The sequence below is a fragment of the Rutidosis leptorrhynchoides genome, chromosome 5 (genome assembly GCF_046630445.1).
Source record: "Rutidosis leptorrhynchoides isolate AG116_Rl617_1_P2 chromosome 5, CSIRO_AGI_Rlap_v1, whole genome shotgun sequence".
Taxonomy (NCBI): domain Eukaryota; kingdom Viridiplantae; phylum Streptophyta; class Magnoliopsida; order Asterales; family Asteraceae; genus Rutidosis; species Rutidosis leptorrhynchoides.
The window spans coordinates 211292657-211364745 of NC_092337.1; the positions used below are offsets into that span (position 1 = coordinate 211292657).

The following is a 72089-nucleotide window of genomic DNA, read 5'->3' on the forward strand; positions in this document are numbered from 1 at the left end:
ATCTATATGATATGCTAACTTAATGATTTAAAACCTGGAAACACGAAAAACACCGTAAAACCGGATTTACGCCGTCGTAGTAACACCGCGGGCTGTTTTGGGTTAATTAATTAAAAACTATGATAAACTTTGATTTAAAAGTTGTTATTCTGGGAAAATGATTTTTATTATGAACATGAAACTATGTCCAAAAATTATGGTTAAACTCAAAGTGGAAGTATGTTTTCTAAAATGGTCATCTAGACGTCGTTCTTTCGACTGAAATGACTACCTTTACAAAAACGACTTGTAAGTTATTTTTCCGACTATAAACCTATACTTTTTCTATTTAGATTCATAAAATAGAGTTCAATATGAAACCATAGCAATTTGATTCACTCAAAACGGATTTAAAATGAAGAAGTTATGGGTAAAACAAGATTGGATAATTTTTCTCATTTTAGCTACGTGAAAATTGGTAACAAATCTATTCCAACCATAACTTAATCAACTTGTATTGTATATTATTTAATCTTGAGATACCATAGACACGTATACAATGTTTCGACCTATCATGTTGACACATCTATATATATTTCGGAACAACCATAGACACTCTATATGTGAATGTCGGAGTTAGCTATACAGGGTTGAGGTTGATTCCAAAATATATATAGTTTGAGTTGTGATCAATACTGAGATACGTATACACTGGGTCGTGGATTGATTCAAGATAATATTTATCGATTTATTTCTGTACATCTAAATGTGGACAACTAGTTGTAGGTTACTAACGAGGACAGCTGACTTAATAAACTTAAAACATCAAAATATATTAAAAGTGTTGTAAATATATTTTGAACATACTTTGATATATATGTATATATTGTTATAGGTTCGTGAATCAACCAGTGGCCAAGTCTTACTTCCCGACGAAGTAAAAATCTGTGAAAGTGAGTTATAGTCCCACTTTTAATATCTAATATTTTTGGGATGAGAATACATGCAGGTTTTATAAATGATTTACAAAATAGACACAAGTACGTGAAACTACATTCTATGGTTGAATTATTGAAATTGAATATGCCCCTTTTTATTAAGTCTGGTAATCTAAGAATTAGGGAACAGACACCCTAATTAACGCGAATCCTAAAGATAGATCTATTGGGCCTAACAAACCCCATCCAAAGTACCGGATGCTTTAGTACTTCCAAATTTATATCATATCCGAAGGGTGTCCCGGAATGATGGGGATATTCTTATATATGTATCTTGTTAATGTTGGTTACCAGGTGTTCACCATATGAATGATTTTTATCTCTATGTATGGGATGTGTATTGAAATTTGAAATCTTGTGGTCTATTGTTACGATTTGATATATATAGGTTAAACCTATAACTCACCAACATTTTTGTTGACGTTTAAAGCATGTTTATTCTCAGGTGAATACTAAGAGCTTCCGCTGTTGCATACTAAAATAAGGTCAAGATTTGGAGTCCATGTTTGTATGATATTGTGTAAAAACTGCATTAAAGAAACTGATTTCGATGTAACATATTTGTATTGAAAACCATTATGTAATGGTCGTGTGTAAACAGGATATTTTAGATTATCATTATTTGATAATCTACGTAAAGCTTTTTAAACCTTTATTTATGAAATAAAGGTTATGGTTTGTTTTAAAAATGAATGCAGTCTTTGAAAAACGTCTCATATAGAGGTCAAAACCTCGCAACGAAATCAATTAATATGGAACGTTTTTAATCAATAAGAACGGGACATTTCAGTTGGTATCCGAGCGTTGGTCTTAGAGAAGCAGAAAATTTGCATTAGTGTGTCTTATTGAGTTTGTTAGGATGCATTAGTGAGTCTGGACTTCGACCGTGTTTTCTTTAAAAATGATTGCTTAACATTTTTGTTGGAAACTATATATTATTAACATGTATATATTATGTGATATATTAATCTCCTAACATGTTTGATATTGTGTGATAGATGTCTACCTCTAGCACAAATCCCATTGACTCACCTAATAATAACGAAGAGTCGAATATATATTGGACTGATTCACAAGTTCCCGAAAAGGAACCGAAAGAAGAATCAGAACCGGAAGAAGAGTCAGAACCGGAAGAGGAGGAACCGGAGGGGGAAATAGAACCGGTGGGGGAAATAATAAAATGGTTAAGTAAAAGAAAATCATCAACCAACCGACCAAGGTTAATTATGGTCAATGGTGTTTCCGCCAAGGAAGCAAAATATTGGGAGGATTACCAATTCTTCGATGAATCGGATTCCGACGAGAATTCCGATGATGTTATAGAAATTACCCCAACTGAATTTAAAAAGACAAAAGAAAATAATAAGGGAAAGGGCATAAAAATAGAGAAATCTAATTCCAACCCCGATGAACTTTATATGTATCGTCAACCCCCGAAGTCCTTAAGTTGTAACAATGACCCGGGAACCTCTAAACCACCAGGTTTTTCTAAACCGTTGTGGAAAACGACAGCTCGTATTAGGGGAACATCATATATCCCTAGAAACTTGGCAAAACGAACCAAAACCGAAGAAGAAGAAACGAGCGAGTCGGAATAAGATAGTTGTATTCGTGTGGTGTAATGTATGTAATATAGTGTGCTTATGCTTTATGATATATGTAAAAATTGCTTGTATTAATAAGTATTTTTTTTTTAATCTAACTCTTGTCTATTTTACAGTATAAAAACACAAAATGGATAGACAACCCAATATTTTAAGAGACCTACCCGGAGACATGATTGATGAAATCTTGTCTAGAGTCGGTCAGAATTCTTCGGCACAACTATTTACGGCGAAATCAGTTTGTAAGACATTCGAAGAACGTTCCAAGAATGTCTTGGTTTATAAGAGACTTTCATTTGAAAGATGGGGGGATATCACATTGGGAAACCCATAAGTTACGATGTGTTTACTTTGACGCATATATTGCGGGGAACCCAAATGCTATTTTACGCAACGGGTTAAGAAATTATTTTGACTCAATGTATCCGAATATAGGACTTCATGATTTAGAAAAAGCGGCTAACATACAACATAAAGAAGCATGCTATGCTTACGGGTTAGTAATGTTCGCTTCTCACCAAAGTGAGAAAAAGAACATCGGGCTACAACTATTAAACAAAACGTTCCCACAAGTGACGGAGTCAGTAATTGGGGTAAGAAATGAGGTTTTTAGGTTATTACGAGACTGTTGGTCATTACATAACCCTCGTCCCTTTGACGACGTTACAACACGCTGTCTTATCAACGACCATAAAGGTTATGTTCCACAAGACCAAGGATGGGAAGTAGTCCTAGTAAAACCAGAATGCATGACTTGTTTCTGGACGTATGAATTACGTGTCTTTATTACCTTTGCTGAATGACTTGTGTACTAGCTAGAATTATCTTCACAACTATCTTGTATCAAAGTTATTATGTGCTATATTTCATGCTTTATGTAAAATAAGCGGTATTGTAAGTTTGTAAAATATTGTATAAAAGTTTGAACGCGAAATATTATTACAATCAGTTTTTCATATAGAATTGTAGTAGTTGAATTGTATATTAGCTACTAATTATGAACTTAACGGGTAGGTACTACCCGAATTTAAACTTATAAAACACTAATATGAAGAAAAAGCTTTTATAAATGAGTTCATATTATGCTACGAAATACTATTAACTACTCTTAATATTCTGTATGATTAACTTGTTCCATTTGACTATTTTGAAGGAAATGGCACTGACTACTCGACACACCGTGAATATGAATGAAGAGGAATTCCGTACTTTTCTAGCTTCAAACATAGCCGTAGTACAGGCTGCGCTACATACCAACAATAACCTTGGATCTAGCAGTACAGAAAATCGTGTAGGATGCACCTACAAAGAATTCACTGCCTGTAAACCTTTGGAATTTGATGGAACCGAAGGACTGATCGGATTGAAACGGTGGACCGAGAAGGTCGAATCGGTGTTTGCCATAAGTAAGTGTACTGAAGAGGACAAAGTGAAGTACGCTACGCATACCTTCACAGGTTCTGCGTTAACATGGTGGAATACCTATCTAGAGCAAGTGGGACAAGATGATGCGTACGCACTACCGTGGTCAGCATTCAAGCACTTGATGAACGAGAAGTACCGTCCCAGAACCGAGGTCAATAAGCTCAAGACAGAACTTAGAGGGTTACGAACCCAAGGATTTGATATTACCACGTACGAAAGACGATTCACAGAATTGTGCCTATTGTGTCCGGGACCGTTCGAAGATGAGGAAGAGAAGATCGATGCGTTTGTGAAAGGATTACCGGAAAGAATCCAAGAAGATATAAGTTCACATGAGCCCGCCTCCATACAACAGGCATGTAGAATGGCTCACAAACTAGTGAACCAGATTGAGGAAAGAATTAAAGAACAGACGGCTGAAGAGGCCAATGTGAAGCAAGTCAAAAGAAAGTGGGAGAAAAACGGTGATAAGAATCACCAATACAACAACAGCAATTACAATAATAATCGCAACAATTATCCCAACAATCGCAACATCAATCGCAACTATAACAAGCGGCCCAACAACAACAACAACAACAACAACAACAACAACAACAACTACAACAATCATCCCAACAACAATAACAACCGCAACAATAACAACAATCAGAAGCAGCTATGCCAAAGGTGTGAAAAGTATCACTCGGGGTTCTGCACCAAATTTTGCAATAAGTGTAAAAGAAATGGTCATAGCGCGGCGAAGTGTGAGGTCTACTGACCAGGGGTTAACAGAACGAAAGGAACAAATGGTGTCGGAACGAGTAATGGCGGAGCAAGTAGTGTCGGAGCAAGTTATGCCAATGTAGTTTGTTATAAATGTGGAAAACCGGGCCACATTATTAGAAATTGCCCGAACCAGGAGAACACGAATGGACAAGGCCGCGGAAGAGTTTTCAATATTAATGCGGCAGAGGCACAGGAAGACCCGAAGCTTGTTACGGGTACGTTTCTTATTGACAATAAATCTGCTTACGTTTTATTTGATTCGGGTGCGGATAGAAGCTATATGAGTAGAGATTTTTGTGCTAAATTAAGTTGTCCATTGACGCCGTTGGATAGTAAATTTTTACTCGAATTAGCAAACGGTAAATTAATTTCAGCAGATAATATATGCCGAAATCGAGAAATTAAACTGGGTAGCGAAATATTTAAGATTGATTTGATACCAGTAGAGTTAGGGAGTTTTGATGTAATAGTTGGCATGGACTGGCTGAAGAAGGTGAAAGCAGAGATCGTATGTTATAAAAATGCAATTCGCATTGTACGAGAAGAAGGAGAACCCTTAATGGTGTACGGAGAAAAGGGCAACACGAAGCTACATCTTATTAGTAATTTGAAGGCACAAAAACTAATAAGAAAAGGTTGCTATGCTATTCTAGCACACGTCGAGAAAGTACAAACTGAAGAAAAGAGCATCAATGATGTTCCCGTCGCAAAAGAATTTCCCGATGTATTTCCGAAAGAATTACCGGGATTACCCCCACATCGATCCGTTGAATTTCAAATAGATCTTGTACCAGGAGCTGCACCAATAGCTCGTGCTCCTTACAGACTCGCACGCAGTGAGATGAAAGAACTGCAAAGCCAATTACAAGAACTTTTAGAGCGTGGTTTCATTCGACCAAGCACATCCTGTTTTGTTTGTCAAGAAGAAAGATGGTACATTCAGGTTGTGTATCGACTACCGAGAGTTGAACAAACTTACCATCAAGAACCGCTACCCACTACCGAGAATCGATGACTTATTTGATCAACTACAAGGCTCATCTGTTTATTCAAAGATTGACTTACGTTCCGGGTATCATCAAATGCGGGTGAAAGAAGATGATATTCCAAAGACTGCTTTCAGTACACGTTACGGTCATTACGAGTTTATGGTCATGCCGTTTGGTTTAACTAATGCACCAGCTGTGTTCATGGACCTTATGAACCGAGTGTGTGGACCATACCTTGACAAGTTTTTCATTGTTTTCATTGATGACATACTTATTTACTCAAAGAATGACCAAGAACACGGTGAACATTTGAGAAAGGTGTTAGAAGTATTGAGGAAGGAAGAATTGTACGCTAAGTTTTCAAAGTGTGCATTTTGGTTGGAAGAAGTTCAATTCCTCAGTCACATAGTGAACAAAGAAGGTTTTAAGGTGGATCCGGCAAAGATAGAAACTGTTGAAAAGTGGGAAACCCCGAAAACTCCGAAACACATACGCCAGTTTTTAGGACTAGCTGGTTACTACAGAAGGTTCATCCAAGACTTTTCCAGAATAGCAAAACCCTTGACTGCATTAACGCATAAAGGGAAGAAATTTGAATGGAAGGATGAACAAGAGAAAGCGTTTCAGTTATTGAAGAAAAAGCTAACTACGGCACCTATATTGTCATTGCCTGAAGGGAATGATGATTTTGTGATTTATTGTGACGCATTAAAGCAAGGTCTCGGTTGTGTATTAATGCAACGGACGAAGGTGATTGCTTATGCGTCTAGACAATTGAAGATTCACGAACAAAATTATACGACGCATGATTTGGAATTAGGAGCGGTTGTTTTTGCATTAAAGACTTGGAGGCACTACTTATATGGGGTCAAAAGTATTATATATACAGACCACAAAAGTCTTCAACACATATTTAATCAGAAACAACTGAATATGAGGCAGCGTAGGCGGATTGAATTGTTGAATGATTACGACTCTGAGATTCGTTACCACCCGGGGAAGGCAAATGTGGTAGCCGACGCCTTGAGCAGGAAGGACAGAGAACCCATTCGAGTAAAATCTATGAATATAATGATTCATACTAACCTTACTACTCAAATAAAGGAGGCGCAACAAGGAGTTTTAAAAGAGGGAAATTTAAAGGATGAAATACCCAAAGGATCGGAGAAGCATCTTAATATTCGGGAAGACGAAACCCGGTATAGGGCTGGAAGGATTTGGGTACCAAAATTTGGAGATATGAGAGAAATGGTACTTAGAGAAGCTCATAAAACCAGATACTCAATACATCCTGGAACGGGGAAGATGTACAAGGATCTCAAGAAACATTTTTGGTGGCCGGGTATGAAAGCCGATGTTGCTAAATACGTAGGAGAATGTTTGACGTGTTCTAAGGTCAAAGCTGAGCATCAGAAACCATCAGGTCTACTTCAACAACCCGAAATCCCGAAATGGAAATGGGAAAACATTACCATGGATTTCATCACTAAATTGCCAAGGACTGCAAGTGGTTTTGATACTATTTGGGTTATAGTTGATCGCCTCACCAAATCAGCACACTTCCTGTCAATAAGAGAAGATGACAAGATGGATAAGTTAGCACGACTGTATTTAAAGGAAGTCGTCTCCAGACATGGAATACCAATCTCTATTATCTCTGATAGGGATGGCAGATTTATTTCAAGATTCTGGCAGACATTACAGCAAGCATTAGGAACTCGTCTAGACATGAGTACTGCCTATCATCCACAAACTGATGGGCAGAGTGAAAGGATGATGTGTGTCGCGAGGGGTACGAAATAGTGTTTATTTTTAATACGAAATTCGACGAAATTTTACACAAGTTTTATTATTTTTACGGATGGGAAATACCTAAACCTTGCTACAACACTTATAGGCAGTGTACCTAATCGTACAGTAGTGTAGTTTTTAGTAAGTCCGGTTCGTTCCACAGGGACGCAGTGAAGTTTAACACTATATTTTTACACACAATATTTGTAAAAAATACAAAAATATATATATGTACTAGTAGTATTATTATTATTATTATAAAGGGGGTTTTTACCGTTTAATGACCGGTTTGTCGATTTTAAAACTTTAGTCGCAGTTAAAACCAAATGTAAAATAATAACTAAATACAAGACTTAATTTTAAGCGTAAAGTAAATAACGATAATGAAATTGCGAATAATAAAAGTGCGATAAAATAAACTTGCGATAATTAAAAAGTACGATAATTAAAAGTGCAATTAAATACAATAACAATAAATAAAAATGCGATAATTAGAAGTGCAATTAAATATAAAATAAAGGAAATTAAATATGAAATAAAAGAATTATGCTTATTTAAACTTCCGTAATCATGATGTTTGACGTGTTGATTTTAGTTTTATGCCCATGGGTTAATTGTCCTTTGTCCTGGATTATTTAATATGTCTGTCTGGTTTTTGTCCATAACAGTCCATCAGTCATAAATATAAAGTGCGAGTGTCCTCGTCAAATTATCCTTATACCCGAAGTTAAATATTTCAACTAATTGGGGACTTAAACTGTAACAAGATTTTAATATTTTGTTTAATAATTACACCAGGATGTCGACTGAGTGTAACCCAAGGTTTTAATATTTTGTTATCAATTATACCAAGTGTCCTTGTACATAATTTCACCCCTGTTTTAATTATTCTAGTGGCTATTAATCCATTCCCGTGTCCGGTTAAATGAACGATTATTCGTACATATAAATACCCCGCCCATCGTGTCCGATTGAGTGTATATGGTAATTTATAGGGACGCCCAATTGTAAATCTTTATATTAACATTAACAAACTATCATTTAGTTAAACAAATATAAAGCCCATTAATATCTCATAGTCTAATTTCCACAAGTGTCGTTCTTTTGTCCAAACCCCAATTATGGTACAAAGCCCAATTACCCAATTTTAGTAATTAGCCCAACATCATGATTACTTCGTTTTAAATAAGCATAATAATAACTTAGCTACGAGACATTAAATTAAAAAGGAAAGACATAACTTACAGTGGTGATTAATTTGGTAGCGTTACACGGACAGAGTTCTGACTTAAAACCCGTAATTTATTTGTTACATAACTAAATTATTATTATTATTAAAATTAAAATTATATTATAAATATATATGATACGTTTACATATTAAAGAGAGAGATTGAAATGGAATTGAAAAAGGGGGTGAAAAATCAATTAGAATTCGTTTTCTTTTATAGACGAATTTTGAATTGAAATTTTCACTTATGACCCCTTAACTATGCTTAATTAACAACTTTTTATTATTTAATATTATTCTTATTATGAATTATTTAAATATTATATTTTATTCTTGTGCATAGTTGACTCGTAATTTTTACACCGTTGCGTCGAGCGTTGAGAGTTGGTTCATGTCCCGGTTCCGGATTTTCGAACGTCCTTGCGTACTATTTTATATCGTGTACTTTGCGTTTTGTAACTTGTACTCTTGTCATTTTTAGACGTTCCTCATCAATAATTTGAACCTTTTTGATTGTATCTTGTACTTTTTAGCATTTTGGACCTTTTTGTCTTCAAATCTTCGTTTTCGCCTTTTGTCTTCGCACTTATTAAATATAAACGAATATTACTTGAAAATGGAACAATTGCAACTAAAAACTTGTCATTCTTGGGGGATAATGCTATGAAATATATGTTCCTTTTTAGCCTTATCAATATCCCCACACTTGAGCGTTGCTTGTCCTCAAGCAATACAGTCTTGAAAAACACTTGAATCACTTCTTTATTCTTCACGCTTTGTACATCAGTGATTTCAATACGGCAGTATGAACAATGGTAGTAACCATAGAACCATGGTTAAAGGTGGGTGTGTCATCCACAGTTGCCTCGGGTTTAGGTCAACGACACTTTCAATCAAATAGCCGATTTACTTTCGGTTTCCAAAGCAAAGTGCACATTTGAAAGGTGGTTTACAGTCCCACATGACTATAAAAATGTAGATCCTTTAGGAAATTGGATCTTTATGAAAACATTTGATCTTTTTGAAAATTCATTCTAGCTTTCACCCTAGATAAGTTTTCTGATTTGACCCACCCTTCGTGTTTCAAAATATATTTGTGGATCAATATTTTGGCTAAAACTTTTAGGCTCGTGTAATCCACTGCTATCCCGGTATCGGAAAGCACACATCCAGTTTACTTGTTCCGTATATTACCTTTCGATAAACTACCGTCCGGTTGTAATGGAAAACGATGAACAAGAAGATACGTCAACACCTCCAACTGCTTAAAATTTCCAGATGAAGAAGAAATACCCGCATTTATTTCCAGAAGATACGTCAACACCTCCAACTGCTTAAAATTTCGGGATAAAATTTATTTAACGGGTAGGTACTGTAGTGACCCAAACTTTTCCATGTTTATATATATATTAAATGAAATTGTTATTTACATGATTAAGTGTTTCCAACATGTTAAGCAATCAAACTTGTTAAGACTTGATTAATTGAAATAGGTTTCATATAGACAATTGACCACCCAAGTTGACCGGTGATTCACGAACGTTAAAACTTGTAAAAACTATACGATGACATATATATGGTTATATATATAGTTAACATGATTTTATTATAAGTATGTATCTCATTTGGTATTTTAACAATGAGTTATATACATAAAAATGAGACTATTAATTTAAGAAACTCGAAAACGATATATATATAACGATTATCGTTATAACAACGTCTTACTAGGTACATATGAATCATATTAAGATATTGATACACTTGGTTAATTATGTTAAATGATAAGTAAATATATTATTAAGTGTATTAACAATGAAATACATATGTAAAAATAAGACTACTAACTTAATGATTTCGAAACGAGGCATATATGTAACGATTATCGTTGTAACGACATTTAACTGTATATATATCATACTAAGATATATTATATATCATAATATCATGATAATATAACAATTTAACATCTCATTTGTTATAATAAACAATGGGTTAACAACATTCAACAAGATCGTTAACCTAAAGGTTTTAAAACAACATTTACATGTAACGACTAACGATGACTTAACGACTCAGTTAAAATGTATATACATGTAGTGTTTTAATATGTATTCATACACTTTTGAAAGAATTCAAGACACTTATCAAAATACTTCTACTTAACAAAAATTCTTACAATTACATCCTCGTTCAGTTTCATCAACAATTCTATTCGTACTCACCCGTATTCGTACTCGTACAATACACAGCTTTTAGATGTATGTACTATTGGTATATACACTCCAATTATCAGCTCTTAGCAGCCCATGTGAGTCACCTAACACATGTGGGAACCATCATTTGGCAACTAGCATGAAATATCTAATAAAATTACAAATATGAGTAATCATTCATGACTTATTTACATGAAAACAAAATTACATATCCTTTATATCTAATCCATACACCAACGACCAAAAACACCTACAAACACTTTCATTCTTCAATTTTCTTCATCTAATTAATCTCTCTCAAGTTCTATCTTCAAGTTCTAAGTGTTCTTCATAAATTCCAAAAGTTCTAGTTTCATAAAATCAAGAATACTTCCAAGATTGCAAGTTTACTTCCAAGTTTTCTAAATCCATTCCAAGTAATCATCCAAGATCAAGAAACCTTTGTTACTTACAGTAGGTTATCTTTCTAATACAAGGTAATAATCATATTCAAACTTTAATTCAATTTCTATAACTATAACAATCTTATTTCGAGTGGAAATCTTACTTGAAATTATTTTCGTGTCATGATTCTGCTTCAAGAACTTTCAAGCCATCCAAGGATCCTTTGAAGCTAGATCCATTTTTCTCATTTCCAGTAGGTTTATCCAAGGAACTTGAGGTAGTAATAATGTTCATAACATCATTTGATTCATACATATAAAGCTATCTTATTCGAAGTTTTAAACTTGTAATCACTAGAACATAGTTTAGTTAATTCTAAACTTGTTAGCAAATAAAAGTTAATCCTTCTAACTTGACTTTTAAAATTAACTAAACACATGTTCTATATCTATATGATATGCTAACTTAATGATTTAAAATCTGGAAACACGAAAAACACCGTAAAACCGGATTTACGCCGTCGTAGTAACACCGCGGGCTGTTTTGGGTTAGTTAATTAAAAACTATGATAAACTTTGATTTAAAAGTTCTTATTCTGAGAAAATTATTTTTATTATGAACATGAAACTATATCCAAAAATTATGGTTAAACTCAAAGTGGAAGTATGTTTTCTAAAATGGTCATCTAGACGTCGTTCTTTCGACTGAAATGACTACCTTTATAAAAACGACTTGTAACTTATTTTTCCGACTATAAACCTATACTTTTTCTGTTTAGATTCATAAAATAGAGTTCAATATGAAACCATAGCAATTTGATTCACTCAAAACGGATTTAAAATGAAGAAGTTATGGGTAAAACAAGATTGGATAATTTTTCTCATTTTAGCTACGTGAAAATTGGTAACAAATCTATTCCAACCATAACTTAATCAACTTGTATTGTATATTATGTAATCTTGAGATACCAAAGACACGTATACAATGTTTCGACCTATCATGTCGACACATCTATATATATTTCGGAACAACCATAGACACTCTATATGTGAATGTTGGAGTTAGCTATACAGGGTTGAGGTTGATTCCAAAATATATATAGTTTGAGTTGTGATCAATACTGAGATACGTATACACTGGGTCGTGGATTGATTCAAGATAATATTTATCAATTTATTTCTGTACATCTAACTGTGGACAACTAGTTGTAGGTTACTAACGAGGACAGCTGACTTAATAAACTTAAAACATCAAAATATATTAAAAGTGTTGTAAATATATTTTGAACATACTTTGATATATATGTATATATTGTTATAGGTTCGTGAATCAACTAGTGGCCAAGTATTACTTCCCGACGAAGTAAAAATCTGTGAAAGTGAGTTATAGTCCCACTTTTAATATCTAATATTTTTGGGATGAGAATACATGCAGGTTTTATAAATGATTTACAAAATAGACACAAGTACGTGAAACTACATTCTATGGTTGAATTATCGAAATTGAATATGCCCCTTTTTATTAAGTCTGGTAATCTAAGAATTAGGGAACAGACACCCTAATTGACGCGAATCCTAAATATAGATCTATTGGGCCTAACAAACCCCATCCAAAGTACCGGATGCTTTAGTACTTCGAAATTTATATCATATCCGAAGGGTGTCCCGGAATGATGGGGATATTCTTATATATGCATCTTGTTAATGTTGGTTACCAGGTGTTCACCATATGAATGATTTTTATCTCTATGTATGGGATGTGTATTGAAATATGAAATCCTGTGGTCTATTGTTACGATTTGATATATATAGGTTAAACCTATAACTCACCAACATTTTTATTGATGTTTAAAGCATGTTTATTCTCAGGTGAATACTAAGAGCTTCCGCTGTTGCATACTAAAATAAGGACAAGATTTGGAGTCCATGTTTGTATGATATTGTGTAAAAACTGCATTCAAGAAACTGATTTCGATGTAACATATTTGTATTGAAAACCATTATGTAATGGTCGTGTGTAAACAGGATATTTTAGATTATCATTATTTGATAATCTACGTAAAGATTTTTAAACCTTTATTTATGAAATAAAGGTTATGGTTTGTTTTAAAAATGAATGCAGTCTTTGAAAAACGTCTCATATAGAGGTCAAAACCTCGCAATGAAATCAATTAATATGGAACGTTTTTAATCAATAAGAACGGGACATTTCAGTCGGGTCCTAGTAAAGGTGATGGTTCCAAACCTAATTAGTGAGTTGATTTAAATTAAAACTGAAGAAGGGTGCTTTTATTTTAATGTGTTTAAAGTTCCCAGAGATATCTTCCATGTGGATAACAAGTCAGATTGTGCTAGAGAGTGGGAACTGAAACTGAAAATGTTTCAGTCAATAATGGCGATCAGTTTGATAACCTAGAACAACCGGAAAACCATAGTTCACCGGACGTTCAAGACATTCCGGCTGCGGAAAATCAGACTAGGGTAGAAGACCAAGGGTCTAGGTGCATCGAAACTAATGCATCGTTCAGCAGAATCGAGGATTCATTTAATATGGATAAACATAAGGATGAAAAGGCATGCAGTAATGATTCGGTAGAGGAAACTGCTCATGAAGAGTTGGGCTCAATAATCAAGGATGATATGGGAGTACAGAACGTCAATACCTCACCAAACGATGATTGTGGGCTAGGGTTTGATAATATCCCACCAGTTGGACCTATACTGGTAAGGCTAATTCTGAAGTTGGGCCGATAGAACCTAATATTAAAAATGGCCCGATAGAAGAGCCTAAATGTAATGGGGTAGATGATGATAAAAATAAGTCCAATGTAGTGGAGAACATTAGAGTTAACAATAAAGAAAATGTGGAAGTTGGGCTTGGTGTTGGGCTTGGTCAAAATCAAAATCAACCAATCAATGAATATCGAATCCATATCCTAACCTACTCTTCATCACCAGTTGATACATTCCAACCTAAATCTAGAGAAATCCAACATAGCGCGCTCAGTCAAAAGGAAATCCAAGGTAGCATATCGAAGTAGCTCTGTTGATTCGGTCTGGAAACGGGCTGGGAGTTGGAAAGGCTCCTCAAGGTTCTTACATGAAATGCCCCGTTCATATACAATATAAACGATTCACAATAGTTTATTACATCGCGAGGTAATTGACCTCAATATGATACATTTTATAAACATTGCATTCATTTTTAAAAGACAAACTTTCTTTACATCGAAAGTTGACGGCAAGCATACTATTTCATAATACTTCCAACTATATTTGACTTAATAATAATCTTGATGAACTCGACGACTCGAATGCAACGTCTTTTGAAATATGTCATGAATGACTCCAAGAAATATCTCTAATATGAGCAAATGCACAACGGAAGATTTCTTTCATACCTGAGAATAAACATGCTTTCAAGTGTCAACCAAAAGGTTGATGAGTTCATAGGTTTATCATAAAACAATAAAATTCATCATTTTGATAGACCACAAGATTTAAATCCTACATGGTACAAATGGGCCCGAATCCTATACCCACCTGTAATGTACATGCGATATCTTTTAAATACAGTACACCTTTCTCGTGTACGAAATCATCTTTCATAAATCTTAGTAACCGTACACATATCTTGTGCACAAAAATAACATACACATAACATGTGTATAAAATCATTCTCTCGATACATAACATTCACTTTTCATTGCTTTCATAGCTTGGCTTGGTAACCGACCTTAACATATAATGCGCATAAAAATATCCCCAAAACAGAACATCTCGTCTGTATAATAATCATATAAACTTCGAAGTACTAAACACCACGCCCACTAGCCCTTCCGTCTAGTGAACATTCCGTGTGGGGGTGTTAAACCCGGTAGCTACCTTTAGGATTCGTGTCAATTAGGCATGCACTAATTCATAAAATTAGTGATGTTCCCTAATTCTTAGGTTACCAAGCAATAATAATTAGGGGAAAAATATTCATATCAATTGTGGCAATTATCACGTCCACATAATTCAATGGTGGCAATTATCACGTCCACATAATTCAATGGTGGCAATTATCACATCCACATAATTCCTTCAAGGAATGTTGTGCTTGTCTCTATCTCGTCAAACATTTATAAAAGTATTTCATGTATTCGCAGTTCAAAATATATTTTAAAAGCATTTAATAAAGCAGTTGTAAAAGTAGCGCATGTATTCTCAGTCCCAAAAATGTAAAGAGTAAAAGGGAATCAAATGAACTCACCATACTGTATTTTGTAGTAAAAATACATATGACTAAATTGAACAATGCAGGGTTGGCCTCGGATTCACGAACCTATATCATTTGTATATATATTAATATACATAATTGAAATCGAACAGATATTTATATTATTATTAGTGATAATTTTTATATTTATAATTTATATATTTTATTATATATTCATCTTGTATATTTTAGATAAATAACTAGAAGTATCAATATATTTAGATTATAGGTGTTAAATGTATTTTTATATAATTACTCTTTCGTTTGCAAAATACTAGTTATAATAGCACTAGATTAATTATAATGGTAATAATAACAATTTTCATACTACTACTAATAATAATGATAGTAATAATAATAGCTTTTATAAGAATATAGATTTAAAGTAATGATACTTTTAGTAATAGTTATATTAATTTTTAATAATAACAGTATTTATTAATGATATTTCATATTAACGAGAATGCTAATATTAATAATAATTCTTACGTCAATACTAATAATACAAAATGATACTAATACTTTTATTAATGAAAATAATAATAAATTATATTATTTTCATACTAATAATGATAATAATAATAATCATAATCATAATAATGAAAGTAATATTTATACTTAGAAATAAAATGAGAAAATTTTATTTTAAATGATAAATGATGCTAGTAATAATAATAATAATTACAATAATCATAATAATAATAACAATTGATAAGCAATTCTTATACTAGTAATAATGGCAATAATAATACTTATAATGCAATTAAGTATAACAGTAATAATAATTTTAACAATAATAATAATAATAATAATAATAATAATAATAATAATAATAATAATAATAATAATAATAATAATAATAATAAGTAGATACTTAAATAAATAACCACCTCCATGAAATGATTTCTGTAAAAAAAATGTCCTGATGCAGGCTTGAACCCCCGACCTCTCGGTTATACACATTATGCCTAACCATCCTTCTGCTATGTCATTTCTGAATTATAACCCAGTAATCGAAATTATATAATTTATATGGATTCACTTCTTTCAGCCCAGCAGGAAATAAGTCTCGGCCCAACATCACCATAAAATCTCTCAGCCCATCAATGGATTACACGTTCAACACTAGGCCAAAACAATGTTTCGTGCGGTATCAGTGGGGTAGATATAAACGAATATGAGCTTTATTAGTGCAAATTTGCATGCATCGTGTGTTTTAAAAAAAAATATACTAGTTGCTGTATGTTAAAGTGGTTAGATGGGACCTTCAGTTTTTTTTTTTTAAATACACTTTGCTGCAAACCATGCGACCAACTCCATATACTTTTCATCATAAAAAAAATAGTGGGACAAGTGGGTTAGCAAGGAAAGATTTAAAATACATTGGTCACCATCAATTTTCTTTGGATACTCCATGTTTGCTCGACAAAATGTAATGGGTGGTGATGTGTGAAATCTAGTATATAAATTTATCACTGGAAATATGCCTGGTTTAAAGATTACTACACACTAACGGGCAGTGTACCCGATCGTGCAATAGTATAAAAATGGTAATTCCAAGATCGTTCCAAGGACAGTATTAACGTGAGAATTAAGTTTGTAAATAAAAGTAAACTAAGTTAAACTATGAAAATCGAAAGTACGAGATAGTTTGTTTTGCGGCTATTTAACGATTAGCCAAATCAAGATAGCTTTGAAAATAAAAGACAATATTTTTGGTTTTTAAGTTTAAATAAAAGAAATGCAGACTCGACAGAAAAATAAAGATATTTGAATTCAATTGATAAAAGAATGTTCGCCTAGATATCCTATTCGCAGTGTTGGATGATTTGTTATTAAGCACTAGTTCTATTAATCAATGCACGCAATTACAGAGTCGGTTTACCCAGAGTTCTCTTTTAGCAAACACATCAAACTAGGACTTATTGGCTTAGGGTTCCCTTTCACCAAAAACTATCTTTCGTTTGTGACTTAGTAACTAACTAATTACAAGATTAAGATTCAATTGGTTACGCGTTCGCTCCACACAATTCACCCCTATTTTGGTTAATTACGTTACCCGGTTTACCCCCCTTGGTCCAGTAAGCACCCAATCGGTTAAGACAAATCAATTGGAAATTAGATCACTAAATTGAAACAGGGTTCCCTTTGTTCAAACAAGTTTCACTAATCAGCCTAGTAACAATAATTAACACCCACAAGAATGGTTCTTTAATCAAAACTCATAATTAATCATGCATCAATCAATAAAACATTAAAGTAACATTCAAACACTTGCAAATATTCAATCTAGACAAACATTAAAGGTTTAGCCTACAATCATGGCTGAAATCAAAATAACAATCAAAGACATAGAATAATTCATTGTTGATAACAAAAGAATGAAACTAATTAAAGATTGAAATCTGAATGATACACGAATCGAGACTTGTTCCCGGAATGATTAATACCTTAGAATGACCTTGAAGATCTCCAAAAATCACCTAAGTTCGTCAAAAAGTGGCTGGAATTCGTCAGGATACGATTATGATTGATTAGGGTTAAATTCGGGCTTAAATACTTGCCAAAATAGCTGAACCGACAGACCTGTCGCGCCGCGACCTTATTTGTCGCGCCGCGACAACACAAAGGAAATTCTGGCCTTGTAAACTCTCTTTCTGATCTGGAATATAGTGCAATGTCGCGCCGCGGAGGGCGTTGTCGCGCCGCGACAGTATACATAAAAGTTTGATCTTCTTAACTCAAGTTCTGATTTGAAAACACGTGTACGGCCGCGCCGCGGAGGCCTTTCTCGCGCCGCGGCAATTAACTGTTTCTGGTTCCTTCGACTTTTACACACTTTCTTATCTTGAATCATCTAAAAACCCAATATACCTGCTAATTACTTAACGTTTCCATCCTCGGTGCACCATTAGCAATAACAATCCAACAAAATGCCTCATAAACTTCATAAAACACCACTTTCTAATAACTAGCTCGTCAAACTTCGAACAACTCAATATTATCAATATAACCGCCAAATCGTATCCAAATGGACCAAAATGTAACCGATATCGCCAATGAAAATGTGTATAAAATACGCGATATCAAACCACCCCACACTAGAGTTTTGCTTGCCCTCAAGCAATAGAACTCGAAAATTATCTTCTACAATATAATAACGTCTTCAATATGAATGTAGAACCAATGAATCAAGAAACCAACAAGCATCTAGCGTGGGCACGATTTGGCAAAAGTAACAACTATGGTTCCCACTTGCATTCCCCCAAAGTAACTTCCCAAACAACAATCAATATGAATCATTATAATAACCAAAAGTAATCTCGATAACGTACCATAATGATGAATCAGAGAACCTCGAATCATAAGTCTTCAATAGCATCGGGAATCAAGTGGGAACCTAGCACCAAGGAATAAGCAATCGAACACATGTGCCAAGAGAACGTACGGGCTACCCCGCAATTGGTCAAGCCAAGCCTCCCACAGTACCTAACATCGCGAGATGTCGGTAGAAAATAATGTGCTTAGGAGGATACACATTACGTCCGGATATCATCGACGGTTATGAGGTAACCATCTAATCTGTTATGTCAACCATAAAGATTGAGGTTCATCAGGCTTAAAAGCTGATATCTTACCTTTCCGGAGGTTATCCACTGGGAATCTGATCAATCACTGACATTTTGTGTATCATGGTGCGCTTCCCATTAAGCTAGCAAATCTCCCTCATTGAGAAAAGCTTCGACTACCAGTTTCCCTGTTTGATGTTGAGGCCTGGTAGATTTCCAGTTGATTTTAGCAATGACTTTTCAAGATTTTTCGTCACCCTACAACTGGTCTGGACTACAACTTCTGAAATAAATCAGCAAGTGTGTCGTTCGGGAGACTTGACTCCCTTTAGGATGGAATAGATACATCCTGTGTGGTCATAGAAGGTGGTCGAACGCATACATTGTCCTTGTTAGGAGAAACAATGAAGACCGCCCTATAAAGTTTTCGATCTAGCGTGTGGCCCGGCTTCGACCACACGATCCAATCACCGTTCATACGGTTGACACCCGTTTTTGTACAAGTGACCTACGTATGAACTGAATGTTCATGTAGGATTTCACATTCAAAATAATGAACGTGTTTTGAAAGTTCAAGACTTTCTCCTCTAACAGTACCTCATCGTGAAATGATGGGTAATGAAATGGCACGCTTAAGAGGTATACGTACCAAGTAGGACGGTCGGAAGACTTTACTTCCTTAATTGAGTGGATCTGAGTCACTCGGAAGTGCCAATCTGTTTCAATTGACACCGGTTTTGAAAAATCCCGAGAACCTTCGGGTTCCATAGCTTTTGGCTATGGGTTGTGTTGTCTAAGCAAACACAAGCACGTAGCTATTGCTCCTGAAAAGGACAGCACTGGTGAAGCTCAAGGCTCCTCTTCCCACAGTATCACATCATTTATATGATGCAATAATAAAATGATATAGTTTCGGAAGTATGCTATACCAAGTAACCAAAAGTTTTTGATCTGGCACGTGATTCGGTCACAATCACGCTATGCAATCACCGCTCTCTCACGGTTTACACCCGTTTTGGTACAGGTGACCTACTATTGAGTTCTTCGAACTAGTAGGATTTCATGTTCAAAGGTAATGAACATGTGGAACCACTTTGGCTTCTTTAAACATCATGAAATATAAAAAACCAAGCCATACTCAAACAAAGGTTTTGGTCGAATTTTTAACTACATTTTATATATTTTTTTTTTCTTTTTTAACTAACTAATTTTTTCATTTTTTTTTATTTTCCCCTAATTTTTCAATTTTTTTTTTACGACCAAAACCCCGTGAAACGTCAAGTCTTTTAAATATCAAAACCAAAATAATGATGATTCTATTAATAACCAACCCGAGAGATTTTACATCCCCCACCCCACACTTGAGATCAAGTAATGTCCCCATTATTTGAGATCAAAAATGGATTAAAATCAAAAGGGTAAGAAAAATAAAAACTTATCGAGCTTAACCACAGATCGTGGAATGACAGTGACAGATGGCGCTGAACTGACTGCCAGCATAAGAACATCGTCCATTCCCGATTCTCACACAAATATCATCACTCAAGTAGTTTTGCTGAACTTAATGCCAGACTTGAAAAACCGTTTCACCAACACACCTAACAAAAAGAAAAACACACCAAATACATAAATGGGCAAGGTGGTACCACCCGGTACCGAAACGCCTTGCCCCAAATAGGTCTCAAAGTACATCATACGAAAAATAAAAATATCAAGTACAACCAAATCGAAAAGAAAATAGTCTTAAACCAATACAACAAGATCAACGGGCACGCAGGCCCTCATCACTGAAACCCGTCATACGGCCAGCTGCCGTACGGGTACTGCTGCTCATATCTGCGCTGGGCATCCTGAAATCTCTCCCTCTCATCATAAATCGGGGCCTGAACACGTGGCCGAACCTCACTCCGATAGTATACTGGTTGCTGAGCGATGGTACCAAAATAATTCTCTGGATCGTGGTAATAGAGGCGATCGTTGTGGCGTTGCCAGTCATGACCATAGGCAATCCACTGCTGATCATGGTTTATTTCATCCAACCTTTCCTCCTGCCTAACATTACTCGCCTCAACTCTTTGTTGGCTCGCCCACATTCTGTTATCATGTTCCCGCTGATCACTACGGAAATCACGAAACCCACTCGACATACCAACCTGTATATTACCCACCGATGAAACCAAACCATCCCAAATTTCTTGGGAAATTCCCCATTGCTGCTCACCCCCAGCTTGCACATTTGGAGCAACCTGCTCCGGCTCATTCATACCCTGATTAGCACCCCCAACCTCGGGTGCTTGTGGCTCAACAAACGGCACCGCTGTATCTCTACTCTCATTCCACATAACGAAATTGGCATTAAAATAAAACCTTAGATTAAAAGGTTTCATAATCTGCAGCTGATCAGTCAATCTGGTGCATCTACTAAAATCAATATCGAACCATTTTGCAATTCGTGTAACAAAATGGCCACCAAGAATTGGCCGTGTGGATCGAACCTCTCGTGAATGATTTGACAAATATGTGCCAATAAGATTGCACAAATCCACATGTGCACCTCGTGTATACCTAAACAAAATCCATAGCTCGGTGGAATTAACTTTATCATTCCCATTCCGTCGGGCACAAAAAGTACTTGATAAAAGCTTTTGAAACAACCGTAAGTCTTTTCGTTGAATATCAGAGCCCTTGGATTCATTTGACACAAAAGGCACCAAACCCGATATTTCCTCCCAAAAATCACGCTCAAGATAGCCTTCCTGATTACCAATAAACTCTGTCTCCTGTAAATACCGTTTCAAAAGATTATCGGTCCACCCTTCAAACAAATTCAACGCTCGCGCTAAATCAAATCGACTCATCGCTCTTCTCTCGCCCCCCAATCGAAAAGTTAAGAACCCTTTATCTTCCCCATTTCGTCTAGTACGAAAGCTTAGAGAGGAGAAAAATTCAACAATTAATTCCCTATAAAGATGCTCTCGTAGGGACATAGCGCGTTCCCATGCATCTATTTCGAACCCACAATAAGACAACGACAATATGGAAGCAATTTCCTCTTTAACCTCATCAGATGCTCTGTCTAACTCATCCCAGCTGAAGAACCAAGTAGCTTGGATGTTTCGAACCGAAATAAATGCATAGTATTGAGAAAATTCTTCCTGAACCGTTTCCAACCACACTTCCGGGTCGGTTCGTCGTTCTTCCTCCATACGGGCCTGAGCCGTGGAGGAGGATGGTGCACTAGCTCTGCTTCTCTGCACAAATTAAACAAAGACAAATCCAAACACAAACATTGAAGAGTTAACGTTAAGCGAAATCAACATGTTCCACATACTTGCATCAATTGTCATCAAACTCGTTTCAACTTCAATTAAACATTTAAACAATAGCAAGTATCCAAAACATATGTTTGTGTTTCATGTATCACATTCAAACTAATTCCAAAACTCTTATAGCATAAATGTGTTTCTTTAAACAACTAACTTTAAACTCCGTATAACAAACTTCATCATATCAACCATCCAATTACATCAAGATTAAACAACTCCACATTCAAATAGTCATCTCATTAATCACAAAAACTCAACAAACATAACCAATTCCAAATTCTCACATGAAACCCGCCCAAATTACCCCACACTATCTTAAAACATACCATCATTAACAATCAACACCCTTTCAAACAAAATCCCCAAATATTTAATCATGAAATTCGAATTTAATCACTACCATAATTTCAAGAATCAATATCATGCATAATCAACACAATAAATCATGAAGAAACACAATAATATCAAATTCATCAACAATTAATTCATATAAAAGCATAAAAGATTCAATTAAACATAACCCCTTAAATTTTCAAACATAAACCCTAAAATTAACAAGATTAATCAAGATTAATGAAAGAAAAAGCAAGAGATTAGTTAAAATCGGACCTTAACCGGCATGATGTAGCAATTAATTGAAGAAATTAAGAAGTGATTTGGGTAATTGAATTTAGGGTTTGAAAAGCCTTAGGTGTTCTTGAGATAAGTGTGTGTTAATTTGTGGTGAAAAACTGATGCATATACCCTAAAAAGGGTCAAATTCGCGACGGGTCATGTAATTATTCGGGTTGGCCCATTTAACTTTAAACAAAACCGGGGGTTCAGTATCTGCGCGCCTGAAATGTCGCGCCGCGATGTTAACTGCCGCGCCGCGGCAGTACACTACCCCTGATGGTTAATTCTTTTGAGAAACGTGAATCCCCAACCCAATGATACCTCGCGCCGCGACCAAAATTGCCGCGACGCGGTAATACACATATTTAAATATCATCTTTAAGTCCCTTTCTGTTTCCAACCTATGCACTTCTCCGCGCCGCGAAGGCTGTTGCCGCGACGCGGCAATACAAAGGGAAAAGCCACTTCGTTTTTTACAATTCAGCATCCTTTTTTAAAAAAAACAATAACCAAAAACTACCACAAATCCAACTAGTAATCAATCAAAATCAATCATTTAGCAATTTGGACTCAACAAACCCGTGATCGCACCTAATTATACACACTATACAACAATGTGAACCTTATTTAATGAGTCGTTCACGCAACTCGTCCCCAACTTCAAGTGGCGTTGGGATCGGGTTCAACGCGAACCTCATCATTAATCTCTAACGGACCCTCAAAATACTTCTTCACACGATGTCCGTTAACCTTAAAGGTGATACCATTTGCATTTTTCAACTCGATCGTACCGTATGGGTACACCTTAACAACCTCAAATGGTCCCGTCCACCGGGACTTAAGTTTTCCCGGTAAAAGCTTCAATCTAGAGTTAAACAAAAGCACTCGGTCGCCTTCGTTAAACTCTTTTGGACCCTTTAACTTCCTATCATGCCATTGCTTGGTCTTTTCTTTATAAATCAATGAATTCTCGTACGCATCAAGGCGTAACTCACCAAGCTCATTCAATTGCCCCGCCCTTAGGCGTCCGGCTTCCTTCAAGTCTAAATTGCACTTTTGAAGTGCCCACATAGCTTTATGCTCAATCTCCAACGGGAGATGGCACGCTTTCCCATAAACCAACCGATAAGGAGTGGTACCAAGTGGCGTTTTGAAAGCGGTTCTAAACGCCCACAAAGCTTCGTCGAGCTTATTTGCCCACTCCTTCGGATTCGACCCCACAGTTTTCTCAAGAATACTTTTAAGAGCTCGATTGGTATTCTCAACTTGTCCGCTCGTTTGGGGATGGTATGAAGTAGAAACTTTATGGACAACTCCATATCGCTTCAATACCTTCTCCATTTGAGCGTTACAAAAATGAGTACCCCTATCGCTAATTAAAGCTTTAGGAGTTCCAAATCGAGAGAATAAACGCTTAAGGAACGAAATCACAACTCGTGCATCATTTGTGGGTAAAGCTTGCGCTTCGGCCCATTTAGACACGTAGTCAATGGCAACGAGTATGTAACTGTAATTCTGAGATTTCGGAAATGGCCCCATAAAGTCAATTCCCCAAACGTCAAATACTTCGCAAACTTGGATGCTTTGTTGAGGCATCTCATCACGTTTGGTGACTTTACCGGCCCTTTGGCATGAATCACAAGACTTACAAACCAGGTGAGCATCTTTGAAGATTGTCGGCCAATAAAAGCCGGCATCATAAACTTTACGCCCCGTAACTTGGGGTCCAAAATGCCCACCGGTAGGCCCACTATGGCACTCGGTTAAAATCCGCATACACTCATCACCGGAAACACACCGGCGGATAATACCATCGGGACAACAACGAAAAAGATAGGGATCCTCCCAGAAATAGTACTTAAGGTCACTGAAGAATTTCTTCCTCTTTTGGTGTGACCACCCTTTCTCCAAGAATCTCCCAACTAGATAATTAGCTATGTCCACGTACCACGGCTCATCAACCCTATCCATTTTCATGAGATATTCGCCGGGAAAATCATCACGAATGGTAGTCTCATCGAGAACCTCACGGGAGGGGTTCTCAAGACGGGAAAGGTGATCGGCCGCCAAGTTTTCAGCACCCTTTTTATCCCGGATCTCCACATCAAATTCTTGCAAAAGCAAGATCCATCTAAGAAGTCGTGGTTTTGCATCCGGTTTAGCAAAAAGGTACTTTAGAGCAGAATGGTCCGTAAAGACAATAGTCTTAGATAAGACTAAGTAGGACCGGAACTTATCAAACGAAAAGACCACCGCAAGGAGCTCTTTTTCAGTGGTAGTATAATTTAATTGCGCTCCTTGCAAGGTCTTGCTTGCATAGTAGATGGGTCGGAAATGCTTCTCGACCCTTTGACCCAAAACTGAGCCAACAGCGAAATCAGATGCATCGCACATAAGCTCGAACGGTAAGGACCAATTCGGAGCAATTATGATTGGCGCATTGATGAGTTTCTCCTTCAAAAGCTCGAATGCCTTTTGGCATTCGTCGGAGAAGTTCCACGGGGTGTCCTTTTCAAGGAGTTTATTCATCGGGTTGGCAATCTTAGAAAAATCTTTAATGAATCGCCGGTAAAAACCGGCGTGCCCGAGAAAACTCCTAACACCCTTAACATCGGTAGGGGGTGGAAGGTTCTTAATAGCGGTAACCTTTGCGGGATCCACCTCTATACCGTTCTTAGAAATCTTGTGCCCGAGAACTATGCCCCCTTGAACCATGAAATGGCACTTCTCCCAGTTGAGCACAAGATTGGACTTTTCGCACCTGACCAACATCCGTTCTAAGTTAAGAAGGCATGAATCGAAAGTGTCACCGAAGACCGAGAAGTCATCCATGAACACCTCCATGCAATCTTCTATCATGTCATGGAATATGGCCATCATGCACCTTTGAAAAGTGGCCGGAGCATTGCAAAGGCCAAAGGGCATGCGTCGATATGAAAACGTGCCATACGGGCACGTGAAAGTAGTCTTCTCTTGGTCCTCGGGCGAGATAGGAATTTGAAAATAGCCCGAGAAACCATCGAGAAAGCAATAGAAACTGTTTCCCGCCAACCTCTCTAGCATTTGATCCATGAAAGGTAGCGGGAAGTGGTCTTTACGTGTGGCGTCGTTCAACTTACGGTAGTCGATACAAACACGCCACCCCGTGACAGTCCGGGTGGAAATTAACTCATTTTTATCATTGGTGGTAACAGTCATACCACCTTTCTTAGGTACACAGTGTACCGGGCTAATCCATGGACTGTCAGAAATCGGGTAAATCAGACCTGCATCAAGGAGCTTTATGATCTCTTTCTTCACGACATCTTGCATGTGCGGGTTCAACCTCCTTTGGCGTTGCACCACAGGTTTGGAGTTATCCTCCATTAGAATCCTGTGGGTGCAATAGGAGGGACTAATACCCTTAATGTCGTGAATCTTCCATGCAATGGCCGGTTTATGGGCCTTTAGCATGGTTACAAGCTCAGTTTTCTGACCTGCTGAAAGAGAAGAAGAAATAATTACCGGAAGCTTAGATTCCTCATGCAAGTAAGCGTATTCCAAATGATCTGGAAGTGGCTTCAATTCAAGCTCGGGAGGTTCTTCAATTGAAGACTTGCTCCGGTAATTTGAATCACGTTCAAGTTCTTTGAACTCCTCTTCAGTCGGCTCATAGCCGTTTTCCATCAAGGTGGTTAAAATATCCACCTCCTCAACCTGCACATCCTCATCAATCTCAACCAATGAGCATTCTCCTGAACCCTGTAACTCTGGGAATTCCTGCAAAAACTCAGACTGGACATTCACAGTGTTAAGAAAATAACATGTATCATCAGTGTAGCCAGGGTATTTCAAAGCATGGTCGATTGAGAATGTTGCACTCAAATCATCTATCCTAAGGGTCAGCTTTTGGCCATACACATCAATCATACACCTAGCAGTATTTAAGAATGGCCGACCCAAAATTAGTGGAATCCTTTCATCCACTTCCATATCCAAAACCACAAAATCCGCCGGAAAAACTAACGACCCGGTCTTCACTAGCATATTCTCTATGATTCCACGAGGGAATTTAATAGAGCGGTCGGCTAGCTGCACAGCCATACGCGTGGGTTTTAACTCCCCGGGGTCTAGCTTTAAGTAAATAGAATAAGGCATTAAATTAATGCTAGCCCCCAAATCCGCCAAAGCCCTCATACAGTCCAAATTACCAAGTAAACAAGGAATGGTAAAACTTCCAGGATCTTCAAGCTTCTCGGGAAGCTTGTTTGCAACAACCGCTGAGCATGCGGCATTCAACCTGACTGAAGACACGTTCTCCAGTTTCCGCCTGTTAGTCAGCAAATCCTTAAGAAACCTCGCATACTTAGGTATACCTGCAATAACATCAATAAAAGGCATATTTATGTTAACTTTTTTAATCAAGTCCATGAACTTGGACTTTTCGGCCTCTAGCTTCTCCAATCGCTGTTTCCTCGGGAATGGGAGCGGTGGTTGATACTCTCTAACTACCGGTTTAGCAGCAACAGTAACCGGTTCCTTAACAACTTTTTCAGCCACCTGTTCCGGCTCCTTTTCCCTTTCCGGTTCACTTTCAACAACCGGCTCACTATCATTAACTAACGGTACCCTCAAATCATACTCGTCGGGCTTCCTCGGTGGATGATACGCTAAACCACTTCGGGTGGTGATAGCATTAACATGCCCGTTTTTCGGGTTAGTGTCCGTCTTGCTAGGTAACTCTCCCGGTTTCCTCTCACTACTCTTATTAGCAAGTTGACCAATCTGCTGTTCAAGATTATGAATAGCTGCTTGTTGATTTCGAAACATTTGGTCATTCTTTTCATTATTCTGAGTAACGGTAGTGACAAGTTGAGTCTGAGATATCACTAACTTCTCGATCATAGCCTCAAGGTTGGACTTTTTCTCTTCGACCTGTGGTTTCTGAAAATAACCGGGAGCTTGCTGCTGAAAACCTCCACTAGAACCCGGTTGGAACCTCGAACCCTGATTACCTTGCGGATTATAAGGATTATTGAAATTCCTATTAAACTGAGCACGTCCCTGAAACTGATTGTTATTCTGCTGACTAATATAGTTGACCTCTTCTTTCTGATTCATAGTCAAACCCGCATCACAATCTTTGCCCAGATGCAAACCTCCACAGTATTCACAACCAACCTTCATACCATGAATATCCTTGTTCATCTTCTCCAAATTCCTACCAAACGAATCCAACTTAGCACTGATAGACCCAAAATCATCATAAGCACCTGTACCTGTAGTCTCTGTTCTCTTAACTGAAGCAGAATGGAAAGACTCATGATCCTGATGCCACTCATGAGAGTAAGCAGCTTGCTTTTCAATGATTTCTAATGCCTCTTCTTCAGTCTTATCCATTAACGTACCACCTGCAGCTTGATCAATACACTGACGCGTAGGAATATCACAACCTTTGTAGAAAATCTGAACTTTCTGTAAATCATTCAACCCGTGTTGCGGACACGAGCGTAACAAAGTAGCAAAACGGTCCCAAGCATCAAACAATGTCTCACTGCTCTTTTGTCTAAATTGAGAAATATCTGCTTGAAGTCGAGCAGCTCGAGATGCAGGGAAAAACTTTGACAAAAACTTATCCTCCAAAGTCTCCCAAGATCTAATCGTACCCTCGGGTTGCTTATCTAACCATCTCTTAGCTTCTCCCTTAAGAGTCCAAGGGAAAAGTCTTGTCTTAATTGAAGTGTCGGCAACCTCATGGAGCTTAAACAAGTTACAAACATCATTAAAATTACGAAGATGCTCGTTAGCATCCTCGGTATCTTTGCCATAGAATCGGCAATCAGAAGAAATCAAATTCAGGATCGGCCCTGTAATTTGAAAAGGCTGAGTAATATTCGGTTGAGTAATCGAATTGCCTTGGCCCCCTCGGGTGGCCTTTAACTTTTCAGCCATAGTCTGAGGACGGGGTGCTTCTCCTTCGGCCATTTCTTCAGTTTCTGTAGTATCAGACGAAGCGTAAGAGTCTTCTTCGTTAAAAATTTCAGGTGGTGTCTCGGGCACCACAGTCTCAGAAGTACTTCCCAAATTAACGTAAGTATCACCCGATGAAACTGATGAATCCACTGTTAACTTTTGCTTCTGACTTAAAGCTTTAAACAACTCTCTTTCAGGCTCGTCAAATGGTTTAACAATTGGAGAATCTGAAGAACGCGTATGTTGCATGCACTACCTGTAACTGCAAGAACACAGCTAATAAACCGATTAAACGCACCGACTCAATTAGAATTAAATTAAACTAAACAGTTAAAATTAACTAAGAACAAACTTAATTATCAAACTTAATTTTCAACACAACTGTCCCCGGCAGCGGCGCCAAAAACTTGATGTGTGAAATCTAGTATATAAATTTATCACTGGAAATATGCCTGGTTTAAAGATTACTACACACTAACGGGCAGTGTACCCGATCGTGCAATAGTATAAAAATGGTAATTCCAAGATCGTTCCAAGGACAGTATTAACGTGAGAATTAAGTTTGTAAATAAAAGTAAACTAAGTTAAACTATGAAAATCGAAAGTACGAGATAGTTTGTTTTGCGGCTATTTAACGATTAGCCAAATCAAGATAGCTTTGAAAATAAAAGACAATATTTTTGGTTTTTAAGTTTAAATAAAAGAAATGCAGACTCGACAGAAGAATAAAGATATTTGAATTCAATTGATAAAAGAATGTTCGCCTAGATATCCTATTCGCAGTGTTGGATGATTTGTTATTAAGCACTAGTTCTATTAATCAATGCACGCAATTACAGAGTCGGTTTACCCAGAGTTCTCTTTTAGCAAACACATCAAACTAGGACTTATTGGCTTAGGGTTCCCTTTCACCAAAAACTATCTTTCGTTTGTGACTTAGTAACTAACTAATTACAAGATTAAGATTCAATTGGTTACGCGTTCGCTCCACACAATTCACCCCTATTTTGGTTAATTACGTTACCCGGTTTACCCCCCTTGGTCCAGTAAGCACCCAATCGGTTAAGACAAATCAATTGGAAATTAGATCACTAAATTGAAACAGGGTTCCCTTTGTTCAAACAAGTTTCACTAATCAGCCTAGTAACAATAATTAACACCCACAAGAATGGTTCTTTAATCAAAACTCATAATTAATCATGCATCAATCAATAAAACATTAAAGTAACATTCAAACACTTGCAAATATTCAATCTAGACAAACATTAAAGGTTTAGCCTACAATCATGGCTGAAATCAAAATAACAATCAAAGACATAGAATAATTCATTGTTGATAACAAAAGAATGAAACTAATTAAAGATTGAAATCTGAATGATACACGAATCGAGACTTGTTCCCGGAATGATTAATACCTTAGAATGACCTTGAAGATCTCCAAAAATCACCTAAGTTCGTCAAAAAGTGGCTGGAATTCGTCAGGATACGATTATGATTGATTAGGGTTAAATTCGGGCTTAAATACTTGCCAAAATAGCTGAACCGACAGACCTGTCGCGCCGCGACCTTATTTGTCGCGCCGCGACAACACAAAGGAAATTCTGGCCTTGTAAACTCTCTTTCTGATCTGGAATATAGTGCAATGTCGCGCCGCGGAGGGCGTTGTCGCGCCGCGACAGTATACATAAAAGTTTGATCTTCTTAACTCAAGTTCTGATTTGAAAACACGTGTACGGCCGCGCCGCGGAGGCCTTTCTCGCGCCGCGGCAATTAACTGTTTCTGGTTCCTTCGACTTTTACACACTTTCTTATCTTGAATCATCTAAAAACCCAATATACCTGCTAATTACTTAACGTTTCCATCCTCGGTGCACCATTAGCAATAACAATCCAACAAAATGCCTCATAAACTTCATAAAACACCACTTTCTAATAACTAGCTCGTCAAACTTCGAACAACTCAATATTATCAATATAACCGCCAAATCGTATCCAAATGGACCAAAATGTAACCGATATCGCCAATGAAAATGTGTATAAAATACGCGATATCAGGTGGCCCAACTTAAGAATACTTTTGGCCAAAGGAAAAACTATACAGCTCGAAAACAAAAAAAAATTTAAATATAATATGTTTTATAACTTATTGTGTGGTGGGGTTTATCGAGTTGATAACAAACAATGCAAAATGGTAGTATCAACCTCTCGTTTCTTCATTGTTCAAACTCATCATCAGTTGCAGGTGTTCGAAGGGTAAAGATAATGATTCGAAACAGAAACATTAAACAATAATTGGTTTGTGATGCCGTATGAGAAGAGGAGAGAAAAGAAAGTAAAGTGGCAATGGAATGGTGTTCAATTGGTGTCTGAAGTTCGTCTAAACCGTCCCCTACATTAGCTCGTTTACGTTGCTTCAAACCTTTAAAACTTTCGAGTTTGTTGAGGTAAACTTGAGTGGTTGTTGACATAAGATAGGAAACATAATTAGTGATGGTTTTGTTAGTAGTATATTTATATGCTTATGCATATATTGTAATTAGATAATAAATAGATGTGAAGTTTAGATGATGGTGAAAGTGTTGTGCAGGAGAAGAAATACGATGGAATGTTTTGGGTTTTAATTGATATTGATAATGGAAAACTGAATGACTCTTCTCCCATATGAGTTAAATGGACTGTTTTATGTCAAAAGATATCGACTAAATTCAAAGTAATCGTACGGGTTCATAAATAAAATCAAAATAATATAAAACCCCAAAAAGTGATAAGGATCGTTAACAGATTTTGATGGTATTAGGATTTGAATTCGATTTGTAATCTAGATTAGAGACAGATCCAAAAATCATAAAAAGTTTGATTATAACTTATAACTGATTCGTACAATCTGCTTCCTTAATTTATGGCTTATGTAATACAGTCTAATAATTTATAAATATAATAATTATATTAATAATTATATTAATAATAATAAATAATAATGATACTAATAATAAAAATAATAATAATTATATTATTAATGTTAGTAATAATAAAATGTATTATTTTCTAATAATAACAATATTAATATTAATAATAATAATCATTTATAATAATAGTAGTTCTTAATAATAATAATTATAATAATATCTAATAATAATATTAATATTAATTATAATAACTAAAATTACAATTTTTACCATTAATTATGATATTAACAATGATAATAAATTTAATATTGTTATGATAGATCAAATGCATCAAATTCCATATTTATGCATTATATTATAATAATCTTAATACTACTGATATTAATGAGTTACTGATTAATATTAATAACAATATTTTAACTTGTATTATTAATTATGTCATATAATATATTATATATTAACTTTTATTTATAAATTTTATATATATATATATGGATATATACTTATATATATATACACACTTATATATATATATATATATATATATATATATATATATATATATATATATATATATATATATATATATATATATATATATATTTATTTATTTGTAACTAATTGTTCGTGAATCGTCGGTAATGGTCGAAGGTTAAAATAAATACATGAACAAAGTTCAACATTTTAAGATTCAACTATACAGACTTTGCTTATCGTGTCGATATCATATGAGAATTTAAGTTTAAATTTGATCGGAAATTTACGGGTCGTCACATTACATCTCAAGTGTGTTGCCCGAAAAATTCATATGACTCGAAAAGAGAGAGGTAAGAAATTGAAGTCAGGCTCTGGGAAGAATTCGAATTCCAAAAGTAATTCCAATAAATCTTATTCGAAACGATTTGGGGCTAGAGACATTAGCAATATGGGTGGACCTAGGTGCAATGAAGGTAATCCTAAAGTAATTGAAGTCAGTGAAGGGAGTGTAAGTCATCATGCCTTTGGAGAATTGTTGGGCCTTCACTATGAAGGCAATCAGCAGTAATTATGTGTAATCCTCTCAGCATTGTTTCCAATGTTAGTTTTATCTATTAATATTTGTGGTCTAAAAAGGGAAGGGAAGGTCGGTTGGTTACGTGATTTATGTGCAGATTCGAAGCCGTACATTGCAGCATTGCAAGAAACTAAGTGTGTTGTCATTGAGGATAAAATTGTGGAATTCCTTTGGAACTCCCCTAACTTTAATTTCATTCAAAAGGGTGTGATGGGTAGGTCGGATGGAATGGCTTTAATTTGGAACAGTGAAATGTTCCTCTTTGAACAAGCAGTAGAAGGACCATATTTTCTAGCTATTAAAGGAAAGTTTAAAGGGCAATCCAATGATACCATCGTGGTTAACGTCTATGGTCCCTATGATGATAGTAAAAAACGCATATTTCTTGAAAGTCTTGAAAAGTTAATGGAGTATGATAACGATGATTGGATTCTCTGTGGTTATTTTAATGAAGTTCGTCATGAAGATGAGAGGGGGAACTGCGAATTCGTAAAGCGCAGGGCAGCTAGATTTAATAACTTTATCACTAGGTTGGGTCTTTTTGAGGTTCAGTTGGTAGGGAAAAGTTTACGCGTATTTGCAACAACGGGATAAAATTCAGTAAATTAGACCGTTTCTTTGTATCATGTTCTTTGTTTCAACGTTGTGATAACTTGTCGGTAATGGTGCTTGATAGAAAATTGTCAGACCATTGCCTGATTCTTCTTAGGTCCAAGACGGTTGACTTTGGGCCCAAGCCCACCAAAGTCTTCAATAACTGGATCAATGCACTGGGTACGAGAGAAGTAATAAGTACAGCGTGGAACAAGGAGGTCAATACTAACAGACCTGACATTCGTTTTAGGCTACAGCTAAAAAATGTTAAATTAGCTTTAAAGGAATGGAGTAAAGAGAAGTTTGGTGATTTGGATTTGGCGATTAAACAGGCTAAAAATGACGCAAGTGAATGGGAAAATGTTGCGGACAGCAGAGATATCAATGATGTTGAATGTGCTAAGTGGCTAGACGCAAGAAGACATTGGTTAGACAAAGATAAGCTAAAGGTCAATATGCTCAAACAGAAATCGAGGGAAAAATGGGCTAAGGAAGGCGAGGAAAATACAAAATACTTTCACTCTTTAATTAAACGTAGGATCAATAAAAACTCGATAAGAGGTTTGCATATTAATGACGTCTGGGTGGAGGATCTATCTTTGATCAAATCTGAAATACGTAAGTACCATGAGCAGATTTTCAAAGAGTCTGATGTAGCAGGTCCTTCAGTCCCGGATATAGTCACTAATTGATTAACAGAAGTTGAAGCTAATCGTTTGGAAAGAGCTTTTGATGCACATGAGGTTTTGGCTGTGATTAAGGGTTGTTCCGGGTCGAAGGCTCCGGGTCCGGATGGATTTAACTTCAAATTTTACAAAAATTTTTGGGATATAATTAAACAAGACCTGATGAATGCGATTGAGTGGTTTTGGGATAAAGGTGAGATCTCGAATGGTTGTAATGCTTCATTTATGACCTTAATTCCTAAGACCAACGATCCAATGGATCTATGCGACTACCTTCCTATAAGTTTAATAAATAGTTATTATAAAATAATAGCTAAATTATTATCTAATAGGATTCGAGAAGTACTCCATAAGATCATTGGGAAAGAATAAAGTTCTTATATTGCGGGTCGCTCGATTCTCGATGGTATCCTTACGCTAAACGAAAGTGTTACAGACTTGAAAATGGGTAGGCATAAGAGCTTCATTTTTAAGGTAGATTTTGCAAAAGTATTTGATAGTGTGAATTGGAAGTTCCTGTCTGCAATGTTACTTCGATTGGGTTTTGGGCTAAAATGGGTAAAGTAGATTGAAGCATGCTTCAAATCCGCAACGATATCGATCTTAGTTAACGGGTCTCCTACCGAGGAATTCAAATTAGAATGTGGCATTCATCAAGGTGCTCCGTTATAACCCTTTCTATTTATCATCACGGGCGAAGGTTTAAACTTGTTATACAACGAAGCATTTGGAAAGGGACTTGTTCAGGGGGTAGAAATTGGCAAAGATAAGGTTTTGTTCTCGCATCTTCAATACATGGACGACACCATTTTTATTGGGCAATGGTCGAAAAGGAATATAGGTAACATCCTGAAGTTTCTTAAATGCTTCGAGGATATGTCAGGCCTTAAGATCAACTTCGTGAAAAGTAAGTTATATGGAATAAATGTGTTGGCAAGTGAAACTAAGGAGATGGCTACCCGATTTGGATATAGTGGCGACAAAACCCCTTTTAACTATCTCGGGCTACCGGTGGGTGGTAATATGAATTAGGTGGAAGATTAGGATCCGGTAGTTAAAAAGTTTAGAAAAAGGTTCTCGGATTGGAAGTCGCGAACGATATCATTCGGGGGACGCCTGACTCTCATAAAATCAATCCTTAATAGTTTACCGTTGTAATTCTTCTCCTCTTTCCGGTCTCCTTCATGTGTTATTAATTTACTCGAAGGTTTGCAACGTAATTTCTTTTGGGGCGGGACGGGTGAGGGTTATAAAATGTCTTGGGTCAAATGAGATTCTATGTTACTACCTTACAAAGACGGGGGCTTAATATTGGCTCTTTAAAGGCCAAAAATTGGGCGTTATTGGGAAAGTTGTGGTGGAGGTTCAGTACCAAAACTGACACTTTTTGGGTAAAGATCATCAAAAGTATTTATGGGCGGGATGGTTGGTTGGGTTCTACAAACATTAATCGGGCGGTATATGGGCATTCGACTTGGAAAGATGTTATAAAGAAGGATATTTCTAAATACGATATAATGTTTAATAATTCTTTTGTGAGGACTATTGGTAAAGGCAGGAATACATTGTTTTGGAACGATACATGGGCTGGAGAGCGATGTTTCAAAGATCGATTTCTGAGACTTTACCGACTGGACGAACACAAGGACGCCTTTGTCTGTGATAGAGTGATATGGAATGATGCTACCGTGACTCTAAATTGGCAGTGGTCTAGAACTCCTCAAGGAAGGAACTGTGATGACATTCAGGAAATTACGCAGGTAATTAATAGTGCGGTTCATGATGGCAATGTACAAGATGGTTGGAGATGGAAGCTTAGCGAAGACGGTAAATTTCACACTAAAATTTTGGCCGATCAACTAGACTTAAATCTTCATGGTGATAGCGCGAGTGGCATTGAAACTACTCGGAATAACTTATTGCCTCAATCGATTGGTATTTTTGTTTGGCGGGCGAAGCGTAGAAGACTTCCGTTTAAAGTAGAACTTGATAATCGTGGTATCGATCTCCACACGGTAAGATGCCCCATGTGTGATGAAGATGTCGAATCAACGGATCACGCATTCATTCTCTGCAAATATGCGTTTGATTTATGGGAAAATATCTATCGCTGGTGGGGTTTAGGGACATTCTCAATCACAAGCGTTAATGAGCTTTTTAACGGTGTGGGTTTCAATTCGAGTGGATCCATAGGTAAATTGTTATGGCAAGCCGTCGAATGGGTATGTGGCTACTTGATATGGAAGAATAGGAACCAAAATGTCTTCAATAACACCTCTCGTTCATGTGCTACACTCTTCAACGATATTCAAGTTAAAAGCTATGAATGGGTCACTAAAAGAGTGAAAAAGATCAATATCGAATGACATCAATGGTTGATAAATCCCTCTTTTTCGGGTCTATGGTGCATAACCGAACTGGTGTGGGCTAACCTGGCATTATTTTGTAGTTAACGGGTTTTTTGATCTTCCTTTATGTATTATAAAGTGTATCTCCTGTATTTAATCTTGATGTATCTTACATGTCTCATGTAGTTATTCTTGTGTTAATAAAATTTTTGGCTTTTCAGAAGAAAAAAAAAAGTTTAATCATTGGAATGCGATTGTTTATATTGAATTCAATACATAAATTAAATTTTTGTTTATATTTGAATACAATTTCAGCTTCATCGATTGTCTCTTAACCACTATCATTAGAATGCGATTGTTCACTGTATAAATTCGGGTCAATTTTTCTTTGTTGTTTACTCATATTCTATGTTTTCATTATCTCAAAATGTGATGATTAGACTATGAAATAATCTTTTATAAAGACGGTTTCAATCTATGATTATATGATAAACTATAATTTAAAAGCATTAAGAAAAATAGAATCCATATTATTGTTTCAACATTAAACATGAACAAAAAACTAACAATACCACTTCATTCTTTTAATCAAAAACAATATATTTGAACTAATATTTTGTTTATATTTGTTTGTATAAACATTTAACACTGTTTTAATGTAACATATATACAAAAAAGAAAGATGTTCCAGAAAATATACTTGTAAATTAATTGAAGTGTTGATTAGCATAAAACGAAAGTTGAAGTCATGTTATTCTCGAAAATCGGTTCACTAAGCAGGAAACTGTTAACAAAATTTGTTCTAGAAATAATTATAGCATGTGTTGAAGTTAGTTTTATTTTACCTTGTCAAGGAAAACTTTGACAATTGTAGTTTGACAATGCTGGATTGTGGTTGTTCCTTTTTTGTTTTTCCTTTTTTTTCTTTTCAGAAAGTCAAGTATCCATGTGTTTCAAAGAAAAGAGATTTTGGTGAATAAAAATTATAAATTATTAGTTATGGGTGAAGTTAGCCGAATTTTCTACTACATTATGCAATCACAGTTGACGCTTATAATAAGACGCACATAATACCATTTTTTCGTCAAACCCAACCCACTTAGACGGAACAAAATTCCCTTTAAAAAATATACTAAAATTTTCACTCTAAACTAAAATGAAGTTTAGAATTCAAAAGTATTAAAAATACACATAACATATATCATATCCTACAATCAATCCATGTTTAAAACGCTCAGCCGCGTACTTAAGGGTAGGAACTAACCATGTTATAATACTATACGATAAAAATGAAAGGAAATGTCGGCAAAATGACCTTTTAATTTCAATGGCGTAAGGGACTATTTCTACCTTAGTTGGTTGCCACATAGTCTTTTGCACACAGAGCAATCCTTCTTAGTCTTTTGAATAAGTTAATCGCACTTCCCAGTTCATCGATCTCACCAGGTTCTCTATTCCATTGATGATCTCTAACTTGTCAGGGATAATAAGTTTCCCTTCTGGTCTCAACATCCAATTGGCCTTCGCAACTAAAACATTAAACAACATGCATTATAATATCGACACAATTATAGAATATCTGTAACACCCTGATTTTTTTTATCACAGTGGAAGTAAATACTTAATTACCAAAATAGCCTTAATTAACATTTACATAACTTTGTTTACAAACCAACATTATACAACAATGGTGTTATGTGAAAACATCATTAAAATAGAAAACATCAGAGTTAATCACATAGTCGAACATGTCTTCAAACCCGACCGCAACACCCATCCAAAATAGCAGTACCTAAACCTGCAAGGGTGGAAATGTGGGAGAATTAGCACAACTGCTAAGTGAATGGATACCATCTAACAGATGAAGCATAAGCAACTGAACATGCAAAGGCCACATATATGCTAACGTCCTGAACTAGCATATAACAACAACTAACAATATGAGGATCGGCGGCTTGTACGAGCACACGACTTAGTTGATCAAGCTACAGTCTACCGATAGTCCGCTTTACTGACTCCACTGCATAACCGTCAAGACGCAACACATGCTTCCTTCTATGCTATACTGAACAATCAGTAACACCATGACCCGACCAGGCTACCACAGTCGACCTCACATCAACCCTACCTTGTGATAATGCTAAAAACGAACATATATTTCATAGCATTATTCCTCAAGAAAGACAAGCTTTTAGTTGCAATTGTTCTATTTACAAGTGATATTCGTTTAAATAATAAAAGGTGAAGACAAAAGACAGATTCGACGAATTGAAGACGCAAACGACCAAAAAGCTCAAAAGTACAAAAGACAATCAAAGAGGTTCCAATTATTGATAAGAAACGTCTCGAAATTACAAGAGTACAAGATTCAAAACGCAAAGTATAAGATATTAAATTGTACGCAAGGACGTTCGAAAATCCGGAACCGGGACCAGAGTCAACTCTCAACGCTCGATGCAACGGACTAAAAATTACAAGTTAACTATGTATATAAATATAATATAATATATAATTAATTATATAAATTATATATATATTATATTTATATAATAAACCGTCGGTAAACAAAGAGCCAAAATGGAGTGAGCTGTATTTACAAACTCCGCGACTCGCGGAGTTTGAAGAAGGAATGGGCCGCGAGTCGCGGAGCCCCAAAAACTGAAACTCCCTATAAAGCCCAACGAATTCTGATCACTTTTGAATCGAAAATCCATCAATCTCTCTATCTATATACGTAATATTTATATTTATAATTTTAATTTTAATTTTAATTTTAATTTTAATTTTAATCCTAATAATAAGGGTAGTTAGTAAATGTTGTAAGGGTGTAAGTCGAAATTCTGTCCGTGTAACGCTACGCTATTTTTAATCATTGTAAGTTATGTTCAACCTTTTTAATTTAATGTCTCGTAGCTAAGTTATTATTATGCTTATTTAATCCGAAGTAATCATGATGTTGGGCTAATTACTAAAATTGGGTAATTGGGCTTTGTACCATAATTGGTGTTTGGACAAAAGAACGACACTTGTGGAAATTAGACTATGGGCTATTCATGGGCTTTATATTTGTTTAACTAAATGATAGTTTGTTAATGTTAATATAAAGATTTACAATTGGGCGTCCTTATAAATTACCATATACACTCGATCGGACACGATGGGCGGGGTATTTATATGTACGAATAATCGTTCATTTAGCCGGACACGGGAATGGATTAATAGCCACTAGAATAATTAAAACAGGGGTTAAATTATGTACAAGGACACTTGGTAATATTGATAACAAAATATTAAAACCTTGGGTTACACTCAGTCGACATCCTGGTGTAATTATTAAACAAAGTATTAAAATCTTGTTACAGTTTAAGTCCCCAATTAGTTGGAATATTTAACTTCGGGTATAAGGATAATTTGACGAGGACACTCGCACTTTATATTTATGACTGATGGACTGTTATGGACAAAAACCAGACGGACATATTAAATAATCCAGGACAAAGGACAATTAACCCATGGACATAAAACTAAAATCAACACGTCAAACATCATGATTACGGAAGTTTAAATAAGCATAATTCTTTTATTTCATATTTAATTTCTTTTATTTTATATTTAATTGCACTTCTAATTATCGCATTTTTATTGTTATTGTATTTAATTGCACTTTTAATTATCGTACTTTTTAATTATCGCAAGTTTATTTTATCGCACTTTTATCATTCGCAATTTCATTATCGTTATTTACTTTACGCTTTAAATTAAGTCTTGTATTTATTTATTATTTTACATTTGGTTTTAACTGCGACTAAAGTTTTAAAATCGACAAACCGGTCATTAAACGGTTAAAACCCCCCTTTATAATAATAATAATATTACTTATATATATATTTGTATTTTTATAAAAGTAAACTAATATAGCGTTAAGCTTTGTTTAAAGATTTTCCCTGTGGAACAAACCGGACTTACTAAAAACTACACTACTGTACGATTAGGTACACTGCCTATAAGTGTTGTAGCAAGGTTTAAGTATATCAATTCTCTAAATAAATAAATATCTTGTGTAAAATTGTATCGTATTTAATAGTATTTTCTTGTAAAATTTAATAGTATTTTATACCCCTTAGCTTTAACTATCAAGTATTTTTGGCGCCGCTGCCGGGGATTCGCTTAAAAGCCGGAAGCGCAACGCTAATATAAAAAAAAGATTTTTATTTTTAGTTTACTTTTATAAAAATACGTTTTTGTAAAAAATTACGTTTTTAATTATTCGAAAATATAAAAAGAAAACAAAAATATAAATATTTTTAAGAGTTTGTTAAATATTTAAGTTTTATAAAGTTTCTTTATTTTTATTTTATAAAAATATAAGTTTTATTTAAATATTTTGTGGTTATTTAGAACATAAATAAAAATTAAAAAAAAACGTCGAATTAAAAAACTGTACCAGAGTTGAATTTTGGAACCCCGCGACTCGCGGAGTTTGCAGCCTCGAATACCGCGACTCGCGGAGACAGTCTGACACGGGTACACAGAAGCCGTAGCAGCATTAATTACGGGTTTTTATTAATTATATTTAAACTTAAACCCTAATTAGGGTATATTTATTATAATATTTAGTTTTTATTAGTTTATTTTGTTTTAATTAGTTTAATAAAATATAAAATTAATAGTTTTAATAAATAATTAATATAAAATTTTTTTTTTTGTAAAAATTGTACTTTTTACAACTTTTTGTATATTTTTATATTTTGTCCCTTTTTAATCGTTTTAGCGTAATATTTGTATTTTTCGCTCGTATTTAGTTTTAATTCATAGTTTTTGCCATAGTTATTTTTATTTATAGATTTTTAGGCTTTGCCATAAAATCCCTTAAGTGTTTTTCTTTAGACTAAGATTTAGGTACTTTAGAATTTTGCGACACCTTTTTAAGTTTTAGTTTCTTTTTAAGTTATTTCCATTTGGGATATAGTTTTTCTTGTAAGCTTTAATATTTTTAGACGACTTTTACCTATGTATCAATTATCATTCCAATTAGTAATCTCAATTTGCGATTATAATTTTAAGTTAGTTGTAGTAATAAGGTTAGATTAGTCAAGTGTTTTTAAGTTTTATAAGTTTCTTTTATTTTTCCGTCACCTTTTATTTTTCAACCATTTTTCTTTTTCGACCTTTTTCGACACGCTCTTTTTCTTTCTTATTTCTCGCTATTCTAGTTTTTAGGACATAGATTTTTATTCTACTTCTTATCTAAATTTCTTAAAATTACGAAAATTTATTTTAAGTGGTTAAATTGATAGACATCAAAATTTTCTGGTTCGTAGTAATAGTTGGATTTGTACGTGGACCGGGTTATTGGAGCCAAACAGTCCTCAATTATATTGAGACCAAACGAATCCTGCCCCTCTGCTACATCTTTTGGCTATTCGAAACGTGGGCAAAATCAGAAAAGTCTATTGATTGGATAACTTATTATAATTTTTCTTTCCTTTTAAAAACTAATAGGATATTCAGTGAATGCATCGAGCAAGACGTTCACCACCTTTTGTACGTTCACCACCTGTAACTAGATCAAGACATTTAGCAAATATTACTGCCGTTGATTTTTCTTTAGAATCGTCATCCAGTCGACCAAGTACTCCAGTTCAAATTTCCGATAATCCATTTTTTGAACCCGACCTCACAATTGAGAATCCGGAGAATATTTAAGGACGATTCATAGATCCTGAACCACTAAATTTTCCTCCGGAACCACCAATCATTCAAACAGAGATTGTTGAGGAACGAACCATTAAATCCGAATCCTCTAGTGATTCCGATTCAACAAATTCAATTATGGAAGTAACAGAACCATTAAGTATGGAAGACCGAATGAGAGCTAAACGCACTGGCCAAGGTCACGCAATTACTCATCCAGACATTAATGCGCCAGATTATGAAATCAAAGGACAAATTCTACACATGGTGACTAATCAATACCAATTTAGTGGTGCACCGAAGGAAGATCCAAATGAACATCTACGTACCTTTAATAGGATCTGCACACTATTTAAAATCCGAGAAGTGGAGGATGAATAGATATATCTCATGTTATTTCCCCGGACTTTAAAGGGAGAAGCCAAAGATTGGTTGGAATCGTTACCTGAAGGGGCGATCGATACATGGGACGTTTTAGTTGAAAAATTTCTTAAACAATTCTTTCCGGCATCTAAAGCCGTAATACTTCAAGGAGAAATTGTTACATTCACACAGAAGCCGAATGAAACTCTATTTGAGGCGTGGACTAGATTTGGAAAGTTGTTAAGAGGATGTCCGCAACATGGTTTAGACACCTGTCAAATAGTACAAATATTCTACCAAGGATGCGACATCACTACAAGGAAAGACATAGATATAGCAGCTGGTGGTTCTATTATGAAGAAAACTGAAACTGATGCTTACAAAATTATTGATAACACTGCTTCCCACTCACATGAGTGGCACCAAGAAAAAGATATCGTTAGATCATCTAAAGCAGCTAGAGCCGATTCTAGCCATGACTTAGATTCCATTTCCGCAAAGATAGATGCTGTCGAGAGACGAATGGAAAAGATGACTAAAGATATTCACTCAATACGAATTAGTTGTGAGCAGTGTGGAGGACCACATTTGACAAAAGATTGTCTCAGTTTTGAATTAACAATGGAACAAAGAGAGAATATTTCATACATAAACCAAAGGCCTGGAAATAATTATCAGAATAATTATCAACCGCCAAGACCTATTTACAATCAAAACCAGAATTATAACCAAAATATTCCATACAACAACCAACAAGGTCCTAGCAATCAACAAGTATCCAATAATAATTACAATCAGCAAAGACCTAATTTTCAAAACAAACCACCACAACAAACCGATGATAAAAAGCCGAATTTAGAAGATATGATGACGAAGCTAGTTGAAACTCAAACGCAGTTTTTCACATCTCAGAAACAAACTAATGAACAAAATGCTCAAGCATTTAGAAATCAACAAGCTTCTATTCAAAATCTAGAACAAGAAGTAAGTAACCTAGCAAGGTTAATAGGTGAAAGAAAACCGGGAAGTCTACCTAGTGATACAAATGCTAACCCCCGGAATGAAACAGCTAAAGCCATTACCACAAGAAGTGGTACAACACTTAAACCACCTGAAATACCTGTAACTTCTGATGAAGCTATTCCTACTCCACAAGAACCACAACCTAATCAAGATAAGGAAAAAGAACCGGTAGTTGAAAAGGTTAATGAAGATAACACAATTAAGGATAAACCTTATGTTAAACCATACCAACCACCACTTCCTTACCCGAGTAAAATGAAGAAAGAGAAACTTGAAGCCGAGCAATCCAAATTCTTGGATATGTTTAAACAGATAAATGTAAATCTTCCTTTCATTGATGTGATTTCAGGAATGCCTAGATATGCTAAATTCTTGAAAGATCTAATCTCAAATAGAAAGAAAATGAAAGAACTCTCGGCTGTTACCATGAATGCTAATTGTTCAGCAGTGCTGTTGAATAAGATACCAGAAAAACTATCTGATCCAGGAAGTTTCACAATTCCATGTTTTCTGGGTAGTCTTAGTTCAATAGAAGCATTGGCAGACTTAGGTGCTAGTATAAATCTAATGCCATATTCACTATACGCTAAACTAGACCTTGGAGAATTGAAACCAACAAGAATAAGTATACAACTAGCTGATAGATCAATAAAATATCCTAGAGGGATAATGGAGAACATGCTAGTTAAAGTTGGTACTTTAGTATTTCCAGTAGATTTTGTTGTTCTGGACATGGAAGAAGATTCTCAAGTTCCTCTCATATTAGGAAGACCATTCTTAAACACGGCTAAAGCAATGATAGACGTGTTCGGTAAGAAATTGACCCTAAGTATAGAGGACGAGAGTGTTACCTTTTCAGTTGATAGAGCAATGCAACAACCACAATCTGCAGATGATACATGTTATTATATTCAAACTATAGATGCACATGCATAATTATTAGAAGAATTTCCAGAATTACAAGGAACAGGAGAATGTTCTTTAGGAGAAGGAACAGAACAAATTGATGAAGCTAAAATGTTAGCTACACTTATAGCTAATGGATATGAACCAACAACAGAAGAAATTCAAATGCTAAAAGAAGAAGACAGATATCGATATAAATCATCGATAGAAGAACCTCCGAAATTAGAGTTAAAGCCACTTCCAAACCATTTGGAATACGCTTATTTACATGGTGAATCTGAATTACCTGTAATATTGCACACATAAAATCCTTATGGAAGAAGGTCATAAAACGTATGTGCAACGCCAACGAAGACTAAATCCTAATATGCAAGACGTAGTTAAGAAAGAGATTATTAAACTGCTAGATGCAGGTTTAATTTATCCAATTTCTGATAGTCCATGGGTAAGCCCAGTTCAATGCGTGCCTAAGAAGGGTGGCATGACTGTCATTACAAATGAGAAAAATGAGCTTATTCCTACTAGGACTGTAACAGGATGGCGTGTGTGTATTGATTATAGAAAATTAAATGACGCCACCAGAAAAGATCACTTTCCCTTACCTTTCATAGATCAAATGTTGGAAAGATTAGCCGGAAATAGTTACTATTGTTTTCTAGATGGATTTTCCGGATATTTTCAAATTCCAATAGCACCCGAAGATCAAGAGAAAACCACATTCACGTGCCCTTATGGTACTTTTGCTTACAAACGCATGCCATTTGGACTTTGCAACGCCCCTGCTGAAATGTCCCGTTCTTATTGATTAAAAACGTTCCATATTAATTGATTTCGTTGCGAGGTTTTGACCTCTATATGAGACGTTTTTCAAAGACTGCATTCATTTTAAAACAAACCATAACCTTTATTTCATCAATAAAGGTTTAAAAAGCTTTACGTAGATTATCAAATAATGATAATCTAAAATATCCTGTTTACACACGACCATTACATAATGGTTTACAATACAAATATGTTACAACAAAATAAGTTTCTTGAATGCAGTTTTTACACAATATCATACAAGCATGGACTCCAAATCTCGTCCTTATTTAAGTATGCGACAGCGAAAGCTCTTAATAATCACCTGAGAATAAACATGCTTAAAACGTCAACAAAAATGTTGGTGAGTTATAGGTTTAACATATATATATCAAATCATAATAATAGACCACAAGATTTCATATTTCAATACACATCCCATACATAGAGATAAAAATCATTCATATGGTGAACACCTGGTAACCGACATTAACAAGATGCATATATAAGAATATCCCCATCATTCCGGGACACCCTTCGGATATGATATAAATTTCGAAGTACTAAAGCATCCGGTACTTTGGATGGGGTTTGTTAGGCCCAATAGATCTATCTTTAGGATTCACGTCAATTAGGGTGTCTGTTCCTTAATCTTAGATTACCAGACTTAATGAAAAGGGGCATATTCGATTTCGATAATTCAACCATAGAATGTAGTTTCACGTACTTGTGTCTATTTTGTAAATCATTTATAAAACCTGCATGTATTCTCATCCCAAAAATATTAGATTTTAAAAGTGGGACTATAACTCACTTTCACAGATTTTTTACTTCGTCGAGAAGTAAGATTTGGCCACTGTTGATTCACGAACCTATAACAATATATACATATATATTAAAGTATGTTCAAAATATATTTACAACACTTTTAATATATTTTGATGTTTTAAGTTTATTAAGTCAGCTGTCCTCGTTAGTAACCTACAACTAGTTGTCCACAGTTAGATGTACAGAACTAAATCGATAAATATTATCTTGAATCAATCCACGACCCAGTGTATACGTATCTCAGTATTGATCACAACTCAAACTATATATATTTTGGAATCAACCTCAACCCTGTATAGCTAACTCCAACATTCACATATAGAGTGTCTATGGTTGTTCCGAAATATATATAGATGTGTCGACATGATAGGTCGAAACATTGTATACGTGTCTATGGTATCTCAAGATTACATAATATACAATACAAGTTGATTAAGTTATGGTTGGAATAGATTTGTTATCAATTTTCACGTAGCTAAAATGAGAAAAATTATCCAATCTTGTTTTACCCATAACTTCTTCATTTTAAATCCGTTTTGAGTGAATCAAATTGCTATGGTTTCATATTGAAATCTATTTTATGAATCTAAACAGAAAAAGTATAGGTTTATAGTCGGAAAAATAAGTTACAAGTCGTTTTTGTAAAGGTAGTCATTTCAGTCGAAAGAACGACGTCTAGATGACCATTTTAGAAAACATACTTCCACTTTGAGTTTAACCATAATTTTTGGATATAGTTTCATGTTCATAATAAAAATCATTTTCTCAGAATAACAACTTTTAAATCAAAGTTTATCATAGTTTTTAATTAACTAACCCAAAACAGCCCGCGGTGTTACTACGACGGCGTAAATCCGGTTTTACGGTGTTTTTCGTGTTTCCAGGTTTTAAATCATTAAGTTAGCATATCATATAGATATAGAACATGTGTTTAGTTAATTTTAAAAGTCAAGTTAGAAGGATTAACTTTTATTTGCGAACAAGTTTAGAATTAACTAAACTATGTTCTAGTGATTACGAGGTTAAACCTTCGAATAAGATAGTTTTATATATATGAATCGAATGATGTTATGAACATCATTACTACCTCAAGTTTAGTAGGTAAACCTACTGGAAGTGACAAGAAATGATCTAGCTTCAAAGGATCTTGGATGGCTTGAAAGTTCTTGAAGTAGGATCATGACACAAAAACAAGTTCAAGTAAGATTTTTACTCGGATTAAGATAGTTTATAGTTATAGAAATTGAATCAAAGTATGAATATGAATATTACCTTGAATAAGAAAGATAACCTACTATATATAACAAAGGTTTCTTGATCTTATATGATTACTTGGAATGGATTAGAAAGCTTGGAAGTAAATTAGTAAACTTGAAGGGATTTTTGAAGTGTTCTTGAAGTGTTCTTCCTATGATGATTATAGCTTGATTCTTGAAGTGATTTTTGATGAAGATGATGATTAACTACTGGAAAAATACGTTCATAATAGTGTGTGTGTGTTGAGAGAGAATTAGAAAGAGAATTGGAAGTTAAATGGAGTGAATGATGAGTGGTAATTGGTGAGTGGTGAGTGGTGAGTGGGGTTAAAAGGAGTTCTAGTTAGTTGACTATCTCATGGTAGAAGTTAAAATTGATTAGTCATACATGACATAATCAAGAGTGGAATCCCATGCTAGTTCCTATTGGTATATACCCATAGTAAGTACGTTTTGAAGCTGTGTATAATACGGGTAAGAATACGACTAGAATTCTTGATGAAAGAAAAGAATGGGAATGTAATTGTAACCATTTTCGTTAAGTATGAGTTTTTTGATATAAGTCTTGAAGTCTTCCAAAAGTATTTTAATACATCTAAATACACTACATGTATATACATTTTAACTGAGTCGTTAAGTCATCGTTAGTCGTTACATGTAAGTGTTGTTTTGAAACCTTTAAGTTAACGATCTCAATTAATGTTGTTAACCCATTGTTTATTATATCTAATGAGATGTTAAATTATTATATTATCATGATATTATGATATATTAATATATCTTAATATGATATATATACATTTAAATGTCGTTACAACGATAATCGTTACATATATGTCTCGTTTCGAAATCCTTAAGTTAGTAGTCTTGTTTATATGTATATAACTCATTGTTAATATACTTATGGAGATACTTACTTATCATAATCTCATGTTAACCATATGTATATCCATATATATATCGTCATGTCGTTTTTACAAGTTTTAACGTTCGTGAATCGCCGGTCAACTTGGGTGGTCAATTGTGTATATGAAACATATTTCAATTAATCAAGTCTTAACAAGTTTGATTGCTTAACATGTTGGAAACATTTAATCATGTAAATATCAATCTCAATTAATATATATAAACATGGAAAAGTTCGGGTCACTACAGTACCTACCCGTTAAATAAATTTCGTCCCGAAATTTTAAGCTGTTGAAGGTGTTGACGAATCTTTTGGAAATAGATGCGGGTATTTCTTCTTCATCTGATCTTCATGATCCCAGGTGAACTCGGGTCCTCTACGAGTATTCCATCGAACCTTAACAATTGGTATCTTGTTTTGTTTAAGTATTTTAACCTCACGATCCATTATTTCGACGGGTTCTTTGATGAATTGGAGTTTTTCGTTGATTTGGATTTCATCTAACGGAATAGTGAGATCTTCTTTAGCAAAACATTTCTTCAAATTCGAGACGTGGAAAGTGTTATGTACAGTCGCGAGTTGTTGAGGTAACTCAAGTCGGTAAGCTACTGGTCCGACACGATCAATAATCTTGAATGGTCCAATATACCTTGGATTTAATTTCCCTCGTTTACCAAATCGAACAACGCCTTTCCAAGGTGCAACTTTAAGCATGACCATCTCTCCAATTTCAAATTCTATATCTTTTCTTTTAATGTCAGCGTAGCTCTTTTGTCGACTTTGGGCGGTTTTCAACCGTTGTTGAATTTGGATGATCTTCTCGGTAGTTTCTTGTATAATCTCCGGACCCGTAATCTGTCTATCCCCCACTTCACTCCAACAAATCGGAGACCTGAACTTTCTACCATAAAGTGCTTCAAACGGCGCCATCTCAATGCTTGAATGGTAACTGTTGTTGTAGGAAAATTCTGCTAACGGTAGATGTCGATCCCAACTGTTTTCGAAATCAATAACACATGCTCGTAGCATGTCTTCAAGCGTTTGTATCGTCCTTTCGCTCTGCCCATCAGTTTGTGGATGATAGGCAGTACTCATGTCTAGACGAGTTCCTAATGCTTGCTGTAATGTCTGCCAGAATCTTGAAATAAATCTGCCATCCCTATCAGAGATAATAGAGATTGGTATTCCATGTCTGGAGACGACTTCCTTCAAATACAGTCGTGCTAACTTCTCCATCTTGTCATCTTCTCTTTTTGGCAGGAAGTGTGCTGATTTGGTGAGACGATCAACTATTACCCAAATAGTATCAAAACCACTTGCAGTCCTTGGCAATTTAGTGATGAAATCCATGGTAATGTTTTCCCATTTCCATTCTGGGATTTCAGGTTGTTGAAGTAGACCTGATAGTTTCTGATGCTCAGCTTTGACCTTAGAAAACGTCAAACATTCTCCTACGTATTTAGCAACATCGGCTTTCATACCCGGCCACCAAAAATGTTTCTTGAGATCCTTGTACATCTTCCCTGTTCCAGGATGTATTGAGTATCTGGTTTTATGAGCTTCTCTAAGTACCATTTCTCTCATATCTCCAAATTTTGGTACCCAAATCCTTTCAGACCTATACCGGGTTCCGTCTTCCCGAATATTAAGATGCTTCTTCGATCCTTTGGGTATTTCATCCTTTAAATTTCCTTCTTTTAAAACTCCTTGTTGCGCCTCCTTTATTTGAGTAGTAAGGTTATTATGAATCATTATATTCATAGATTTTACTCGAATGGGTTCTCTGTCCTTCCTGCTCAAGGCATCGGCTACCACATTTGCCTTCCCTGGGTGGTAACGAATCTCAAAGTCGTAATCATTCAACAATTCAATCCACCTACGCTGCCTCATATTCAGTTGTTTCTGATTAAATATGTGTTGAAGACTTTTGTGGTCGGTATATATAATACTTTTGACCCCATATAAGTAGTGCCTCCAAGTCTTTAATGCAAAAACAACCGCGCCTAATTCCAAATCATGCGTCGTATAATTTTGATCGTGAATCTTCAATTGTCTAGACGCATAAGCAATCACCTTCGTTCGTTGCATTAATACACAACCGAGACCTTGCTTTGATGCGTCACAATAAATCACAAAATCATCATTCCCTTCAGGCAATGACAATATAGGTGCCGTAGTTAGCTTTTTCTTCAATAACTGAAACGCTTTCTCTTGTTCATGCTTCCATTCAAATTTATTCCCTTTATGCGTTAATGCAGTCAAGGGTTTTGCTATTCTGGAAAAGTCTTGGATGAACCTTCTGTAGTAACCAGCTAGTCCTAAAAACTGGCGTATGTGTTTCGGAGTTTTCGGGGTTTCCCACTTTTCAACAGTTTCTATCTTTGCCGGATCCACCTTAATACCTTTTTTGTTCACTATGTGACCGAGGAATTGAACTTCTTCCAACCAAAATGCACACTTTGAAAATTTAGCGTACAATTCTTCCTTCCTCAATACTTCTAACACCTTTCTCAAATGTTCACCGTGTTCTTGGTCATTCTTTGAGTAAATAAGTATGTCATCAATGAAAACAAAGACAAACTTGTCAAGGTATGGTCCACACACTCGGTTCATAAGGTCCATGAACACAGCTGGTGCATTAGTTAAACCAAATAGCATGACCATAAACTCGTAATGACCGTAACGTGTTCTGAAAGTAGTCTTTGGAATATCATCTTCTTTCACCCGCATTTGATGATACCCGGAACGTAAGTCAATCTTTGAATAAACAGACGAGCCTTGTAGTTGATCAAATAAGTCGTCGATTCTCGGTAGTGGGTAGCGGTTCTTGATGGTAAGTTTGTTCAACTCTCGGTAGTCGATACACAACCTGAATGTACCATCTTTCTTCTTGACAAACAAAACAGGAGCTCCCTACGGTGATGTGCTTGGTCGAATGAAACCATGCTCTAAAAGTTCTTGTAATTGGCTTTGCAGTTCTTTCATCTCGCTGGGTGCGAGTCTGTAAGGAGTACAAGCTATTGGTGCAGCTCCTAGTACAAGATCTATTTGAAATTCAACGGATCGATGTGGGGGTAATCCCGGTAATTCTTTCGAAAATACATCGGGAAATTCTTTTGCGACGGGAACATCATTGATGCTCTTTTCTTCAGTTTGTACTTTCTCGACGTGTGCTAGAACAGCATAGCAACCTTTTCTTATTAGTTTTTGTGCCTTCAAATTACTAATAAGATGTAGCTTCGTGTTGCCCTTTTCTCCGTACACCATTAAGGGTTTTCCTTTTTCTCGTATAATGCAAATTGTATTATTGTAACAAACGATCTCTGCTTTCACTTCTTTCAACCAGTCCATACCGATTATCACATCAAAACTCCCTAACTCTACTAGGTATCAAGTCAATCTTAAATGTTTCGCTAACCAGTTTAATTTCTCGATTCCGACATATATTATCTGCTGAAATTAATTTACCATTTGCTAATTCGAGTAAAAATTTACTATCCAAAGGCGTCAATGGACAACTTAATTTAGCACAAAAATCTCTACTCATATAGCTTCTATCCGCACCCGAATCAAATAAAATGTAAGCAGATTTATTGTCAATAAGAAACGTACCCGTAACAAGCTCCGGGTCTTCCTGTGCCTCTGCCGCATTAATATTGAAAACTCTTCCGCGGCCTTGTCCATTCATGTTCTCCTGGTTCGGGCAATTTCTAATAATGTGGCCCGGTTTTCCACATTTATAACAAACTACATTGGCATAACTTGCTTCGACACTACTTGCTCCGCCATTACTCGTTCCGACACCATTTGTTCCTTTCGTTCTATTAACCCCTGGTCCGTAGACCTCACACTTCGCCGCGCTATGACCATTTCTTTTACACTTGTTGCAAAATTTGGTGCAGAACCCCGAGTGATACTTTTCACACCTTTGGCATAGCTGCTTCTGATTGTTGTTGTTGTTGTGGTTATTATTGTTGTTGGGATGATTGTTGTAGTTGTTGTTGTTGTTGTTGTTGTTGTTGTTGGGCCGTTTGTTGTAGTTGCGATTGATGTTGCGATTGTTGGGATAATTGTTTCGATTATTGTTGTAATTGCTGTTGTTGTTGTATAGGTGATTCTTATCACCTTTTTCCTCCCACTTTCTTTTGACTTGCTTCACATTGGCCTCTTCAGCAGTCTGTTCTTTAATTCTTTCTTCAATCTGGTTCACTAGTTTGTAAGCCATTCTACATGCCTGTTGTATGGAGGCGGGCTCGTGTGAACTTATATCTTCTTGGATTCTTTCCGGTAATCCTTTCACAAACGCGTCGATCTTCTCTTCCTCATCTTCGAATGCTCCCGGACACAATAGGCATAATTCTGTGAATCGTCTTTCGTACGTGGTAATATCAAATCCTTGGGTTCGTAACCCTCTAAGTTCTGTCTTGAGCTTATTAACCTCGGTTCTGGGACGGTACTTCTCGTTCATCAAGTGCTTGAATGCTGACCACGGTAGTGCGTACGCATCGTCTTGTCCCACTTGCTCTAGATAGGTATTCCACCATGTTAACGCAGAACCTGTGAAGGTATGCGTAGCATACTTTACTTTGTCCTCTTCAGTACACTTACTTATGGCAAACACCGATTCGACCTTCTCGGTCCACCGTTTCAATCCGATCGGTCCTTCGGTTCCATCAAATTCCAAAGGTTTGCAGGCAGTGAATTCTTTGTAGGTACATCCTACACGATTTCCTGTACTGCTAGATCCAAGGTTATTGTTGATATGTAGCGCAACCTGTACTGCGGCTATGTTTGAAGCTAGAAAAGTACGGAATTCCTCTTCATTCATATTCACGGTGTGTCGAGTAGTCGGTGCCATTTCCTTCAAAATAGTCAAATGGAACAAGTTAATCATACAGAATATTAAGAGTAGTTAATAGTATTTCGTAGCATAATATGAACTCATTTATAAAAGCTTTTTCTTCATATTAGCGTTTTATAAGTTTAAATTCGGGTAGTACCTACCCGTTAAGTTCATACTTAGTAGCTAATATACAATTCAACTACTACGATTCTATATGAAAAACTGATTATAATAATATTTCGCGTTCAAACTTTTACACAATATTTTACAAACTTACAATACCGCTTATTTTACATATAGCATGAAATATAGCACACAATAAATTTGATACAAGATGGTTGTGAAGATAATTCTAGCTAGTACACAAGTCGTTCAGCAAAGGCAATAAAGACACGTAATTCATACGTCCAGAAACAAGTCATGCATTCTGCTTTTACTAGGATTACTTCCCATCCTTGGTCTTGTGGAACATAACCGTTATGGCCGTTGATAAGACAGCGTGTTGTAACGTCGTCAAAGGGACGAGGGTTACGTAATGTCCAACAGTCTCGTAACAATCTAAAAACCTCATTTCTTACCCCAATTACCGACTCCGTCACTTGTGAGAACGTTTTGTTTAATAGTTGTAGGCCGATGTTCTTTTTCTCACTTTGGTGAGAAGCGAATATTACTAATCCGTAAGCATAACATGCTTCTTTATGTTGCATGTTAGCCGCTTTTTCTAAATCACGAAGTCCAATATTCGGATATATTGAGTCAAAATAATTTCTTAACCCATTGCGTAAAATAGCATTTGGGTTCCCCGCAATATATGCGTCAAAGTAAACACATCGTAACTTATGGATTTCCCAATGTGATATCCCCCATCTTTCGAACGAAAGCCTTTTATAAACCAAGGCATTCTTGGAACGTTCTTCGAATGTCTTACAAACTGATCTCGCCTTAAATAGTTGTGCCGAAGAATTCTGACCGACTCTAGACAAGATTTCATCAATCATGTCTCCAGGTAGGTCTCTTAAAATATTGGGTTGTCTATCCATTTTGTGTTTTTAGACTGTAAAATAGACAAGAGTTAGATTCATAAAAAAAAATACTTATTAATACAAGCAATTTTTACATATATCATAAAGCATAAGCACACTATATTACATATATTACACCACACGAATACAACTATCTTATTCCGACTCGCTTGTTTCTTCTTCTTCAGTTTTGGTTCGTTTTGTCAAGTTTCTAGGGATATATGATGTTCCCCTAATACGAGCCGTCGTTTTCCACATTGGTTTAGAAAAACCTGGTGGTTTAGAGGTTCCCGGGTCATTGTTACAACTTAAGGACTTCGGGGGTTGACGATACATATAAAGTTCATCAGGGTTGGAATTAGATTTCTCTATTTTTATGCCCTTTCCCTTATTATTTTCTTTTGCCTTTTTAAATTCAGTTGGGGTAATTTCTATAACATCATCGGAATTCTCGTCAGAATCCGATTCATCGGAGAATTGGTAATCCTCCCAATATTTTGCTTTCTTAGCGGAAACACCATTGACCATAATTAACCTTGGTCAGTTGGTTGAGGATTTTCTTTTACTTAACCGTTTTATTATTTCCCGCACCGGTTCTATTTCTTCATCCGGTTCCGATTCTTCTTCCGGTTCCGATTCTTCTTCTGGTTCCGACTCTTCTTCCGGTTCCTCTTCGGGAACTTGTGAATCAGTCCACGAATCATTCCAATTTACATTTGACTCTTCATTATTATTAGGTGAGTCAATGGGACTTGTTCTAGAGGTAGACATCTATCACATAATATCAAACGCGTTAAGAGATTAATATATCACATAATATTCACATGTTAAAAATATATAGTTTTCAACAAAATTTGTTAAGAAATCATTTTTCAAGTAAACACGGTCGAAGTCCAGACTCACTAATGCATCCTAACAAACTCGATAAGACACACTAATGCAAAATTCTGGTTCTCTAAGACCAACGCTCGGATACCAACTGAAATGTCCCGTTCTTATTGATTAAAAACGTTCCATATTAATTGATTTCGTTGCGAGGTTTTGACCTCTATATGAGATGTTTTTCAAAGACTGCATTCATTTTAAAACAAACCATAACCTTTATTTCATCAATAAAGGTTTAAAAAGCTTTACGTAGATTATCAAATAATGATAATCTAAAATATCCTGTTTACACACGACCATTACATAATGGTTTACAATACAAATATGTTACAACAAAATAAGTTTCTTGAATGCAGTTTTTACACAATATCATACAAGCATGGACTCCAAATCTCGTCCTTATTTAAGTATGCGACAGCGGAAGCTCTTAATAATCACCTGAGAATAAACATGCTTAAAACGTCAACAAAAATGTTGGTGAGTTATAGGTTTAACCTATATATATCAAATCATAATAATAGACCACAAGATTTCATATTTCAATACACATCCCATACATAGAGATAAAAATCATTCATATGGTGAACACCTGGTAACCGACATTAACAAGATGCATATATAAGAATATCCCCATCATTCCGGGACACCCTTCGGATATGATATAAATTTCGAAGTACTAAAGCATCCGGTACTTTGGATGGGGTTTGTTAGGCCCAATAGATCTATCTTTAGGATTCGCGTCAATTAGGGTGTCTGTTCCCTAATTCTTAGATTACCAGACTTAATAAAAAGGGGCATATTCGATTTCGATAATTCAACCATAGAATGTAGTTTCACGTACTTGTGTCTATTTTGTAAATCATTTATAAAACCTGCATGTATTCTCATCCCAAAAATATTAGATTTTAAAAGTGGGACTATAACTCACTTTCACAGATTTTTTACTTCGTCGAGAAGTTAGACTTGGCCACTGTTGATTCACGAACCTATAACAATATATACATATATATTAAAGTATGTTCAAAATATATTTACAACACTTTTAATATATTTTGATGTTTTAAGTTTATTAAGTCAGCTGTCCTCGTTAGTAACCTACAACTAGTTGTCCACAGTTAGATGTACAGAAATAAATCGATAAATATTATCTTGAATCAATCCACGACCCAGTGTATACGTATCTCAGTATTGATCACAACTCAAACTATATATATTTTGGAATCAACCTCAACCCTGTATAGCTAACTCCAACATTCACATATAGAGTGTCTATGGTTGTTCCGAAATATATATAGATGTGTCGACATGATAGGTCGAAACATTGTATAAGTGTCTATGGTATCTCAATATTACATAATATACAATACAAGTTGATTAAGTTATGGTTGGAATAGATTTGTTACCAATTTTCACGTAACTAAAATGAGAAAAATTATCCAATCTTGTTTTACACATAACTTCTTCATTTTAAATCCGTTTTGAGTGAATCAAATTGCTATGGTTTCATATTTTGAACTCTATTTTATGAATCTAAACAGAAAAAGTATAGGTTTATAGTTGGAAAAATAAGTTACAAGTTGTTTTTGTAAAGGTAGTCATTTCAGTCGAAAGAACGACGTCTAGATGACCATTTTAGAAAACATACTTCCACTTTGAGTTTAACCATAATTTTTGGATATAGTTTCATGTTCATAATAAAAATCATTTTCTCAGAATAACAACTTTTAAATCAAAGTTTATCATAGTTTTTAATTAACTAACCCAAAACAGCCCGCGGTGTTACTACGACGGCGTAAATCCGGTTTTACGGTGTTTTTCATGTTTCCAGGTTTTAAATCATTAAGTTAGCATATCATATAGATATAGAACATGTGTTTAGTTAATTTTAAAACTCAAGTTAGAAGGATTAACCTTTGTTTGCGAACAAGTTTAGAATTAACTAAACTATGTTCTAGTGATTACGAGGTTAAACGTTCGAATAAGATAGTTTTATATATATGAATCGAATGATGTTATGAACATCATTACTACCTCAAGTTTAGTAGGTAAACCTACTGGAAGTGACAAGAAATGATCTAGCTTCAAAGGATCTTGGATGGCTTGAAAGTTCTTGAAGTAGGATCATGACACAAAAACAAGTTCAAGTAAGATTTTTACTCGAATTAAGATAGTTTATAGTTATAGAAATTGAATCAAAGTTTGAATATGAATATTTCCTTGAATAATAAAGATAACCTAATATATATAACAAAGGTTTCTTGATCTTAGATGATTACTTGGAATGGATTAGAAAGCTTGGAAGTAAATTAGTAAACTTGAAGGGATTTTTGAAGTGTTCTTGAAGTGTTCTTCCTATGATGATTATAGCTTGATTCTTGAAGTGATTTTTGATGAAGATGATGATTAACTACTGGAAAAATACGTTCATAATAGTGTGTGTGTGTGTGTTGAGAGAGAATTAGAAAGAGAATTGGAAGTGAAATGGAGTGAATGATGAGTAGTAATTGGTGAGTGGTGAGTGGGGTTAAAAGGAGTTCTAGTTAGTTGACTAGCTCATGGTAGAAGTTAAAATTGATTAGTCATACATGAAATAATCAAGAGTGGAATCCCATGCTAGTTCCTATTGGTATATACCCATAGTAAGTACGTTTTGAAGCTGTGTATAATACGGGTAAGAATACGACTAGAATTCTTGATGAAAGAAAAGAATGGGAAAGTAATTGTAACCATTTTCGTTAATTATGAGTGTTTTGATATATGTCTTGAAGTCTTCTAAAAGTATTTTAATACATCTAAATACACTACATGTATATACATTTTAACTGAGTCGTTAAGTCATCGTTAGTCGTTACATGTAAGTGTTGTTTTGAAACCTTTAAGTTAACGATCTCAATTAATGTTGTTAACCCATTGTTTATTATATTTAATGAGATGTTAAATTATTATATTATCATGATATTATGATATATTAATATATCTTAATATGATATATATACATTTAAATGTCGTTACAACGATAATCGTTACATATATGTCTCGTTTCGAAATCCTTAAGTTAGTAGTCTTGTTTATATGTATATAACTCATTGTTAATATACTTATGGAGATACTTACTTATCATAATCTCATGTTAACCATATGTATATCCATATATATATCGTCATGTCGTTTTTACAAGTTTTAACGTTCGTGAATCGCCGGTCAACTTGGGTGGTCAATTGTCTATATGAAACATATTTCAATTAATCAAGTCTTAACAAGTTTGATTGCTTAACATGTTAGAAACATTTAATCATGTAAATATCAATCTCAATTAATATATATAAACATGGAAAAGTTCGGGTCACTACACCTGCAACCTTTCAAAGGTGTATGATGGCAATTTTTCACGACATGATAGAAGAATGCATGGAAGTTTTCATGGATGACTTTTCAGTCTTCAGTGATACATTTGAATCATGTCTAGTTAATCTGGAACGAATGCTTATTAGATGCGAACAATCAAATCTAGTACTTAATTGGGAGAAATGCCATTTTATGGTTAAAGAAGGCATCGTTCTTGGTCATAAAATTTCAAAAGAAGGAATTGAAGTGGATAGAGCTAAAGTAGATGTAATTGCTAAAGTTCCACATCCCACCAATGTTAGAGGAGTTAGGAGTTTTCTAGGGCATGCCGGTTTTTACCGACGTTTCATAAAAGATTTTTCTAAAATTGCCACTCCTATGAATAAACTCCTAGAAAAGGATGCTCCATTCATCTTTTCCGATGAGTGTATCAAATCTTTTAATATTCTTAAAGAGAAACTCACTAATGCGCCGATCATGATAACACCAAATTGGAATCTACCATTTGAACTAATGTGCGATGCAAGTGATTTTGCAATAGGAGCCGTTTTAGGACAAAGGATTGAAAAACGATTTCAACCTATATATTATGCTAGTAAGACGTTACAAGGAGCACAAACGAACTATACAACTACTGAAAAAGAACTCCTTGCTATTGTCTTTGCTTTTGACAAATTTCGATCATATCTCGTTCTAGCAAAAACGGTGGTCTATACCGACCATTCTGCTCTTAGATACCTATTTTCAAAACAAGATGCTAAACCAAGATTAATCCGTTGGATCTTACTCTTACAAGAGTTTGATATTGAAATCCGAGATAAAAAAGGAGCAGAAAATCTCGCCGCTGATCATCTTTCTCGTCTTGAAAATCCCGAATTAGAAGTTCTAAATGAATCGGCCATACAAGACAACTTTCCTGATGAATATCTATTGAAGTTAGATTATAATGAAATCCCATGGTTTGCAGACTATGCAAACTATTTAGTATGTGGATTCCTTGAAAAAGGATTATCGTACCAAAAACGAAAGAAATTCTTCAGTGATATAAAACACTATTTTTGGGAAGATCCACATCTGTTTAAAAGATGTCCCGATGGAATAATACACCGATGTGTATTTGGAGATGAAGCTAGTAAAATTTTAAACCATTGTCACACAGGACCAACAGGAGGGCATTATGGGCCTCAACTAACAGCAAGAAAAGTTTATGATGCTGGATTCTATTGGCCTACAATTTACAAAGACGCACACCTTCTTTGCAAATCCTGTGATGCTTGTCAAAGGGCCGGAAAAATAAGTCAACGTGATGAAATGCCACAAAATGTCATCCAAGTATGTGAAGTATTTGACATTTGGGGTATTGACTTTATGGGTCCATTTCCAAAATCTCATAATAATCTCTATATACTCGTAGCCATTGATTATGTATCTAAATGGGCGGAAGCACAAGCTCTCCCAACTAACGACGCACGAGTTGTAGTCAACTTTTTAAAACGTCTTTTTGCAAGGTTTGGAACACCGAAAGCTTTAATAAGTGATCGGGGTACTCATTTCTGTAATAATCAACTTGGGAAAGTTCTTAAAAGATATGGAGTAACTCATAAAATCTCCACCGCATATCATCCACAAACAAGTGGACAAGTTGAAAATTCCAACCGAGCTTTAAAACGTATTCTAGAGAAAACCGTAGGATCAAATCCGAAGGAATGGTCCATTAAATTGGAGGATGCACTCTGGGCTTTTAGAACAGCCTACAAAACTCCAATTGGAACCACACCTTTTAGACTTATTTATCGAAAAGCATGTCATCTTCCAGTAGAAATTGAACACAAAGCATTTTGGGCTTTGAAGACATGTAATCTTGATTTACATGAAGCCGGACGTCTACGATTAAGTCAACTAAATGAATTAGAAGAATTAAGACATGAAGCATACGAAAATTCGTTAATCTATAAAGAAAGAACGAAGAAATGGCATGATAAAAGAATCAGAAGTTCAAAAGAGTTTAAAGAAGGAGACAGAGTTCTTTTTTTCAATTCACGATTCAAGCTATTTCCTGGAAAATTGAAATCAAGATGGTCTGGACCATTCATTGTCAAAAGAGTTTTCCCATACGGAACGATAGAATTAATAAATTCAAATGGGATTGAATTTAAAGTTAATGGTCACAGAGTTAAACATTACATACATGGTCCGATGGAAGTTGACAACGAAGTTAATCACAATTTCGACACCACAGCTAACTAAGTGTGGGGAGAATCAAGTCTTTAAAGGATAATATGTATTTCTGTTAGAGTTAGATTGTCTGTTTTCGTGTAGTTCTCGAAAATGGAACCCGAATGGTCTTTCCCTAGCAGACCCTAAAGAACTAGTCTTCTCCCCCCCCCATTCTAAATTTTTATTTTTTTAGGTTTTTACAAAATGAAGACTGCCTGTGAACTAAACCATGGTCTAATGCTACACGCTTTGATCACTAAACGTAATAATGACACACTTCCAAGTGAAATAGTATCAGTAATCAGAGAAAGATTGGACGGAGTTAGAAAAGAATCCAGATGCGAAGATAATAAGTTACAATTTGGTAAAGGAAAATCAAAATCCGCAGCGAAAAGAAGAGCACGACACCTAGAAAGATGTCACAAATGCGGAAAATGGTCACATGGAGGTAAATATTCAAATAATCAAACCTATTCAAACACCGAATTTGTTACTTTATGCAGAGACGGACCGTTCATATGTTTAGAAGAAAACACACTGAATGCTCGAGGTTACGCCTATGTAGCCATGGAAAACCAATTAAACCGACTATCTTATGAATGGGATAGATCATATAACTAAGAAATCTATTTCACAGGTATGTTTGTACAGTTTTTATTTTTTTTTATTTTTTTTTAACCTTTTGATAATAAACGCTAATTTGTTCGCTATAAAGTATTAAATTGGTATTGAATAAAATTAGGTTTGGCGACCGAAATTATTGATATCATTCAAAAATTTATTACATCACTGCGAAATTTAACGTTTATTCTTAAGGTATAAATATCTTTAATCAATCAATCCAAAATATTTCAAAAATTCGTCATGAGTTAAATTAGGACTTGGAACCGAAATTACTTTACCGAAAAGAGGGGCGCATATTTTTGATAATATTTGATTGATTAAAGTGGGATAAAAAGCCAAAAAGATTTTTAATTTTATTTTTACCATGTTTTTAAAATTAATATATAAATCTTAAATTAATATTGTAAACTTTGTAAAATCAATATATTTAAAATTGTAAATATTTGAAAAATTAATATAAGTTTGGTGTGAATTTATAATATGAATTTTTAAATTAAGTTTGGTGTGAATTTTTAATTTTTAAAATAAGAATTTTTAATTTTATACATTTCAAATTTTAAGTTTGGTGTGAATTTTTAATATTAATTTTGAATTTTATGTATTTTTATTTTAAGTTTGGTGTGAATTTAAAAACAAAAAAAATTTACTTTATCTCATTAAGTTAAAAATATGATTTTTAAAATTCGTCGTAAGTTGAAGACTAGGTCGTTGAACCGAAATTGCTTTACCCGAGGGAGGGACGAGAACTTTTATTATCATTATTTTTAATCTTATTGAATTAAAGTATGCCAAAAACATTAAAAAACCCCAAAAATCTTAGCTTTTAAAACAATCGCTACAAAAAGACAAATTTTAAAATTTTGTCGAAGGACGGACTAGGACATCGATCCGAAACGACCTCGTCCTAAATAACAAGGGAAATAAAATTTTAAAATTAATTACTTAATTGTTTTAATTAGTATAAGATGTTAAAGAAAAAAAAAATACAAACTCCGCGACTCGCGGAGTTTGTATTTTCAAACACCGCGACTCGCGAAGGGACCAAAACTCAGAAAAAAAATAAAAACGCAAAAACTGATCAGTTGAACATCCCCACACCACAAATACTGCGAAACACAGCCGAAAATACCCGAAAAAACACTCCCAAAATCACAATTTTTAACCGTTAATCATCAAATCTTTTACTAAAATCATGTTAAGAAGGATGCTATCAAGGAATTACTCAAGAAAAACGGTAAATTTCTACACCTAAACTCCATTTAATCCGAAAATTAGTGTTCTTGAGCAATTTTTTCCCGAATTTGATTTTGATGCTTTTTAGTGTAATTATGCTTAAATTGTTTATGTATTATGCTTGTATAACCTAGATTGATGCTATTTAACATGATTAGAAGCCTTAAACTTCAAATTTTGAGTAATCTAGGGTTTGTGTTCTTGAGCAATTTGGGACTTTTTGATATAAATAGGTTATGGCCGATTTTTGTCATGAATTGTTGCTAAATTAAGTAGTGTAACATGTTTAGGTAGTTAAATGATCCAAACTTTGAGCCTAAACATGATTTTGAGAATTAAAGTGGACTTTTTCAAGTCTAAAATTCATGAACTTGATTTTTGAGAGATAATGTCATTTGAAACTTGTTTAATTGCTAGTAATGATTATTTTGACATGTTATTTGAGTTGAATGCTTATGAACTTGGCGAACATTTTCGTATATGCTTATTTGAAAAAGTGTAGATTTGATGAAAATATAAAAATGAACTTAAGTTTGATATAAATTGATCATGTCATTGTAATTATTTTGATTGATGATTTTGCTGACAATAATGCATATTTGGATGCACAAAAATTGTGTTTGATGTGTTTTGCAGACTGAAAGGGGTGAATCTTCATCCCAAACTCGCAATGCTCCTGCTGAGAATGCGGAACAACAGGAGGTGGATAACTACTACAAACAAGATATACCTCATCCAGTCATGACATTTTCTGATATGCACTTGGAAGATTTGCACCCGAACCTGAGATTTGATAGACTTTGGATAGATTATCCAAAATACCAAAGGGGTTTGCATACTCTTCATTCTAAAGTTGTTGAGGTACCTAGTGAAAGGACCCGTTCATATACATTATAAACGATTCACAATAGTTGATTACATTGCGAGGTATTTGACCTCTATATGATACAATTTACAAACATTGCATTCGTTTTTAAAAGACAAACTTTCTTTACATCGAAAATTGACAGGCATGCATACCATTTCATAATATCTACTATCCAACTATAAATTGATTTAATAATAATCTTTGATAAACTCAATGACTCGAATGCAACGTTCTTCGAAATATGCTATGAAAGACTCCAAGTAATATCTTTAAAATGAGCAAATGCACAGCGGAAGATTTCTTTAACACCTGAGAATAAACATGCTCTAAAGTGTCAACCAAAAGGTTGGTGAGTTCATTAGTTTATCATAATCATTTATTTCCATCATTTTAATAGACCACAAGAATTTCATTTCCAGTTCTCATAAATATACGTCCCATGCATAGAGACAAAAATAATCATTCATATGGTGAACACCTGGTAACCGACATTAACTAGATACATATAAGAATATCCCCTATCATTCCGGGATCCTCCTTCGGACATGATATAAATTTCGAAGTACTAAAGCATCCGGTACTTTGGATGGGGTTTGTTAGGCCCAATAGATCTATCTTTAGGATTCGCGTCAATTAGGGTGTCTGTTCCCTAATTCTTAGATTATCAGACTTTAATAAAAAGGGGCATATTCGATTTCGATAATTCAACCATAGAATGTAGTTTCAATTACTTGTGTCTATTTCGTCAAACATTTATAAAAGCGCATGTATTCTCAGTCCCAAAAATATAAAGGGGAAAAAGGCAAATGAAACTCACCATACTGTATTTCGTAGTAAAAATACATATAACGTCATTGAACAAGTGCAAGGTTGGCCTCGGATTCACGAACCTAAATTAATTATATATATTTATGTGTTGGTCAATATTTGTCTAACAAATTAGGTCAAGTCATAGTGTACCACAATCCTAATGCTCGAGACTAATATGCAAAAGTCAACAAAAGTAAATTTGACTCAAAATAATTTCCAAAAATCTATACATGATTAATATATAGTTTAAATATCGTCGTTTTATATTTTTAAAAGATTTATTCGAGTAAATAATATAATTTATTTATTAATAAATAAAATTTTATATTAAATTTATATAATAAAATATACTTTTATATATATTAATTAATAAAATTTATAGGGTTCATTTAATATCATAAAGATAATATGATAGGTATTATTAAAGTAAGTTATTACACGTAGTAAAATATGTTTGTATCACATATTTATTTGATAAAACAATATCTATACTGATAGTAAGTAAAAGTTGTATTATTTTGTAATAATAATTATTATTATAAAAATATCAATATTTATAATTACTAAGATGACATTATGATAAAACGATAATTCTAATTATGATAACTTTAATATTTACGATAATTTTTAATATTATCTTTAAAATAATAATTCTATTTAAATTTAAAATAATAATAATAATAATGATATTTTATAGTAACAATGACATTTCTATTAAAATAATAATTTTTGTTAAAATGATAGTTTTAATACTAACGATACTTTTAATAATAATTGTAATGATAAAAATAATAAGAACGATAATTTTATCTAAATCAATATCTTATAATATTTTAATTTCATCATGATACTCTTACTCATTATTTCCTAATCGTTTCGTTTAATAGCTTTTAAATCATCTTTTATATCGTGTCCATAATAATGATAATAATAGTAATCAAAATAATTAGGTGTTACAAATATTTGTTTTAATTACACTAATATTAATAATGATAGTTACTATAACATTATTAACGATAATACTAATAATTATCTTAATGATAATATAGTAATAATAATAATAACAATAATAATAACCATTTTTAAATAATGATATATATATTAATAATGATAATAATAATAATAATAATAATACTAATAATAACTTTAACGATAATAACGATAGTAATAAATAAAAAAAATAACAATTTTTAATGATAAATCCCTTTTATTGATAAAGATAATAATAATGATAATAATAAGATAAAACTAGAACGACGATAAAAACGACGATAATAATAATCATTTTTAATAAAAATATCGAAAATTCAATTGATTATAACTTCTAATCCGTTCATCGAAACTATTCGATATCTAAAGAAAAATTCTTAATTTTTCGCTAGCTTTTCAAGGACATGCATATCTTATACCTTATCTCAACTGCAAGTGTAACTAATTCAAGATTCAACCTAACCTGTCTAAGGGCAATATCAAAAGTACAAGCATGCATAATCCTAAATACTCGAGCACTAGTCAGGGATACACTATTAGTATGTAAAAGTTAAATTATGAGTACTCACGTATCAATATCGAGATTCAATATTGCAGGAAAGGTACGTAGACGCAACGGAAATGATAAATACTATATTGACCTCACGAGCATACCCATGAACCATATTCAATCACCTCCATAGCTATAACCCATAATTTCCTTAATCCTATCCAACTCGAAAAACAATTTCGAAATCACTCGGACAGCACTCCGTCGTAATATTTTATGTATACTAATAATATCTTGAAATAATACGGAGTAAATATATATATGTAAATCGATTGAGAGAGTTTAGAGAAAAATATTTTCAAGTTTCTATGAAATAATGAAACCTATTGAATTCTATTTATAATAGATTTTTGAATTATTAAAGTGAATTATTAAAGTATGAATTATTAAAGTGAATTATTAAAGTATGAATTATTAAAGTGAATTATTAAAATATGAATTATTAAAGTACGAATTATTAAAGTAAATTATTAAAGTATGAATTATTAAAGTGAATTATTAAAGTTAAAGTAAAGTAAAAATAAAGTAAGGGTAAAGTTTAAGTATAGTAAAAGTATAAAACTATGTACGTATAATACGCGTATAAATATATATAATATTAATTTAAATCGTTATATATATTTAATAAAATAAAATATAAATATCGTTATCTTTATCATACTAGTTAAGTAATGAGTTGTCAAAAGTGGTTCTAGATATTTATAAAAGTTATATACGTTTTAATAATAAAGTTCTTTTTAAACTGAAAACGTTTTTATACGTTTGCAACTAAATAGATCAATCGAGTCGTTATGAGATTTAATCTTCCACTATCCTTTGTCTAGTTCTCAATGAATGACAATTTGTTCTTATTTATAAATCACTTTATCATTTTCCGAATATTGTTAAAATGGAAAGATTTCTCAAATCAACGTGGGCCTTTCAACAGAGACTTGTAATCATAATTCAATATATCTGATAATTCAATCATTTGATCTTATCTTCTAATTCCATTGATAAACATTTTGAAACAGATACAATCATATAAAGTATTTAATCTAATATTTTGTTTATGTTTCAAGTTATAATATATATACACGTATACATATATAATCATATTTGTTTAATGGTTCGTGAATTGTTGGAACTTGGTCGAGGTTGAATGAATGTATGAACATAGTTTAAAATTCTTGAAATTTAACTTAACAAATATTGCTTATCGTGTCGAAAACATATAAAGATTAAAGTTTAAATTTGGTTGGAAATTTCCGGGTTGTCACAGTACCTACCCGTTAAAGAAATTTCGTCCCGAAATTTGAGTGGAAAGGTCGTGAATGATAATAAGTATGTTTTCATGATGCATACGGGCTGAAAATTAGAGTTTTATCATCAGCGAATAATTTGGATAAACAATCCATTTATATGAAGAGTACGAATGAAGCTAACATAGAAGAGTGAAATGAGTAAGTGTAGATTCATCTTATCATTTGACTTAGATATGATTGATTCCCAGATTTCAAGGGATTTGAAGAAAATCTTCTTAATAAGATTTGACTCTCCGGTAATCAAGGGAATTAGGATCTGCTTTAAATGCGATCGTCCATTTTAATTGTTCTGTCGGAGATTTTCTTCGTTTCCTTACAACTCATACCTTCTGTTGATGCATTTTATGCGAGTCCCTAGACATCTACCCACGTCCATTGCAGGTACAACAGTTTACAGGCCACCATGATTGCTCGTTATTATCCTATTCGTGTTTGTATGTGGTTACAGGAACTGCAGGAACGAGATTTAGATGTCTGACTATGTTAGACTTAGTCAGACGTATGAGTGAAGCCTCACTAGTACGGCTGACAGGATCATACGCACGGTTGATGCTGAGCTAAGTCACAATTACAACCTAAATGAGAAGACACGAGTGAGTGATCACCCGTACGGCTGATGAAGCCACCTCGTACGTGTGATGAATGAATCGTATGGATGAGTCAACAGCAGGGGTATATAAAGTCTTATGTTCTTCATTTTAGGTTAAGCCTCTCATTTGTTACACACACTCAGATCTAGTGAGCTCCTCCAATTCTCTCTCAGTCCAAATCACCCAGGTCGTGAATAATAGATCTAGGTGTTGATCTAATCACACTTGATTTAGTTGTGGTTTGTCTAAATTAATCAAAAAAACTTAACCTATTCACTAGAGGGTTTGATTCACTTATTCCGCCATTGTGTGAGTTAAATCTGTTGATTTCTAAGTTCCTAGTCATGTTTCATCACCTTCCATTCTTTCCCCCTCAACTCATGTTTTAAAGTATTCATCAATATGCTCCATCCAGTTCTGATTCTCGATATACTTCTAACTCTCATATCGGTCATCCTTATTTTTCATCTACCGCCGGAAGAATCGATTTACTTCTACTATACTCTTGGGTTTATAGTGTTTCTAGTTCTCCCGTATCTTTATATTGCTATATGCATCGATATATATGGTTTATAATTTCTGGTTTGTCGTTGGGCTTTATATGTTCCCTTATATTTCAAAGTCTCTGCTTCTGTCTTCTATAATCATTATCATTCACAGTTAATGCTCTCTTTTATTTGCTGCAATTTATACCCCAATTTCTATTTCGGAGTTTTGTCCTTTCGTTTCTTCTTCTTGCGATTAAGCACCGCTTGTAATGGTCCAGAATTCACAGATATGAATTTTGGAATGAACATTGTTAATGTTCTAGGAAGGAAATTGTGATGGCACGATCTTGACTTGTCAAATTACTAGAATACCTTAGAAAAGGCATAAATAATCAAGAAATGTTTTCTTGATATTTTAGAGGTTAAATAGAATACAAGAGTTGTATAACATGGCACATGATGATGTTATGATCTGTGAATCATTACGTTCCATTTAGAAACTCAGCATGACTTACTGTAATATAATCACATTGATCAAGTGTCATTATATTATACTAATTCATGCTTCAGTTCCCAACACTACTTCAAAATATTCCTATCTTAACTTGAATGTTTCAGAATTTAGAAACTAAAATAGTTTCTTTTATGATGTAATACAGATAGCGCGAAGAGGTAAATGATTTCAAATAAGAAAAATTAAAAAAATATCTTCAGAAATATGGAGGATATTTATAATGAAAGATACGATGATATTTTAGAATTTCTAATATCAAAGGATGATGAAGAATATTGTCCGCAGGGGTTTAGAGTCAGGAGCAAGGTATTCGTTAACGACTTCAGCATGTACTGAATCATTTGGATCCTTTGAAGTCAGGTTCAGTCTTTGTAATTTGTCCACAGCCTCCTTCCTACTTTGCTCTATCCGTTTTCCAGTTCCAAAACTTCTCTTTTTCTGCGCTTTGCCAGCACACTTCATCATTATCATCCAGCTTTTACCGTTTAAAGTCATTTATAGTTTTTGCTGCTTCATCAGCATTTTTTCCATTTTCGTAGAACCAATTCTTAGTTCGGAGTGTTTTTCAGAAACTTCACATTCAAATTAAGTCCAGAAGATAGACGTTATATATACACATATAATTGTTGGCGTAGACATGCTGTGAGATTTCAAAATACTGATTGCTAATTCCCAATGATTCGTATGGCAATTCTTATTACAATATGCGAATGAGTAAATGATGGGGTTTCAATGAATAATTATAATGACTTTTTGGAGAGGCTAAAGTCAAAGGGTAATGAAGTTGTTGATACATCTGCTAATAATGTGGTGGAATGTAAAAGGTTCCCTGGTAACGATGGTGTATATCTCAAGGTTATAATAAGGTTAGTCTGACTGAAAAGTCGAAGTTGACTTGCTGAAGCTGTGACAAATTTATAATTTAATAAAACTATTAATTTTATAGTTTAATAAAACTAATTAAACTAAATAAACAAAATAATAATAAAACTAAAACTAATTAATAAATTAATTAACTAATTTAGGGTTTAATAATAATAATAAATAATAATATATCATAATAAATGCTGGTTTAGGGTTTCAGGCGCGTCAGACAGGGCGGCTCCGCGAGTCGCGGTTCCACTTGCCTTAAAACTCCGCAAGTCGCGGAGGATGTAAAATTTTTTTTTTTTTTTTTTTTTAAATTTTATATTGTTTTTCTAAAAATATATTTATACAAATATATATTAAAAATATAGCGTTTCGCCGATTCCCCGGCAGCGGCGCCAAAAACTTGATGTCGTAGCGTGGGGATACGAAATAGTACTATATTTTACTACGAAATATGTTACGAATTACACAAGTTTTAATTATTTTATTTACAGATGAGATATACCTAAACCTTGCTACAACACTATAGGCAGTGTACCTAATCGTAGAGTAGTATAGTTTTTAGTAAGTCCAGTTCGTTCCACAGGGAGCGGGCTTATTGCACACTATATTTAAATAACTATATTTGTACAAAATATATATAATTATATATAATAATATATAAAAATGGGGTTTACCGTTTAATGACCGGTTTGTCGATTTATATTTTAAGCGAAGCGTATAGTAAAAATGACGATATTTAAATAACAATATAAAATAAATAACAATAATTAAAATGACAATAAATAAAAGTACGAGGAAATATGAAATAAAATATATTATGCTTATTTAAACTTCCGTAACCATGATGGTTGACGTGTTGATTTTAGTTTTATGCCCATGGGTTAATTGTCCTTTGTCCTGGATTATTTAATATGTCCGTCTGGTTTTTATCCATAACAGTCCATCGGTCATAAATTTAAAGTGCGAGTGTCCTCGTCAAATTATCCTTATACCCGAAGTCAAATATTCCAACTAATTGGGGACTTAAACTGTAACAAATTTTTAATACTTTGTTTAATAATTACACCAGGATATCGACTGCGTGTAACCCAAGGTTTTAATACTTTGTTATCAATTATGCCAAGTGTCCTTGTACATAATTTCACCCCTGTTTTAATAATTCCATAGACTATTAATCCATTCCCGTGTCCGGTTAAATGAACGATTATTCGTACATATAAATATCCCGCCCATCGTGTCCGATCGAGTGTATATGGTTATTTATAGGTACGTTCAATTGTAAATCTTTATATTAAAATTAACAAACTATCATTTAGTTAAACAAATATAAAGCCCATTAATAGCCCATAGTCTAATTTCCACAAGTGTCGTTCTTTTGTCCAAACCCCAATTATGGTACAAAGCCCAATTACCCCGTCTTTAATATTTAGTCTAACATCATGATTACTTTGGCTCAAATAAGCATAATAATAACTTAAGTACGAGACATTAATTTAAAAAGGAGAACATAACTTACATTGAGTATTTATCGCGTAGTGTTACACGGACAGAATTTCGACTTTAAAAACCCGTAAAATAACCTTTACATAACCCGAACTAATCTAATATAAAACTACCCTATACTATATATATATTATATATATATATATATATATATATATATATATATATATATATATATATATATATATATATATATATATATATATATATATATATATATATATATATATATATATATTTATTTATTTATTTATTACAGTGTATTATTATTATTATTGTTTATTATATTTTTACTCGCAGAATTCGTGACCTTTTATAGGCATTTTGGAATTTGGCAGCTCCGCGAGTCGTGGAGTTTTTGGCCTTCAAACTCCGCGAGTCGTGGAGTTTGAAAATCCAGCTCACAAACTTTTGGCTCCTAGCTTGTCGACATAATAAATATATAAATATAAAATATAAATAATTAATATAATTATTTATATATTATATTATATTCTTGTGCATAGTTGACTTGTAATTTTTGGTCCGTTGCGTCGGGCGTTGATAGTTGACTCATGTCCCGGTTCCAGATTTTCGAACGTCCTTGCGTACAATTTAATATCTTGTACTTTGCGTTTTGTAACTTGTACTCTTGTCATTTTTAGACATTTTTCATCAATAAATTGAACCTTTTGAATTGTATCTTGTATATTTGAGCTTTTTGGATGTTTGTGTCTTCAAATCTTCATTTTAACCTTTTGTCTTCGCACTTATTTATTTAAACAATTACAATGAAAATATAATACAATTACATATGAAAACCTATTATTTAGGAGGAATATTGCTATGAATTATATGTTTCTTTTTAGCCTTATCAAATATCCCCACACTTGAGCGTTGCTTGTCCTCAAGAAATACAGAACTTGAAATAAAAACATACATGAATCACTTTTTTATTCATCACACTTTGTACATCAGT

At 34.4% G+C, this 72089-nt stretch overlaps 2 protein-coding genes across 2 annotated transcripts; both read left to right on the forward strand.

The window, feature by feature from the left end:
* Positions 1 to 33728: 33728 nt before the first annotated feature.
* Positions 33729 to 34352, forward strand: LOC139849254 (uncharacterized). The gene has a single exon (XM_071838912.1). The coding sequence runs from the start codon at positions 33729 to 33731 to the stop codon at positions 34350 to 34352; it is 624 nt and encodes a 207-aa protein (XP_071695013.1).
* Positions 34353 to 35614: 1262 nt separating this feature from the next.
* Positions 35615 to 36712, forward strand: LOC139849255 (uncharacterized). The gene has a single exon (XM_071838915.1). It carries the CDS (start codon positions 35615 to 35617, stop codon positions 36710 to 36712), a length of 1098 nt encoding a protein of 365 aa, XP_071695016.1.
* Positions 36713 to 72089: the final 35377 nt, after the last annotated feature.

Excerpts from the sequence above, each read along its gene's own strand:
- LOC139849255 (XM_071838915.1), top strand. The coding sequence starts at position 35,615 with ATGAGATTCTATGTTACTACCTTACAAAGACGGGGGCTTAATATTGGC.
- LOC139849254 (XM_071838912.1), top strand. The coding sequence starts at position 33,729 with ATGGTGCTTGATAGAAAATTGTCAGACCATTGCCTGATTCTTCTTAGG.